This window comes from Brienomyrus brachyistius, unplaced genomic scaffold, assembly GCF_023856365.1.
Source record: "Brienomyrus brachyistius isolate T26 unplaced genomic scaffold, BBRACH_0.4 scaffold430, whole genome shotgun sequence".
NCBI lineage: Eukaryota > Metazoa > Chordata > Actinopteri > Osteoglossiformes > Mormyridae > Brienomyrus > Brienomyrus brachyistius.
Window position 1 is genome coordinate 27,140 of NW_026042705.1, and position 72,089 is coordinate 99,228.

A 72,089-nucleotide genomic window follows, 5' to 3' on the forward strand; every position below is an offset into this window, starting at 1 on the left:
AGCAGTGGGCTGAGCATAAAGTCCTGGGTTCCTGCTACAGCGTCTGAGCAGTTGCCTTCGTCGCCCATAGCTCCTGCGCAGCCCGAGCAGCCGCCTCCGCTGCCCCCTGCGGCCCCAGAGCCCGAGCAGCCGCCGCCTGCTTTGCCCGTAGCTCCTGAGCAGCCGCCTCCGCTGCCCCCTGCGGCCCCAGAGCCCACGCCCGAGGCGCTCCCTCCGCCTCAAATGACTGTGCCCCCTGGGGCTCTTGTTCCTGGCCCCACTCCTGTCCCTGACCCAGCTCCAGACTTTCCTGCCCTAGTCCCCGAGGAGGTCCCGGACAGTCTGACCACCGTGTGTGCCACGCCCCCTGATTATCCACGTGTGCTTCCCTGATCGTACCCAGCTGTGTCCGATTATTTTCAATCAGTCCTGTCTATTTGAGTTCATGTCTTACTAGAGTTCAGTGTCCGTCATTGAAGTCCGTCTGCGTGAGATGTTTCCTGCACCCCGTGTTCCTAATAAATCCCCGTATCCTGCCTGCCTTGCCTGTTTCCTGCCCGTCCGCCGCTCCCGTTAAATGGCGATCGTGACACAAGGCACACGCACATCAAGTACCAATGCAGCAAATACAGATGAACAATTTAGGAGGAATACTAGTCAAAGGAAGGAAGAAAAGCAGCCCACCCTATCTCATGGTCACGGACACAAACATCAGGGAGTGTTATGAAGAAGACATCACACTTAACACCATTGGTTTTATGCAGTGAATTACACCAGAGAGAGTTTTTACATTCTAGCTGTGTTACGTAACATTCCTCAGCCTTCAGGTTTTTTCCACACAATGCACGACATGCAGGGATGCCAAACAAAACAGCGGAACTGCAGTGTAGCCAATTATTTGTTTCAGTAGTTTTAAGAAAACTAGAACATAAAATGTTTGTTTTACTTAGTCCACAAAAGAGTTTTTACCTATCTTAGTGTATTTTACATCACATACACTCTCGGTCCGTTGTGGAGTCCATCCCACTGTAGTTGGAGAATGCTGCCATCAGTCGCTTGGTGTAGCACTCGCAGGATTTACCAGGCTCCTGTTTAAACTGATGCATCATGCCCCAGTCCATGCGCAGGAGGACCAGTCTCTGAAGGGCTGTCGCATGGTGAGGCCTGTTCTGCCTGGGGTCCAGCAGGTCACTGGCAATGTCCTTCAACTCACAGTGGGCTTGCGTTCATAGTGGGGTACCGCAGGGTTCGATTTTAGGACCACTATTGTTCCTAATTTACATAAATGATATGGATACCAATATATACAGTAAACTGGTGAAATTTGCAGATGACACCAAGGTGGGTGGTGTAGCAGATACTGAATTAGTGGCTCAGCAGCTACAGCGGGATCTTGATTTAATTAGTGACTGGGCCGATACCTGGCAGATGAAATTTAACGTCGATAAATATAAGGTACTCCATCTAGGGAGCAGAAATATAAAGTACAGGTATTTCATGGGTGTCACTGAAATAAAGGTAGCTGATCATGAGAAAGACCTTGGTGTGTATGTTGATGCTTCCATGTCCCATTCTCGCCAGTGTGGGGAAGCAATAAAAAAGGCCAATAGGATGTTGGGGTATATCTCCAGGTGTGTGGAGTTTAAGTCAAGGGAGGTAATGCTAAGATTATACAATTCCTTGGTGAGACCTCACCTAGAATATTGTGTGCAGGTTTGGTCACCATATCTTAAAAAGGACATTGTGGCCTTAGAAAAGGTGCAGCGTAGGGCCACAAAAATGATTCCTGGTCTTAGAGGAATGTCATACGAGGAACGGTTACTTGAGCTAAATCTGTTCAGTCTCAAGCAAAGGAGATTGAGGGGGGACATGATCCAGGTATATAAGATTCTAACAGGTTTGGATGCTGTTCAACCAAATAGTTACTTCAGCATTAGTTTAAATACACGAACTCGTGGCCATAGGTGGAAATTAGCGGGAGAACATTTCAAGCTGGATTTAAGGAAGCACTTCTTTACGCAGCGTGTAGAGTATGGAATAGTCTTCCTGATAATGTAGTGCAAGCTGAATCCTTGGGTTCCTTTAAATCAGAGCTAGATAAGATTTTAACGACTCTGAGCTATTAGTTTAGTTCTCCCCAAGCGAGCTTGATGGGCCGAATGGCCTCGTCTCGTTTGTATAGTTCTTATGTTCTTATGTTCAACTCCTTCATCTACAGTGTCAGATGAGCAAACCTTATCTCCCCCTTGAGGATTTGGACATACCAACATAGGGGCAAGAATTTCTGCTACCTCGTCCTGCTGCCTGAGCGTTTCGCCACGGCACTTCTTCACCGAGAAGGAGGTAGAGTCGGGTGCTGAATGGTTATGATCCTCGTCTGCAGGGGGGAGAGGGGAAGGGGCAGGGGAACCACTGGCTACTCCTCCCTCGGTGGCATAAGGAGGAAGCTGCTGTTTGGGCAGCAATGCTTGGGCAGGAGCCACACAGTTTATTTCTGGGTATCTAATTAGCGGACACCATTAGGTCCCTTCAGGGGCTCCACAGACAAACTCATTGACAAAATAGAATTGTCACAGAAAAATTCTTTGTCACATGCTCAGTCGACATGGACTGTGTGCTATTTACATATTTTTGGCACAAACGAAATCTCATATGCATATCGATGTATCTTTGGCACAAGTGGACCTCCATCACTTTAAAGAGGGTAAACTCTGATCAGGAAATTTACGACGTCAGAATAAACGGATTTTTTAACAGAAGTAACTGACATGCCCTAATAAGGAAATGCATACAATCAGAATACAATATCTGTGGTTTTTAACAGTGGTAACAATCTGATAATGAAAGGAATCAGATCAACATTTCTATAGCATGTAACAGAGCTTGCTCCCCTCCAGAACTCATTGTTCCAGTAGTTATCTGAAATCATCTGCAGGAGCTATTCTTTTATTTGTATATTAAGCATAATTATTCATGAATATTATTGATTATGTTTATTTGTTTAATGTTTTTATTTATTCGTATTTATTGTTTATAATATAATGTTATATAGTATTGCAACACTTGAAACGAGAGGTACTTGCCTGCCTTAGTGATATTTACTATTGTCTAAGTGTATTCCCACCTGTAGGAGGCAGCAATGGTTGTTATTAAAGGTGCTGAGATTACGCGGCTCAGGGCTGAAGGTGCAAAGTGAAACAGTCATTGACCGTATTTGCCATGTGTGATGGTGTCTGCATATCGGCCCTTTTGCGCCAAACAAACCAGTTCAAAGTACTGTGTGTTAAAATATCATATGAATAAATCCTCTCAAGAACTAAACTCAATATCGTATCCTCATCATTCAACGCGTCTGACTTTTGCACCTCTTACCACAAGGCAGTGGATTACATGGGGAAATTACAAACAAGGAGAATTTAATCTGTTTTTCCTCTACATTGTCGTTATTCAGAATATTACAGACTATGAACAAAAACGGACAATGTAAGAAAATAAAAAAATGTGTATGACAGAAAGCTAGAGTATTTTTGCAATGGTGAGCACTAGCTGGTTTATGTACTAGCTCACACTCAAGAAACAGCATAAATGCTACTCATACACAGTTGGGGGGCAGGGGTCAGTCCTTGTGCCTGTAATGAGGTCACCAGTTGAAACTAACCCAGCCTCAGCACGTCTGTGGGTCCTTGAGCAAGGCCCTTAACCCCCAGCTCCCTGGGCGCCCCAACAGGTAGCTGCACTTCGCGGACAACTTACTCCACAAAGAGTAAGTTGAGGGAGACATAAAAAACACAATTTCCCCACGGGGATTAATAAAGTCCATCCATCTATGGAATATTATTTAGCACTATATAACGCAGAATATAAGAATTACGATTTTATAAAAAGTATGCCAAATATCCATGATATAATCATTACAATGTAAACATTATAATGTAATCAACACAATGGAACCAACTGAGTATGTATTTGCACCTTTTGTTAGTCTGAGTTTCTGTTAGCTACTTTGTTAGTCCTGAATCTATGAATATTCACATTTTTATCGCGTATATTTTATCACTATGTAAAAGGACAAATATATTATCAACCTTTTAGTGAGACAATGTGTAAACGGCTGAAACTACCAAGGTTTACTACTGAAGGAAGGGATTCACCTGAGTTCACCAAAAGTTCATGGCTGAGTATTTTTAAAAAACCAAGTGGAGCTGCTCGCGCCACTATTATGTTCAACCGAGAGGCCAAACGGTAAAAGAAATGACTGTCAAACTTATCACCTAGGGGTAAATATAAATCTATACAAATATCACCTGCATGCACATTACTTCTTTTACAATAACCAACTCCTGATCCATACTGTTAGTCGTGAAAAAAATAACTATTGTGTACATAGAGGCCCTGTGTAAAAAGATAACTGCCAAGGAAAAGATCAAAAACATTTATTTCAAGGATTCAAAGTTTTTATGGTCATGTACAGTGTACAGTGCAGTTCTTATTTGATTAACTTGAATGTCTTCACAGACAAGACGATTAAACAAATAAAGCAGCGCAACATTATAGTAACTAACAACAAACAAAGCTCACGAGTACTATTACAATATTCATATCATTTATTTAAATTTAATTTTACCAAGTAAATTAATTGAAAAGCAGTTACCGCTTTACCTGCTTCTCGGGAGAAATAGCAGATATACAAACGTCATGTATGTAACTAAAATCTTAAGCCAATAAGGGCAAAGTTGTGTCGTAATGGAGGCGGATCCAGCCTGTGCAGCCTGCTAAGAGGTGCTGCCTGATGTGTCTTGCTCTCGCGGAGTTTTGGTACCATGTGACATGGTGACGTAATGCAACGGGCGATAAAAAATATAACCATGATGCATTGCGTCAGGACCAGAATGCATTGCTTTAAGCTAGCGCTGTATGTGGGTGCATGAAGTGGAAAGCACCCAATAATAAACATAACATTTTTTAAAAAATGTTTTCTTCACCGGTGCAGTGAATTTAAATAAAGAGCTATGATGGTGCTGCAAATGGCTTTGCATAGTAGTTAGTAGTAGCATTAGCCGCTGTGTGCGGCATTAGCTTTCTACAGTCCTTACAGATGGTTCGTGTTTTGTCTGTCTCCCTTTCGCCATTTATATTTTCCGCCGGGCACCCGAAATGCTGACACACAAAAGATTCAAAAGTGTCTGGGGTATCTACTATAGTAATTTAGTCAGATGCCGACATATTTACAGCAGCTCATTTGCAGCGCATTCGTGAAACGGCTTTTCGCTCCAACGAGAAATCTCGTCATGTTGTAATATCGCGAGATCTCGTGACACGCGTTTCACTCCCACTTCTTAGTAACAGTCATGATTTGATAAAGTGACAACCTGCGTAATAATTGGTAATACATAGAGTTTGCTATTGTTCAGGCTAGCAGACTGTTATGGCTTGAGGTTAATGGTGCCTGTTACTTGTGAATTTTCACATTTGCAGGGATCTTCTGCCTCGTGAACGTGAAACGGGTAATTATGCTAAAAGAAGAAAAAAGCAGAACTGCAATGTGTGTAAGGCTGGTGCTGATTTTTCAGTCTGAACACAGTAAAATTTATACAAATTACCTGTATTCAAACTTGTATTCTTTATATAGTTTGGTTAATTACTATTTAAAAGTTTTATCTGCGCTCCATTGTATAACTTATATTGGAGACTTGTATGTACTTTTCGATTGGAAATGGTTAGCTGTATACAGGGGCGCCGCTAAGGGGGGGAAAGTTGGGACAATTCTAAGGGCCCACGCCCTTTAGGGGCCCCCAGAGATCTGAATGGGTGTGGTAGGGGGGCCCAACCTCATATTTTGTCATAGGGCCCAAAATTGCTAGCGGCGCCCCCGGCTGTATATACTTTGAATATTTTTATGATTAATTTCTTTGTTTATTTAATTTGGCAACAGATCTGCACTTTTAGCAGTATTGCTGTCAATTTTTGTGAAAGTTGTTACTAAATAAAACAAAAGAAGCAGACTTGTGTAAATCCTATATTGGTCGTGTATTCTTCCTGTAGCGTAGTGACAGCTTTTTGTACGGAAGCCGTGAACGGCTGTGCTTGCAAATATATTTTCTTCTGAATAATTAGAAGGATAAGCATATTTTGTCGCCGCCGCGAGATAGTCATGCCATACACAGCTCTGCTCGTTTTTGTACTGTAACCGTGTTACTTAATTTGCGAATCCATGAATTTAACGTTGACATTAAGTCAACATTGACATTGACAACGTTGACATTAAGTGTTGCACCTATCTAGTGTTTTACCGTGAAGGGCATGTTATATCTTGTCTCTAAGTCGCACTATGGTCCAGGGGAATGCTATGTCATATTAGAACATGTGTCGATGATGTGGCAATATAAATATTTTAGAATACTGTCAGTTTTAGTTTCAGAAATCCATCATTTGAGAAAAAAGGCCAGTCACGACAAATATATATGGAATATAACAACAGAGGTTAGCTGTATTTGTTTAAGTGTAAAGATGCACATAGAAACATGCATGAGCTCATCTGAGAATAAACTGAATGCAATGAAGATTTGTGACTCCTGCTGGAAAATGCGAATAGTGGCAGGGTCTTCAAGCAGTACATTTGTCTGAGAGTCAGTTAATATTAGGAAAGGCACCGTTTTTTTTTTCAATGGCGCTAATTATCAAGAAGGAAATGGAGTACCCCAGTACCTGGTTTACGGGCACTGGAAGCTCCAGTATCAGTCAGACTTTCATGTAAGTATATGTGTGTTTAATGACTTGTGCATGTTTCATCTTTACCAGGGGCAGAGGGGAAACTCAATAAATAGCCTTCTCTCACACTTCCAGGCCTGCAGAACTGAGCATGTCCCCTGGTTTTGTGCATATGTCTGTAGGCTTTGAGTTTTTCCTATGGGGGCTTCAATTTCCTCCCAGAGTACAAATACGTGCAGATCAGTTGCATTGGGGAGTCCATACTGTGATGCTGAGTGGGTGTAGGAGGAGATTGAGAGATGAAACTCCGGATGATTTACTCCCTCGGCTAACTAACCAGAACAGGATCGTACCAATACCAAAATGATAAGTTTATAAATGTTTTTCACTACCCTGATTCATTCAGTTATTTCTGTTTGTTAATTCCATCCCCCAAGCAAATACATAAATAAACAAACAAATATTCAGGGGGAATGTGTCATAGGTGATAGAATCAGTGGATGAATCTAAAGAAAAAAAGTAATGATTTCTTTCTCTCCAAAACACAATGCACAAAACTCTTAAGTTAGGTAAGACATTGAAATTTTATGACAGTAGCATGATGCAGAGGAACAACAGAAGGAAAAATCTAACTAAACCTGAGTCAACTAGGACTAATTACACTAAATTAAGTGGAACACACAAAATACCTAAAACAACTTAATAAACAAGCAAGAAATATTACATTTGATTAACTATACTGATGCCTGAGGGAAGTTCTTGTGCATAATGCAGCAAGTATATACAGCTGCAGAGACACTACACATAGTGCAAATAAATTAAAAAGTATACAGTACACACACTGATTCCTGAAAAATCTAAATACCATGGAATACTAATGAAATACTGATGATGATGATAATAATAGAAATAATAATGAATTAGTTTAGGGTATTATGCAATTGACATGTACAATTAAAAAAGAAATTGCACCAGACATTTCCTGTGGCAAAGAAGGGTTGCTTTGTGCCACATTACTCAAGTCAATTCACTTTATTTTGTATAGTACATTTTCATAGCCTTACATTGTCTCAAAGCACTTTACTTTGTCCCTGCCCAATTGTCCCAGTGAGCAAGATCTAGCCTGAAAAATTAGAAAGCGACATTGGCAAGGATAAACTCAGTCATAGTAAGAAACCTTTGGAGGAACCAGAGTGAAAGGGGGAGCCCATCCTCCACAGGGCAGAAGTCAGGTTAACAAAGTCCTGATTTATATGGTTTATATGGTTCAATTAGTTAAGTCCGGATGTAAATACAGAATAACTGGCAGCAGGGCACACAGGAAAGACGTAAACAGGCAGGAGGGCAGGCAGGAGGGTGGCACAGGCAGGACATAATGGGCAGGAGGGCGGGCAGGCAGGGCAGCACAGGCAGCCAGAACTGTTTTGCCACTGCAGTTTGTTTTACAATTTCATCTGCATTTGTTCCCCCAAGGTATAACAGCAGCTAATTTATGAACATGCTGCTTTTCAGAAAAGTTTAATTTCCAGGAGCATGACCAGTGCATACATTTAGTGTTGATGGTTCTTTGTAAAATGGATGTTCTGTACTTTTATTGATCTGTCCATCCATCCATCCATCCATCCATCCATCCATCCATCCATTCATCCATTTTCTAACTACTTCTGATGAAGTTCCGGGTTATGAGGTATCCTGAAGCCCAGGCAATATGGGACAAACACACACATGCACACACATAGGGTATACCTATCCTTATGGGGCCCGCTCATTGACTTCTATTGGATAAATGCTAACGCTAACTATGACAATCTTAACCCCCACCCTGCCCTAACCATAACCATAAGTAACCAAGCAAAATAAAAGAGGTTTTGCATTTTTAGTTTTTCCACAGCAGTCACAGATTTTTATAAAATAGAGTTTTCCTGGTTTTCAGTTTCGTGGTCCCCATAAGGGAAAAAAAAAACAGGTATTTATCACGCTATGGGGTAGGATAGGTATACCCGCTCGCACACACACACACAGACATGCACACAAATGGATAGATCACCACAGTTACTATGGATGTCGATCCTGCAATAATGAGACAGAACTATCATACTTAACAGGATCATATCCCTAGTTCTACATATGCATAATTATATTTAAAAAAGATCCCACGCACCCAGCACATGAGATGTTTGAACTTCTGCCCTCTGGTAAACGTTACCGCAGTATGCATTGCAGAACAACCAGATTTAATAAGAGCTTCTAACCCCAAAGCCATCAGAATACTAAATGCTAATGAACATACGTTTATGTGAAACCCTACTCTCTCTTACTCTCTGTGCACTTTATTACCACAACTGGTATTAAGTTTACTTTTTATTTATATAGTATAGTGCAATAATATAATCACGATTTGTGTGTGAGTGTGCCCTGTGATGGGCTGCCCCCCATCCTGGATTGTTCCCTGCCTCGTGCCCATTCCACATTCCGGGATAGGTTCCGGACCACCCGCGACCCAGTAGGATAAGCAGTTTGGAAAATGGATGGATGGATATAACTAACATAAGACAGACATTACACCTAACAAACAATAAACACGAAATAAAGGAGTGGATACAAAAAAAATGTAATGCAATGACCAGATTTAACACCTGGATTATGTCCCCCCTTAGTCTCCTTTGCTCGAGGCTAAACAGATTCAGCTCAGCTAACCTCTCCTCATTAAACATTCCTCTAAGACCAGGAATCATTCTCCCAGCCAAGCAAGCCTGAGTCCGGCTTCCACTCCCCCGATCCCCAGCAATGTTAACTTGGAAGGGCGTATTCTGTATGCACAACTGAGACAACCCAGGTGGAGCTCAGCTTATCGGCTGGCAAAATTGCCTTCAGGTATCACCCACCCTAGTGAGAGTCCAAGCTAGGGCCGTTCTCAGAACTCACCCTAAACGAAGTCCTGCTCAAAAGTTGTAATGACCGCCTGAGGTACCTGTCAGCCTTGCCCGTAATGAGTCAGTGGGTGTAGCCGGGCTGACACGCTTTTGGGCATCCAATTGCTGAGAACTCCCCTTCGGTTCTGACAAACTGTACGATCACAAGCAGTGACAGCAGAGCCACAGACAAGCTCAACCAACAGAGAGCGAATGGTAAGCACCCAGCACCCGAAGGGCTCAACTGATCACATCCAAACGACTTCCTGATGGGATTGTGTACGTAACTGGTTTACTGTTGTTAATAGTGGTTGAACTTCTATGCAAGTCCCCTTGTTGGGGGAGAGGGAATGAATGAAAGCATAAGGTGAAATAAAACCTAAAATAAATCAAAAAGGTTAAACGGGAATCAAACCAAATGAATTGTGTTTCTTATTCAATTGTAAACATCAATTAGTTATGCAACAATAACCTAATTGGATGTTAATGTATTGTGATCAAACTGATTTAGTCCGTGAAGTTGATTCCTGCTTTCAGGCAAGAACCTGTGTGTCCAATTATGCGTGTTGTATCACCGCAGTTGACCACCAGAGACCCAACTCAGATGTTGTTAACCTACTATGGCGGACCACTAGAGGTGCAATTTCAATGGAGTGGCACTGCTATGGCTTGCCACTAGAAGCGCAATTTCAAAATTGAGTGGTAGTTCTATGCCTGACCACTAGAAGCGCAATTTCGAAATGGAGTGGTAGTTCTATGCCTGACCACCGGGGGCGCAATATCGAAATGGAGTTGTAGTTCTATGCCTGACCAATGGAGGCGCGATTTTGAAATGGAGTGGTAGTTCTATGCCTGACCACTGGAGGCGCAATTTCGAACTGGAGTGGTAGTTCTATGCCTGACCACCGGGGGCGCAATATCGAAATGGAGTGGTACTTCTATGCCTGACCACCGGGGGCGCAATATCGAAATGGAGTGGTAGTTCTATGCCTGACCACCGGGAGCGCAATTTCGAAATGGAGTGGTAGTTCTATGCCTGACCACTAGAGGCACGATTACGAAATGGAATAGTAGTTCTATGCCTGACCACTAGAGGCGCGATTTCGAAATGGAGTAGTAGTTCTATGGCTTGTCACTAGAAGCGCAATTTCAAAATTGAGTGGTAGTTCTATGCCTGACCACTAGAAGCGCAATTTCGAAATGGAGTGGTAGTTCTATGCCTGACCACCGGGGGCGCAATATCGAAATGGAGTGGTAGTTCTATGCCTGACCACTAGAGGCGCGATTTCGAAATGGAGTAGTACTTCTATGGCTTGCCACTAGAAGCGCAATTTCAAAATTGAGTGGTAGTTCTATGCCTGACCACTAGAAGCCCAATTTCGAAATGGAGTGGTAGTTCTATGCCTGACCACTAGAGGCGCGATTTCGAAATGGAGTGGTAGTTATATGCCTGACCACTAGAGGCGCAATTTCGAACTGGAGTGGTAGTTCTATGCCTGACCACCGGGGGCGCAATATCGAAATGGAGTGGTAGTTCTATGCCTGACCACCGGGGGCGCAAAATCAAAATGGAGTGGTAGTTCTATGCCTGGCCACTAGAGGCGCAATATCGAAATTGAGTGGTAGTTCTATGCCTGGCCACTAGAGGCGCAATTTCGAAATGGAGTGGTAGTTCTATGCCTGACCACTAGAGGTAACCAAAGATATAGCTAGGCGGTTGCCGACGCTAGATGAGTGACACACACATTTAATGCATGCGCATGCTGCTTGTGGCCTTCTTCTGTGCCTTGCACAGTATAAAACCCCTTAAAACAATTACTGAAGCGAGACGGCGCACGCGTTACGGCGACAGATTTAAATTGTGAGTGCACTATATCTCGTCGCAAATGGTGCTTAACCACGGTGGGTCTCAAGCACAGGAGACTCCCAATTTCTAAATGACACACACTTGGCTCACAGCGCAAAGTTGTGTTAAACTTGCTTTGTCTAAAGCAGGCACACACATACGAGTATGATCCTGATAGGTAACTAAGCTATCGGTCTTATGTCCAAGCGCAACATAATTTAGGTTAGAACCTCATAACAAGTATTCCCGTTCGCTAATAGAGAGATCTCTCCCAGGATATATAGAAACGGAGACACTCGTCCGAATTGAACCTGGAAACAAAGCGCTACATCTGAGAATCTCGTCAGACATAGGGTTAAAGTTTACTGCAGTTTAATACGAAAGAACTACAATGAAATCACCGAAAATAAAACAAAATAATATAACTACTAATAATAGAAATAAAAATAACTATAATAAGCCCATATGATCCCGCTTAAATGCCTTCAGATTGCCATGAGTGCGACTTTTGCAACCAGTTCACAGTAGCGCTTCTTCACTGCACGTTCGGTCATAAAAAGTTTAAATTGTGTGCTCAGAATAAGTTTAAACCTTGTGCCTTGTGATTATTAACCAATTTTTATGCTGAATGGTCGGCTCAAACTCAATTGCGAAACACCGTGAGTCTGTTAATGTGTGACTTAAATGGAACTCATTAATAACCAGTATCACGTAATAACCTGGGTTAGAATAGAAGGCTTGTCCAACGAGCTGCGTCACCAGGTAATGTAAACGATCGGTAGCGAAGCTCCCCTCACGGCCAATGAGAGAGAGTCTCGCGATATTTCAGGCGAATTTGAGGTTTCAGAGCGTAGATCGCACAGGCAGGGATTCTTGTGAGCACTCAATGAACGGAGGCTGAAGTTGTGTAAAAGACATGCATTTATTCCTATAACTAACATAAGACAGACATTACACCTAACAAACAATAAACACGAAATAACGGAGTGGACACAAACAATGTAATCATGAAAATGCAATGACCAGATTTAAAATGAGTAACCTTAAAAGGGAAAATACTGTTCTGCAAAGCAAGCAATTTGTGGAAATACTGTCCTAAAGTAATATAGCAGGTGAATAGGAGTTTAGGTTGTTATAAATGAAAGGAAGTTTGTTTACTTGGTTGCAGAGTGGGGGGGGGGGGTCTTGGCAGTTGGTTGCGGAGGCTGATGAGCTGATGGGTGATGGCACTCAGGGAGGCGCGGTGTTTGCAGCGGTTGTTGGAGTGGAGCCCCTCTGATTCCCTCTCCTGGTGAAGCTTGGGCTTGGTTGCAGTTCTCTGTCCAGCTGGGTCTTCACTGATAGGCTTCAGGAGGGCTTCTTGTGGGCTTCTCTTCTCTTGGGCTGATGTTCTCTGCCTCTCTTCGTGCTGATGGTCTTTTGTTTTCTCCTCCCTTCTGTTTCTCCTCTCCTGGCTTTGTTCTGAGGTGCCAGGTTTTATAGTGTAAAGTTCGTGAATAGGAGTGACCAGGAATTCGACTCCTGGACCAATGGCTGACCATCCATTTGGCGGGCTTTCGGAAGGGGGTCTGTATCAGTCCTTTTGAGATTTATGACCAGAGTGATTTCCCTTGTATTGATGATTTTCGTTAGGCTGGTGTAACTTTTGATATATTCACTTTCGTGGTAACCACTGACCAGATTTGGAAACTGGAGTGATTTTCCATCGGTTTGATACCAAACATGCCATAGCAGCCTAGCGGTTCACACCTCATACCATCTGTAATGATTAATTAATGATTACTTATATTATGTCGTTATGTTATATTACTCACACCTTATTTTATGCCTCACAATCTATATAATTGTAAATATACTGTGTAGCTGCTGGCGCGTTCCAAACTAAATCTCATTGTACTTACAATGTCAATAAAAACATCCATCCATCCATCTAGGCAGGCCAGTGTCGCCTCCATCCTTCCTGAAGTCAGTGATTCCTTTGTCTTTGTGCTGTTTAGTGCCAAATTGTTTGCTGAACTCCAACCTATCAGTTTCTGGACCTCATCTCTGTAAGCTGACTCATAAGAACCAAAGAGATTTACAAATGAGAGGAGGCCATTCGGCCCATCAAGCTCCTTTGAGGAGAACTTAGCTAATAGCTCAAAAATCTTATCTAGCTCTGATTTAAAAGAACCCAGGGTTTTAGCTTGTGTTACAATAACAGGAAGACTATTCCATACTCTAACTACACGCTGTGTACAGAAATGCTTCATCAAATTCGTTTTAAAATGTTCTCCAGCTAATTTCCACTTATGGCCACGAGTTCTGGTATTTAAACTAACATTGAAATAGCCATTTGGCTGAACAGCATCCAGACCTGTTAGAATCTTAAACACCTGGATTATGTCCCCCCTTAGTCTCCTTTGCTCGAGGCTAAACAGATTCAGCTCAGCTAACCTCTCCTCATTAGACATTCCTCTAAGACCAGGAATCATTCTCGTTGCCCTACGTTGCACCTTTTCCAAGGCAGCAATGTCCTTCTTAAGGTATGGTAACCAAACCCGCACACAATATTCTAGGTGGGGTCTTACCAAGGAATTATATTATCGTAGCATCACTTGCCTTGTCTTAAACTCCACACACCTAGAGATGCAATGTGCCTTCTCGCGTGGTGTTCCTGCAGAGGGAGTCTGTGAGTGCTGGAGATTGGGGGAGGGGGCAGTGTGGCTATGTCTGCTCTGTGTTCCTCCAGACGAGCAAAGAAGCTGTTTAGCTCCTTTGCTAAAAGGGCGTTGCTGTTAACAGTGACGGTGTTGTTGCCTTTGAAGTTTGTAATGTGTTGTATTCCCTGCCACACCCACTGTGGGTTGTTGTATGTGAAGTAGACCTCTATTTTCTGTTTCTCTGCCTGCCTGGCAACCTTGATGCCCCTATTCAGGTTAGCTCTGGCTGCACTCTGTGTTCTTGACTGCGCTGTCTTGTCCTGTAGTATTGTATTGTTGCTCTTGTGTTTATCTTGCACTTTCTCCCTCTGTTTGTGCTCCTTTCACTCTGTATAGTTCTATCTTGCCCGCACTTGTGTCATCTTGTGTTGTTTCTGTTTTTCTTCTTTGTCTTGCACCGTGGTCCAGGAGGAACAATGTTTCCTTTCACTGTGTACTGTGTATATTGCTGAAATAACAATAAACCCACTTGACCACCTGCCTCGATTCATCCTGAAGAGTTTTCCAATGTTGTTCAAAGGTCTGTTTGTTTCGGGTGAAGGACACGCCCCTGGACGTGCTGGATAAGGGGACCACAGATCAGTGTCCTCAGTCCTGCTTCTCCCTTCAAAGCTGAGAGGAAGATGACCCGCCTGCTGGTTCTGGTTTTGGCTTATGGAGCTCTGCTTATCTCCACAGAGGCCCAGCAAGATTACCACAGTCTCCCTGCACTCTACAAGACGGCCATTAAACTCGCAGTCGAAAATGCTCATCAAGGAACCCGTCAGCACATGAATTTCTATAACATCCAGGGCCGTCCGAAGGTAACTGCTGAGAAAGTGTTTACAAAAGTGTGAAACTTTCATCATCTGCAAGCTGAACTAATGAGAATCACATTGATTTTGATGTTTTAATTTCAATGCATATGATGCTTAATGTCTCTTCACAATGAAAGTGATGGTTGTATATCTCAGCCCTGGTCAATTTTACCTTCTCACAGTTTCTCTCTGAATCTGCTGCAGTCAAGTCTGTGACAGTTTGCCATTTTTTGGGTGATTATTGTTTGTTATATTGCCTTTAAAACAGTTGTAGGCAATTTTGTATATAACGTGTTTATGTGATTTAGATCAGCAGTGAATACATTGACATTGAGATTCTCTTGAGAGCAACAAAATGTCCAAAGTCAACTGCAACAGACCATCGGGCTGACTGTATTTTCATGGACAAGAGGGTAAGTAAAGAGTCACTGTGACTGTGAGCATTGGACATATCAGTTAGCAAATTAATTTAGGTTCATGTTAACTTTTTTGATGCCCTGCGGAGGAAAGTTAGCCAACAATAAAGTAACAAATAGATAGGTGGCCTCAAACAGCCAGTTCCATCACCTTATTCTCAAATTTTAGTAGGTTTACAGGCTTAAAGGCTGGATTACCAGGCAGTTGAAATCAGCCTTAAATGGCAGTGTGGTGTTTTGTGGTGAAAGGGCAATTAAATCTGGTCAGAGCAGGGTAGATGCGCAGTGTGAATTACCCTTTAAATTTACCTCTTTAAATAGTGAACTACAGGACCACTTAGCTTGATCGGAGGACAGTATTTTAATACAGAGCAGTGTTCAGTTAAACGGGATTTGTTGTTCATACTTTTAGATGAACTTGCTTTGTATAATATAGCCTTAAGGTGACCCTGCTTTGGAAGCTCTTTCCTCTAAAATTGTTCTGTGTCATTAAACCCTGCAGTCCAGCAGCTCTGCCTTAAATCTTTAGATATATCTTTACTACACCTTCTCTCACTGTATTTATTGCCCACCACTCTTTAAATACTGTTTTTGTGTGTCTGTGTGTTTTTGCAGCCATTCATTAACTGTAGAGTTTGCAGCAGACGGTCTGGTAATAATCTTACACATCCATCAATTGACTGTGTACCAAACAAGAAAGTGGATGAAGTAAGTGTAGAGAGTCTTAGCATTATGGAAATGTAACAGGTGTGTGAATTGTGTCTAAACATGTGGTTAAACTTTGATTGTGTTTGTACATGCAAAAATTTGATCAGAGTACTGTTTATTAATGACAAGGTTACTTTTAATCTGAACAACAGTGGCAGCACCAGGGAAAAGCTTGGGGGGGGGGCTCTAGCTCCTCCTCCAATGACCATAGTACCCCCACAGCACCCCCAAAATATTGGTTTCATTTTTTCTTTAACTATCTGTAAAATCTGTATATTGTGTAAGACATTTTTGCGGTTTTTATAGCATACTTGTAGTGTATTTTTTCTTCAAAGTACACATAGAGGCTCTGTGAGCTAGACGTTAGAATTTCATATTTTATCATATTTTATCCATGCTGTAGCTTATCGTGCTGTGTGCTTCTATACAGCATCTACATAAGCTGAAAAGCTAAAGCACCCGCTCTAAATAATCTCACTCCCCTATAGCACCTGTAGCATTAAGTCACTGGCGCTGCCACTGCTGAATAAACGACTCCAATCTGACTAAACCGCTTAACTTTTCCTCCCCATGTTACATTTCAGGACAAACGACGTAATATGTGTCCTTCTGATAAACCTCCTCTCAGATCTAAAACTGCCTTGGCTTCCAAGGACACTAAAGAAGCTGAAGGAGACTGTCTGGGCTGTTTCTGATGGCTGATGGTCCTGCAATGTGGACCAGAGGAGGAAACTGGAAGGGAAAATGCTTTGCTTTATATCATGCCCACCCAAAGCCCCCAGTGAGTAAGCCATAGGCGCCGATAGCATGGAAAAACTCCCAAGAAGGAAGAAACCTTGGGAGGGACCAAACTCAAAGGGGGAGCCCATCCTCCTGGGGCCGGCAAAGTGTAGGTGCAGGATCACAAAAAACTTAACGAGAGAATTCGACTGTCCCTCACAAAAACTGTAAAGTTTTAGTGGCTAAATTGCTTTTTCTATGCCTTTTCAAACAGGAGGAGATTTGTTTGGCTATATGTAGAAATTTTCTATACAATTTAGACAGCACAGAATCATTAACCTACTTTAATGAATTTATTTATACAACCACATATTTCACACATTTTGACATCAGTCATGCAGTGAAGATACAGTCTCTTTATTTCTTGACGCCAACCCTCCCCATTAATCCGGGCTTGGGACCGACACCTAGTTGAGCTGGCTTGCTCCCTTAAGTGGCTGGGTTAGGCTAAACTATGTACATATTTATAAAGACTACAATAAATTTATAAAGACCTCCCTAAATATGTAGTCTAACAAAACGCAGTTTAAAGAAGGTAGCCTACCTGGTAAACAAAGAAATTAAAAGGCCCACAGCATATAATCGGGCTATATTCCAAGCAGTTTTTAAGAACGTAACCTACATGGCGAAATTGAATTACTTTCTGGACCAACAAACGCAACCAGGCATGAACATTATGCACCTTCCTAGTCTTGATGTAAGTCGTCCTACAGATGAGGACGTTAGGCAGCCTTTAGATCCGACCCATCATGCACTGCAGTTTTTTGCAAATTCCTCAGACGGAAAACCATTAAATACCTCTTCTATTACCTTATATTACCTTATATTCATGTAATAAATATACAAATATCAATTAGTTGGAAATCAGCCAGACAGACGTAATTACTACAAATGGTTTCCACTGTATTTGTGACTCTGAGTGCCGCAGGCTTGGATGCAGTGCCGCACCATTTTGTAAGGCATGCACTGGCCAATCATGTAGCACTTCTCTCAGAAATATTAATGAGACATCACCTACCACCCTGCAAAAAAGAAATTTGCCGCTTGTCCCCCTGCACATGAGCCAACTTGGCTGCGTCAACCAGCGGAGCTCCGGAGCCTCTGGAGAAACACGCGGCAAAAAAGGCTCGCATGCGGTCTTCCAAAGTTTGGGAATACTTCAGTCATGACACCTTTTCTGCGCCTCTACTGTAGCTGGCGTTAATGATGCTGTTTCAGCCATTTTATATTTTCTGTTTACTTATTCTGTCATGTAAGACTGAGACAAATTATCGTTTACGACAATTCTTACACACTGTAGCCTGACTTGCTGACTTAAGTAAGTTTAACTATAAGCTACCTTTGCTAGTGTTTGTGAATAACATGTTTCTCTAGTTATGAAATTATTCCATGTTTTAGCATCTGTTTCAACATTAAAGTCAAATTGGTATACTGAAATATATAAAAACTATTGAACTATTAACTTAAGTCTAACATAGAAAATCCTACTGAATCTCTTAAGATTTTCCTTTTTTGTTAATGCACTAATGTTTAAGAAGTGTCTTAATAAATTGAATTTCAGATTTGTGTGTGGGTGGGAGTGGGTGAATTGTATTAAATTCATACATTCATTCTTTTGGCTCAGACATTACTGACCTAAAACAAATTGAGGCATTGGGTAAGTGCTTAAATTAGCTACTAAATGGCAAAAAATATTCTAAATATCACATTTTCCATTCTTCGGTATAATTTTAACGAATCACCTATGCTGCCAAACATTAACGCATAGATTGTCACAACACTCTATGTTTTAGTTCTTCTTTATGTGTATAGGACGGTGTGATGGTTCTGGTGGTGGGTGTGGCCGACGCTGCTCGCGATGTTTGGCTATGCTGCAGTCCCAGGGACCAAGTTGGAACACATTTCCACCTTCAAGCTTAGGTGGAAAAACGGCACCGAGACCCAGCAGCAGGACAACTTCACTTGTCCAGACAACCAGCCCTGCTTCATCATTGAAGTAAGCCCTGTGAACAGGAGCGAGATGTACTTCTGCAGTGGATGTTATAGCGGAAAGAACATCCCCATCCTCACGTCTGCCGGAGTGCCCCCTCAAGTGGGTGTGTGACTTAACTCGATGGATGAATTGGACAGAATGTACTGTTACTAGAGGTCGACCGATATGGGTTTTTCAATAGCCGATGCCGATATTTAGGAGTCAGGGTCAGGCGATGGCCGATATATGCTGCTGATTTTTTTTGGCCGATAATTGGACGTTTTCCCCTCTATTTGCATGGTAAAATATCACACTAATAATAACAAACGATACACAAAATTTCTCAATTTAGCATTTATTGAATACTCAACTTGGAAACAATAACACATTTATAAACAATAAAAATAGCAGCATCAGAATCTCTGTTAGTGCACAATATAGCAGCAAACTCCTCATGTTTGACGGAAGGAAATTTGTAAACAATACAAAAAGGAATAAGCATGTTATCTTCAGTTGTAATCCCACTTCCAGTCCCTGAGTCTTACTCACCACACTCATACTTCACAGCAATCAGACAGCAGTTAATTAACCAGAAGAGAAAAATGCAAAAACACAACAGAACTTGTAAATAATAACAAACTAATAGACAATAAAAATAGCAGCATCAGAATCTCTATTAGTGCCAAATATAGCAGCAAACTCCTCATGTCTGACGGAAGGAAAATTTGTAAATACACAAAGGAATGAGCACATCTTCAGTTTTAATCCCATTTCCAGTCCCTGAGTCTTCCTCATCCCACAAGCAGGCAAGGCATGTCACCCCGGTTGTGTGACACTTATTTTATATAATAAAATAAGTGCCCCCTGCGGCCCCAGAGCCCGAGCAGCCGTCTCCGCTGCCTGCAGCTACCGCGCCCACGTCCGAGGCGCTTTCCCTGCCTGCAGCTCCCGGGCAGGCGCCCCCTCTGCAGCCTGCAGCTCCAGTCCCTGGCCCCACTCCAGTCCCTTCTCCCCCTGTGACTCTGGTACCCTCACCCCGACGAGCCCGACCCCGGCCACGGGTCCTTATGTCTGTGTCCCATAAGGGGAGAGGACACAGACGCACGGCTGGGGTCCCACCCGCCCAGCCCCCTGGCTCGCCCTCCCTCGCCGGCGCTAGGGCTTGGTCGGCGCCTGCGGGTCCTGGCCCTCCGGGTCGGCTGTCGTCTGCGGGTCCCCCTCCGCGGCCTCGTCGCCCTGCCTCGGTCCCTCCTCCGGCGTCTTATCGGTTGCCTGCGGGCCCCCCGACGGCGGCTCCTCATTCGCCTGCTGGTCCTCCCGCTCTGGCGTGTCGGAGGACGTCGCCGTCTGCTGCGGCTCCCCCTCTCTCCTTGCCCTCGCCAGGGTCCCTTCCAGCTCCTTCGTCCCCTTCCCTGGTCTCCCCTCCGACTCCCTCCTTCGTCCCTGCGTCTGTCCCTCACCCCATCTCCTCGGCCCCTCCGGCTCCGGCCTCCCGGCCGCCTGCAGCCCTTCCGGCTGCCTCCCGTCGCCCGCTGGGTCTCCCTCGGGCTCCTCTTGGTTCCCCCTCCTTCTCTCCCTGGCCTCCCGTCTTTGTCCCTCCTGCCTCTGCTCCCCCTCGCTTTGTTCCTCCTGTCTCTGTCCCTCCTCTCTTTGTCCCTCGTCCCTCTGGCTTCTGCTCCTCTTTCCCCGATGTTCCCTTCGTTCACTCCCGGTCCTTTTGTCCTGCCTGTTCCCTCCGTGTCCCCCTTTCTGATCTGTTTCTCTGCCTTTCCTGTCTTATGTCAAGTCTTGTCCTGGCTCCTTCCCCTGTGCCAGTTCTGTCTGTCCGTTCTGTTCCCTGTCCCTCATTAATGAGGTTTTATATAGATATACATATATGCCCGGCTTGTCCGCTCCTCGTGTGTGCCACGCCCCCTGATTACCCACGTGTGCTTCCCTGATCGTCTCCTGCTTTGCCCGATTACTTTGATTAGTCATGACCTATTTTAAGTCCTGGTCTTACCTGTTTGCCCTGTCCGTCATTGTAGTTTGTCAATGCCTGCGTTCCGTCCTGCTCTACCCGCTCCGTTTCCCCGATTAAAGACCCGTTTTCACAAACACAAAAAATTGGCTCAGATAGGCGACGGACAATCTGATTGGCTCAGATAGGCGACGGACAATCTGATTGGCTCAGATAGGCGACGGACAATCTGATTGGCTCAGATAGGCGACGGACAATCTGATTGGCTCAGATAGGCGACGGACAATCTGATTGGCTCAGATAGGCGACGGACAATCTGATTGGCTCAGATAGGCGACGGACAATCTGATTGGCTCAGATAGGCGACGGACAATCTGATTGGCTCAGATAGGCGACGGACAATCTGATTGGCTCAGATAGGCGACGGACAATCTGATTGGCTCAGATAGGCGACGGACAATCTGATTGGCTCAGATAGGCGACGGACAATCTGATTGGCTCAGATAGGCGACGGACAATCTGATTGGCTCAGATAGGCGACGGACAATCTGATTGGCTCAGATAGGCGACGGACAATCTGATTGGCTCAGATAGGCGACGGACAATCTGATTGGCTCAGATAGGCGACGGACAATCTGATTGGCTCAGATAGGCGACGGACAATCTGATTGGCTCAGATAGGCGACGGACAATCTGATTGGCTCAGATAGGCGACGGACAATCTGATTGGCTCAGATAGGCGACGGACAATCTGATTGGCTCAGATAGGCGACGGACAATCTGATTGGCTCAGATAGGCGACGGACAATCTGATTGGCTCAGATAGGCGACGGACAATCTGATTGGCTCAGATAGGCGACGGACAATCTGATTGGCTCAGATAGGCGACGGACAATCTGATTGGCTCAGATAGGCGACGGACAATCTGATTGGCTCAGATAGGCGACGGACAATCTGATTGGCTCAGATAGGCGACGGACAATCTGATTGGCTCAGATAGGCGACGGACAATCTGATTGGCTCAGATAGGCGACGGACAATCTGATTGGCTCAGATAGGCGACGGACAATCTGATTGGCTCAGATAGGCGACGGACAATCTGATTGGCTCAGATGTGCGACGGACAATCTGATTGGCTCAGATGTGCGACGGACAATCTGATTGGCTCAGATGTGCGACGGACAATCTGATTGGCTCAGATGTGCGACGGACAATCTGATTGGCTCAGATGTGCGACGGACAATCTGATTGGCTCAGATGTGCGACGGACAATCTGATTGGCTCAGATGTGCGACGGACAATCTGATTGGCTCAGATAGGCGACGGACAATCTGATTGGCTCAGATAGGCGACGGACAATCTGATTGGCTCAGATAGGCGACGGACAATCTGATTGGCTCAGATAGGCGACGGACAATCTGATTGGCTCAGATAGGCGACGGACAATCTGATTGGCTCAGATAGGCGACGGACAATCTGATTGGCTCAGATAGGCGACGGACAATCTGATTGGCTCAGATAGGCGACGGACAATCTGATTGGCTCAGATAGGCGACGGACAATCTGATTGGCTCAGATAGGCGACGGACAATCTGATTGGCTCAGATAGGCGACGGACAATCTGATTGGCTCAGATAGGCGACGGACAATCTGATTGGCTCAGATAGGCGACGGACAATCTGATTGGCTCAGATAGGCGACGGACAATCTGATTGGCTCAGATAGGCGACGGACAATCTGATTGGCTCAGATAGGCGACGGACAATCTGATTGGCTCAGATAGGCGACGGACAATCTGATTGGCAGATCGTCCGTCGCCGGACAATCTGAGCCAATCAGATCGTCCGTCGCCTATCTGAGCCAATCAGATCGTCCGTCGCCTATCTGAGCCAATCAGATCGTCCGTCGCCTATCTGAGCCAATCAGATCGTCCGTCGCCTATCTGAGCCAATCAGATCGTCCGTCGCCTATCTGAGCCAATCAGATCGTCCGTCGCCTATCTGAGCCAATCAGATCGTCCGTCGCCTATCTGAGCCAATCAGATCGTCCGTCGCCTATCTGAGCCAATCAGATCGTCCGTCGCCTATCTGAGCCAATCAGATCGTCCGTCGCCTATCTGAGCCAATCAGATCGTCCGTCGCCTATCTGAGCCAATCAGATCGTCCGTCGCCTATCTGAGCCAATCAGATCGTCCGTCGCCTATCTGAGCCAATCAGATCGTCCGTCGCCTATCTGAGCCAATCAGATCGTCCGTCGCCTATCTGAGCCAATCAGATCGTCCGTCGCCTATCTGAGCCAATCAGATCGTCCGTCGCCTATCTGAGCCAATCAGATAGTCCGTCGCCTATCTGAGCCAATCAGATTGTCCGTCGCCTATCTGAGCCAATCAGATTGTCCGTCGCCTATCTGAGCCAATCAGATTGTCCGTCGCCTATCTGAGCCAATCAGATTGTCCGTCGCCTATCTGAGCCAATCAGATTGTCCGTCGCCTATCTGAGCCAATCAGATTGTCCGTCGCCTATCTGAGCCAATCAGATTGTCCGTCGCCTATCTGAGCCAATCAGATTGTCCGTCGCCTATCTGAGCCAATCAGATTGTCCGTCGCCTATCTGAGCCAATCAGATTGTCCGTCGCCTATCTGAGCCAATCAGATTGTCCGTCGCCTATCTGAGCCAATCAGATTGTCCGTCGCCTATCTGAGCCAATCAGATTGTCCGTCGCCTATCTGAGCCAATCAGATTGTCCGTCGCCTATCTGAGCCAATCAGATTGTCCGTCGCCTATCTGAGCCAATCAGATTGTCCGTCGCCTATCTGAGCCAATCAGATTGTCCGTCGCCTATCTGAGCCAATCAGATTGTCCGTCGCCTATCTGAGCCAATCAGATTGTCCGTCGCCTATCTGAGCCAATCAGATTGTCCGTCGCCTATCTGAGCCAATCAGATTGTCCGTCGCCTATCTGAGCCAATCAGATTGTCCGTCGCCTATCTGAGCCAATCAGATTGTCCGTCGCCTATCTGAGCCAATCAGATTGTCCGTCGCCTATCTGAGCCAATCAGATTGTCCGTCGCCTATCTGAGCCAATCAGATTGTCCGTCGCCTATCTGAGCCAATCAGATTGTCCGTCGCCTATCTGAGCCAATCAGATTGTCCGTCGCCTATCTGAGCCAATCAGATTGTCCGTCGCCTATCTGAGCCAATCAGATTGTCCGTCGCCTATCTGAGCCAATCAGATTGTCCGTCGCCTATCTGAGCCAATCAGATTGTCCGTCGCCTATCTGAGCCAATCAGATTGTCCGTCGCCTATCTGAGCCAATCAGATTGTCCGTCGCCTATCTGAGCCAATCAGATTGTCCGTCGCCTATCTGAGCCAATCAGATCGTCCGTCGCCTATCTGAGCCAATCAGATCGTCCGTCGCCTATCTGAGCCAATCAGATCGTCCGTCGCCTATCTGAGCCAATCAGATCGTCCGTCGCCTATCTGAGCCAATCAGATCGTCCGTCGCCTATCTGAGCCAATCAGATCGTCCGTCGCCTATCTGAGCCAATCAGATCGTCCGTCGCCTATCTGAGCCAATCAGATCGTCCGTCGCCTATCTGAGCCAATCAGATCGTCCGTCGCCTATCTGAGCCAATCAGATCGTCCGTCGCCTATCTGAGCCAATCAGATCGTCCGTCGCCTATCTGAGCCAATCAGATCGTCCGTCGCCTATCTGAGCCAATCAGATCGTCCGTCGCCTATCTGAGCCAATCAGATCGTCCGTCGCCTATCTGAGCCAATCAGATCGTCCGTCGCCTATCTGAGCCAATCAGATCGTCCGTCGCCTATCTGAGCCAATCAGATCGTCCGTCGCCTATCTGAGCCAATCAGATCGTCCGTCGCCTATCTGAGCCAATCAGATCGTCCGTCGCCTATCTGAGCCAATCAGATCGTCCGTCGCCTATCTGAGCCAATCAGATCGTCCGTCGCCTATCTGAGCCAATCAGATCGTCCGTCGCCTATCTGAGCCAATCAGATCGTCCGTCGCCTATCTGAGCCAATCAGATCGTCCGTCGCCTATCTGAGCCAATCAGATCGTCCGTCGCCTATCTGAGCCAATCAGATCGTCCGTCGCCTATCTGAGCCAATCAGATCGTCCGTCGCCTATCTGAGCCAATCAGATCGTCCGTCGCCTATCTGAGCCAATCAGATCGTCCGTCGCCTATCTGAGCCAATCAGATCGTCCGTCGCCTATCTGAGCCAATCAGATTGTCCGTCGCCTATCTGAGCCAATCAGATTGTCCGTCGCCTATCTGAGCCAATCAGATTGTCCGTCGCCTATCTGAGCCAATCAGATTGTCCGTCGCCTATCTGAGCCAATCAGATTGTCCGTCGCCTATCTCAGCCAATCAGATTGTCCGTCGCCTATCTCAGCCAATCAGATTGTCCGTCGCCTATCTCAGCCAATCAGATTGTCCGTCGCCTATCTCAGCCAATCAGATTGTCCGTCGCCTATCTCAGCCAATCAGATTGTCCGTCGCCTATCTCAGCCAATCAGATTGTCCGTCGCCTATCTCAGCCAATCAGATTGTCCGTCGCCTATCTCAGCCAATCAGATTGTCCGTCGCCTATCTCAGCCAATCAGATTGTCCGTCGCCTATCTCAGCCAATCAGATTGTCCGTCGCCTATCTGAACCAATCAGATTGTCCGTCGCCTATCTGAACCAATCAGATTGTCCGTCGCCTATCTGAACCAATCAGATTGTCCGTCGCCTATCTGAACCAATCAGATTGTCCGTCGCCTATCTGAACCAATCAGATTGTCCGTCGCCTATCTGAACCAATCAGATCGTCCGTCGCCTATCTGAACCAATCAGATTGTTTTTCTTACACAAAAAATTATTCCGTTTTCAAAACACTTTTGTGCAAGAAATGCTCCCATGAGCCTGTGTTTAGTGCCTACAGAGGTCTTCTTTTTGCCACTGGTACAGGAGAGTACGGGTCCCACCTTGCCACAGCCAGGCACCTCCACGCTATCGACGGGCCGCGGAATCTCGATGGAGCGCACGTTGCCGTACTTGCAACACTCCTCCCGGATGTCCTCCAGGATCTCCTCGTAGTCCTCGTCGTCCACCAGCTCCTCGTGCATGACCATGTTGAGGAGGCACAGCACCTCCGTGGGCATGCCGGAGCTCTGCAGCCGCTGCAGCCCTGGAACCTGCAGCGTCACCGGCGTCTCGATGATGGCCGTCTGTCCCGGGGGGCGACAAGAGTGTCAGATACCCCCTGATCGTCCAATCGTCTCGAGTAACAGCGAGAAATTTACATGGACCCAAATAAACCCAAGAAATAGGGGCATTAAGCTTCCTGGGAGGCACCCAGGAACCAAGTTGGGTTTAGGACATCAGAAAGGCGGCAGCCGAGGGCAAATACTCACAGCGTTGGCATTCTTAGCCCCCACGCTTGCCCGCTGGACGATGAGCTTCTTGTCTCCGAGCTGCATGCCATTGAGTCCAGCCACGGCCTGCGGGATGCATCCCACACAAGCGTCAGCAATTCCATCCGGAAGCCCCGAGTCACCCCAGACCTTCCAGCTGCTGCCCCACCTCACGCACCTGGTCAGTGGCACTGATGTCCACGTATTCACAGAAAGCATAACCCTTAGACAGTGACGTGGCACTGTCCTTCACAAGGTTGAAGGCCTTAAGAGGTCCGAACGACGTCAAGAGTTCCTTCACCTGGGCAAGAGGAGGAGACGCGGGGGGGCGATTAGCCCGACAGTCCAGGCACGGCGCCTCGCTAGAAATGCTAATCTTAACTGTGGGAGAAGCAGCATGTTAAACTTTGCAAAACGACATGAGGAAACAGTGAAGACATCAGGAAAATGGCTTTATGACAAGTGGCTCGACATTACGGTGCAACACTAGAGCTCAAAGCCCCCTGTGCCCTTTCTGCATGACTTACTTACTGGGAGCGTACAAAAGTAACTATTTTGATTCTTGTCAATGAATGATAACACAGATTCCCCCCCCCCCATCCTACAGCATATACAACACAACTGAATTCCTAATCAAGTTCTCTGATAATTCCAACTACGAATTTTGAAATATGGACCGAGTTGCATCTGATTTTAAGGGCCACAATAATTAAGCTAGATGGTATATAAAAAAAAAACTAAATAAAAACAGCTAATTATATGTTAAGTGTTCCATGTATACAATGTGGAGGGGGGGGGGCGACTCGGCAGAACACAAACCCAGCCGAATCACTGACTTCCTGTTCTTAAAACCAAGAACCACATTGGTGCAGTTAATTAGAGGGACAAAGCCTACAGGAGATAAACTCACAGGTAAAGCTAAGAGCCGCCACAGGGTCCTGCTAAAGGGGCCACGGCTTGAAGCCAAACAGGACGAAATAGCTCTGCTAACATCATTCCTCACTTATTCTACAGGAATCTACTGTAAAGCCGCATTAACCACTGACTTCAGAAAGGAGTCACCTGGGACACTGGCAGCCACAAGAGGGCGCTACCTCCTACCTTCTCTTAGGGGCAAAAAAAAAAAAAATCAAATTTATACCCTGTGATCAGCATAATAAGTCTCTCCCCAGCCTTCAACCCCCAAAAAAAGGACCCCATATGCTTAAGAGCACTCCAGGACAGAGCCCCCCCACAGGGGCAGGCCGTCGACAGGGAGGATATCCGTGCGAGGGACGGAATGTCTTACTTGCCTTGTGTTACATGTTGGCATGGCAGCAGTAGGTCAGTACTACTGAACAAATTATGAGCGAAGACTTAACGATCTTACAGGCCCCTAGCTGGGGACAAAGTGGGGAACAAAAATGAAAGAGCTGTAAGTATCAAAGCGGTAGCAGGGACTGCAAAAAAAATGTAAACACCAGGATACAAGCAGCGGTTTCCATTTCACCTGTCTATGGCACATTTACTGGCTTTGACGTGAAATACATTAACAGTTCTGCTGGATTCAAACTCTCTCCCCCCAGTGCTGCTTTGGTACAGCCTTCCTCTTGACTTGGATTACATGTGACTCACACTGGATAAGAAAGATTACGATGACAATCCGAAAAGGAGGAAAAAAATCAAAGAAAAACAAACTGACTGCACTTCTCACTTACCTTTCACTGAAACCGCGATCACTATCTTGTGGGCTGAGTCTTGCCATTTTTAACAGTTTAGGCTAAAGTGAGTGGGACACCGGAGCTCAAAATGTTACAATGCAGGGGTGGACGCAAAACGTTTTGCGATTAACTTTTGCAAAATAAATAGGTAAACTATTAAATGCCTGTATGGATTATGTCTATAATGGGCCGATTTCAGTGGGGTGGCGATATAGGAAGAAAAAAAAAAAATCATAAAAGATGCTAATGAGAAGTAGAAAATGTCTAAAATGTGACCCTTTCAACACTTTCAGAGTAAGACGACCTCATCTGTGCATGTTGTTATGGTAATATTATCCATCACTGACGTCATAACAGAATAGGGCATGGGGCACGATGTGAAAACTCCAGTGAAGCTGATAATCGTTCACCGGGAAAAAGGTCCGAAGTATTTTCTGCCTTTCGAGCGACACAGCAATGTAGGGAACGATTCTTCCGCAGCTCCCCATCGCTGTTAACGGGATGTGAAGTCATCGTTCTCAGTGTGCGGACATGGACGTGAGACACGGCACGTCTGCGAATACTGAAGCGTTTGGGGACTTGGTCGATCTCCCCCACATTTCAAGCACAGTCTATGGTAGTGTTTCCCAGCCCAGTCCTCGGGGGTACCCCCCCGGTCAGTCCACGTTTTTGCTTCCTCTCAGCACACCTGTACCAGGTATTCGGTGTTCCTGATTGGCTGGGAGCTAGGAGGGAGCGAAAATGTGGACAGTCGGCGGTTCCCCGAGGACTGGGATTGGGCAAACACAGGTGTACGGCAATGTGGAGGTATTCGTCAGTTAGGTGACGCGCAGATGACTCGATTTTAAATTTTCATGCAGCAAAACGACGCGGCTGATTCATCCGACTAACACTCAGCAATTAACCCGATATACAAATATTCCAGGGTACCCAGCAACAGGCAGCACAGGGACTGGCTACGTGACTGGTTTGGCAAGCCGCCAGCTGTAAGGCACGTTTCCCAAAGCCTTTGTTGCTAATAAGGTTATTTGCTAACAACATTAGATAACAACTGAATGGTTCCAACTATGCAAGTCGATAACATGAGGTTTTGGGAAACGTACCTTTTACATTAGCGGGGTCTCAATATCTTCATAATTTACAGCTGGATAAACAATGAGCGTAATGTAACTGTCAACTCATTACCTACATGTCTAATAAATGTTTAATAAATCCCATGAATATCTTTAAAAAAAAAAAAAAAAAACCTCAAATGTGCGGCTATTTTCAGCAGCTAGCTTTAAACATGATGCTGACATTTGACCCCCCAGTATCTTGTAATGAATTTTAAGCGGTGAGGTAACTTTGACAGGCTTTCTTTTCCTACTAATCAGTTACACAGAGACGAGTGTTTATTTTATGTATGTATGTGCGTGCGCGTGCGTGCGTGCGTGCGTGTGCGTGTGTGTGCATGCCTGCTTGAGTTCCACGTGCAGCAGTGGGACAGAAACACAGGAGGGTTGTGGGTCGGCTCCCCGGCGACAGAGACTGAGGGCGGGGTACCTGATCGTCACTGAGATAGTTGGGCAGGCCTCCGACAAAGAGCTTGTGTGGCGAGTCTGGAACCACGGTGGAGACGACCCCTGCAGACAGAGCGGCACGGCGCCCAAAGCCGGCCGATCACAGCAAACCGTCAACATGCCGGATAATGACCACGAGCAAACGGCGCGAGTGAAATAAGCCAACTTCAAATCAGTATGACGTCGTTATCTCCTATATAATATCAGATAAATGTAACTCCAGCAAAAAAATACCTAAATACTGGGGCAGTTTGACGACTGTTTTTTGTCTCTCCCATCTTGCTCTCCATGGGAGATGCTGACACATGCAGCACCAGTCAAAAGTATGGACACACCTGCTCTTAATGCATTTGTCTCTATTTTAGCTGTTATTCACCTTATAGTAAAAGGCCTTTGGGCATGGAAGTTATGCATATGAAGTACTGCAAAGACAAAATTTTTGTCTCTTCAAAATAGGAGCCATTGGCTTCGATGACAGCATTGCGGACTCAACCAGCTAACATATGTACCCACCTGGACCGTTTCTCCAACAGTCCTCGAGTTTCCACAAGTTCTGCGCGCAAGCTGGCTACCTTACTCTTACTCTCATCCAACTGATCCCAAACCAGCTCTATAGAGTTTAGGTTGGGGGGCTGTGGGGACCATCTCTTTCCTAGTTCACAAGGTAATAAGCTACTTGCATAACCTTCAAGGTGGGCTTTGGGTCATTATCTTGCTGAAAAACAAGTCATTTTCAGTAGGTGTGTCCAGAATTTTTAACTAGAATAGGAGCCAGCAACCCTAGAACAATTTGGGGGTTAGGGTCCTTGCTCAAGGGCCCAGTGGTGAAATCACTCTGCCAACCCTGCCAACCAGCAACCTTCTTTTCATGGGCAAACATCACAGAGCCACACAACACCCCTATGTTAACAGTAAGAAGTGAGTGACTGAGCTGTGTGTGTGTGTGTGTGGCTCAGCTGGTTAGGATGCCAGCGTTATCATCAGAAGATCACTGGTTCACATCACTGGTGATCACACCACTGGGCCGGCGAGTTTGCTCTAGGGACAGGCTGACCCTGATTTCTCAAAAAAAAAAAAAAAAAAAAAAACATTCTTCACTTTGGATAAAACTGTCTGCTAAATATTTACAACATTAAGTAAATAAAAGTGAAAGTCTCCCTCTTTATATGACAAGACATCCGCAGCTTGCGAAGGACAGTCAGTCCGTAACGAGTACAAAAAACTGGCCTTGCCGATCGGCTCTTCAAAGGTAAATAAAGATTAAGGTTATGACGGCGACAAGCAAAACGGACCTGGTACGTGGAAGGCGGGCTGCTCTGAGATGCCAGGCAGGGGGCGATAGTCGTGGGGCCGCCTGATTTTTAACGACTGACCCTGGAAAATGATGCCGTCGAAGGCCATTGCCTGCGTGGTCTCATCCACGGACCGAAACTAGGGCAGAACGAAGAACGTCGTTAATCAGGGAAGGCTGCGGTCTCCGCCTGGACACAGCAGCCATTAGGCAGGAAAGACTCTTACTTCAAGGAAGGCAAAGTTCTTGTCCTGGTTTATCTGAACAGCGAGGACGGGATTGGTGGGACCTTGACATAAGCCAGCCAATCGCATCTGGGTATTGAAGAAATCCGCCATGGCCTCCTAAAAAGACAGGCAGACACACTGAATGAAGACAGGCAGACGTCTGAAGACATCAAAACAGGCAAACGAGAAAAAAAATGACTGACAAGTCTAGTACATTTATCTATTTATTTTGCGGACACTTTCATCCAAAGCAACATACATTTCATTGAAGAAGCAGGACCAGACAGTTCCTAGAGCAAATAGTGCTTAAGGGCTGCGCTCGGGGGCCCAATGGTGAAATCACTCTGCTGCCCAAGGGATTTGAACCAACAACCTTCTTGTGACCGGCTCAGTGTCCTAACTCACTGAGCTACACATGACACCAGTATGCATGACAGAAGGCAACGCGGGACTTTGCCTGGACTCACCTCCGTCAGGCCGAAGGGGATGTTGCCGACATAAAGCCGCCTGGCCTGCCGGGTCATCTGGCTGCCGACCATCGGCACCTGGGTGGGCGTCACTGCCACGCCGCTGGTGGTGGATGTTGCCAGTAAAGCTATCGTGGGGATCTGCCCTGCAGCTGTGGGGAGGAGAAAGGGCTTCAAGACCCCAACCAGGGACGGCCAGAACATCCGGATCGTCGCCTTCATTTGCTTCTAACCCCTAGGTTTAAGCTCTCTTCACACTGTCTGAAATCATCCCAAGTGTTATTCCCTCTTTGACCAGCAGGGGGGAGGAGGGCACTCCAGAATAAATGCTTTCATTGCAACCAATATACCATAACCTTGCAATACTGAACTAGCACACATGGAAGCGTCGCATCCAAACCTTGCATTGCCTTGTACTGCATGGGGGTGATGTGCTCGAATCCCGGAGGGGGAACATCCCAGTACTTGTATGTCCTTTTCTTACGGCTTCTCCGAGGAGAGTAGCTGCCCAAACACAAAACAGAAGGTTGTTTTCCCCAAACAATACAGTGTAAACACTCAGAATCTGGCAAAAACAAACAGATGGCAGAATGTTTACATTTAACTTTGGATCGCAGGCAGTTTAAGGTCATGAGGGTGTGACCATGCGCCACTTTTTAGGCTGGCTTTGAGGTCCCATCGCTATGGCGGGGGCTACTTATAAACGCCAGTTAAAATTTAATATGGGTACAGTCCCCCTTCCCACCACGAAGAAACCAATTGGTTGATTGTGAAAGAAACTTGTTAAGAGGCCTCAAACCATGCTAGATATCAGCTTCAGTGCCTGTAACCGGGACCGTGAGGGGGGGTACCTGTGCTTCTTGTGCTCGCGTGAGCTGCTCCGTCGGTCACGACCCTTGCGGTCGCGGCTGCTGCTGCGCTTCTCGTGACTCCGCCCCCTGGAGTCCTTGCTCCAGCGGCGGTGCTTCTCGCCACGGCTCAGAGACCGGCTCCGGCTACGCTTCTTGTGTCGCTCCTTCTCCCGCTCTGGGGGACGACACCGTGGTACCAGTGAGACGGTGGGCGGAGCGACATGACTGCCCCCCTACCATCCATTTCGATAAATCCAAGATGTGTAACTCAGAGGGATTATGAATGTGTGTCCGGATGGTTGTGGGTTTGAAGCCCATGAGTCACAGAGTAATCATATCTGGGGTGCTGGATGCTGACTGACCCAGCGCTATGCCTTAAAAGTCACTTACGGAGACCAAGATGTGGTACGGGGTCTAACTCCCCAGTTTCCTCACCAGAATGAAGCACCTCCATTCAATTCACATATTCAATCACACCCTCCTGAAACAAACACACCCATCTCTCAATGGCTAATAATTTCAAGGGCACAAGGACATCCCCTTGAATGTCAGTCTGTTGTGAAACAATAAAAACATAACCAGACTAATTAATGATATAGGAGCACAGTGGTGAGTACAGTTGCCTCACGCCTCCGAGTCTGGAGGCCTGAATTTTGCCTCTGCTCTCTGTATGGGGAATTTGCCTGGAATAGGCTCCAGGGGAGCCTGACTAAGATAACTGGTTGGACGATGGATGGGTAATTAATATCGTTTCAATCTGACAGACAGCACTTTATTAAACTAGCAATAAAATATCACCTTTCTATCCCAGCAGGTCCTTCATATAGAAGCTTAAATAAATCCCTGAAGGTGCAGTTTTCAGTGAAGCATTTAAACGCAGGTGCTGCTCGAGGAATCAGCTTCATGCATCAGTTATAAACAGCGTTACGGTAATGCACCGCTGCAAAAGTACAGACACGGAGCGGCCAATGCATCTTACGTAAATCGGTAATAACCAATTACCGCAATCGCAGGCATAGTCAGAGCGCAGATATGAATGACTGGAACTGCTAGTTTATCAAACACGGCGGGCACTTAGTGCTCGTCTAGCCGAATCAGGTCGTTTCGAATGACATTTTAGTGATTTAGTGATAAGGAGCTGATATGACAAGATTGCCATTTGATAGGTACATAAATCAATCCTACTTTCGACTCCGTTGTAACGCATGTTGTATATTTCAGTTGCGTTAGTATGGCTTAAGTTTATTCAGTTTACTGGATTCTCTGCACTTTAATGAAGTTATATGTGTATTGTTATATAACTGTACATCATTGTTAGTTACTGCTATCCGCTGTAAAGGTAGATACAGGTGCAAGACTTTGCAATAACGACCTAAAAGCAGTTGTTATGATTCCAGGGAACGCGGCTGATTTTTAGAGTCTATACATCATGAAGAAACGGCGATCGTGTGAGAAAGACTTATTCTGTACGGATGACAGGGCCAGCATTTCGGACCCAAGGGAAAGGCTATTGTGCATCGGAAAGAGACAAAATCATATCATTATATAGAAAACTCGTCGTAGTATTTAAAAACCAAGTAACTAACACTGTTATTAAGTGCGGACTTTAAATCAAGTGGTCGCGGTCGTTTTTATTTGCATAAAACTTTAAACGTGATCTTGAAAATATAACGCTTGCAACAAACATCCATGCATAGTGTGTTACTGCGAATGAAAATACGCGGGTCACAATTTATGATCCAAGTGTATAATGGTAAATAATTAAATAAATAAAACCGCAGGCTTTCACATCGAGTGCACCCCAATAACGTTTCATTGAAATGTCCATGTTATGTACGCCGGGCACTGATGGATGCAGGCCTAGCGATCTCTATAACAATGCCAAGCAAAGAATGTCACTGATTTACCAAAGCGGTCAGTTTTCGGGGATCCTGCGGCAGCTGGGAGAAGAAGAATCGGGCAGGTTTCAGAATCGGCGAGCGCTCGGATAAAAGGCACCGATTTCCCAGCCGCGCTTTTCTTTTCGGAACCAGCAGAAGTGCCCTCCGCACCATCCTCGGCGCTAGGACACGCCGGCCACTTTATTACCCTAAAACAGGGAGCATACACCGATCTTCAAAGCCAAACTTACCTTGCCGATTTTCGCTTAACTGCTTCTCAAACTCATCGAAATCGGACATTTTTCAGTCCGTACTAAAGACGTATTGCAAAATAAGCAGAGGTCCAACAGTAGGCCTTTGAATGGGCTACAGGCTGCATTGGGTTCTGCTGCTTTTTCTTCCGAGTCGCCTGCCCCTCCTCCCCCGAAGTCATCGGCTCTTCCTCGGTTGTATCACACACAGGTTCGGAAACATTCGATGCGCATTACCGTCCCCTCCTGCACTGGAGGGTTAAGGACAACGTGATTATATCGAACCAAAATTGAAATGTGCAAGTTGACTTTCCTAGTTATACGTCTTCATTTTTATTCTGGGTTTAACAACCATGAGTTTATGACGTATTTTACATGATTAGTTGGCGACTGGACCTTATTGTTTATATCTCTTATTAAGGATCCATCCATCCATACATCAATTATCAAAACCACACACTTACAATCCGAGTCTAGTTTCATATGCTGCGCTGCTGAGCGACCCGCAGAATATTATGCATGAGTACAAGTCACAAGCCCCGTTTCCACTAACACGGGGCCGGTTCTAGCTTGGTGCCTTTTGAGACCGAGGCAAAAAGATGCAGACTCTCCCCGTCGGGGAATCGAACCCCGGTCTCCCGCGTGACAGGCGGGGATACTCACCACTATACTAACGAGGAGATGTACGCGCACTACTTTTACATCTTCAAGATAAACAGCGGATGACTACTAACATTTGCGAGTAATCAATGACTGAGCTTCATGTCATGACCATGGTGCTCAAGAGAAGAAAAAATACATAATGTACGTCCACTGATACCAGAACAACCATATAGCTTTATACTAAGACGATGATTAAACGGAAAATTCCTTTACAAAACACTGCCACAAAATCATAGTTTCGCAATATTACATCGTGCAACGGGACACAGTGTAAGTACGTGAAGTCGGTAATTAAATCAAGAAAAAAAAGTGAGAGGAAAAGAATACTTTTCTATTATCATATTTTTCTAACTGGCCAAACTGAGTCATATTTTGATTATACACACTAACAGAAAAACAGTGCAAATCTCCGGTAGTCCGTTTCACTTGCGCTCCGCTATGGGGCAGGTAACAAGCAGAGCTTAAGTGTGGAAGGAAAAAAAAAACACAGGACAGCATCAATCCCAACTTCACAAACGCCGGAGATCGAGATGCTGTAAGCATGACAATTAACATCTTTATCCAAGGGAACAGCTGCAAGACACAGATGCCGCGCCTAACAAAGGTAGGATCGATTCCGAAGTTCAGGCATTTACAGACGCGGACTCTTCTGGAGTTGATTTTTTTCGGGAGATACGCATCAACTTCAAAAGTATGAACCGCATTATATCTATATCTGTTATGACGTTGTAGCTATTGATACTGATGCATCACAAAAATAATTTAAATGTTTTTTCATTCTGACATATGTTCGTTCGGACGAGGATTTTATTATATGAGATAAGTTTTAAATGAAAACTTTTTTTAATCTATATGATTAATTCTCGAATCTAAGCCAGACTTCACATAAATCATTCATTCATAAATATAATGGAACATACAACATCCAGGTATCCATGAAATTTATGATCAGGCTATACGTTTGTGATAACAACAAAACAACACAACATGTATATTTACAATATATGGGCCTATTGTTTAATATTGCCTCCAAATTATAGCCAGACAATAACGCAATAGGCCGACATCAAACTATTTTCATGTAAAACAAAAGTGCTGGCAGTTTGCTTGTGCTTACAGACCCCGCCTTGAGCCCATCCAGAAAGATCCCAAAAATAACCGACAAGCAAAGGTTGTAACAATCTGAGCATGTTTAGTTTAATGTAATCAGGAGCCGAATTAATAACGCGAATAAATGATCAAACCGAAAGTCTGTAGTCGGGAATATCCGATAACGTCTTTGACGTGCAGTTAAGATAGTCAGAGGAAAAACCTTGTAGTTTACTTATATATATGCCTAAATATATGAGTGTGTCTCTCCGGTGATTTAATGATGAATATAACGATTACATATCAAATCACACATTAAGCAATTATTATATTACTAGGTTGAACGTTTTCACTATGTCTGTCGTCACCTTGATTTCACGATTTTGACTATTCTTCTTATCCCAGATTGAACAAGTCATTGTGGCGATGCAAGATCCCGACATGGGGATAAGATGAAGAATCAAAGGACTGTTAATCACAGTGATTCCACATGCGATGACAGGTGCACGATACATATTTTACTTTTTAAAAATAATTTTTCGTGCCGCCCGGGTTGTCTTACACCCGGCCGTGCAGTGTCCCGGGGGCCGGGTCCTAATGGTCATTTAAGCCCTTCACAGGAAAGCCCATACATCGGCGGTCTTCGGGAATCCTGTGCATTAAGACTGTCATCGATCTCCTTGCGCTCATATTTATTTATGTAATTTATTTATCGAGTTCAGCGTTTTTGATTTATGACGGCTTAATGCATTTCTCGACTCTAACTAGATGCCTTCCTCGCTATGCCTTCCCAGGAAATGATATCGTGGAGTGGCTAATTCAGAAGTACTCCATCATGGAAGAAGGTAGGGCCGAGAAGTATGTAGGGGAAGCGTTACCTGGTGCTCTTATGTGAGGTTAATCGATTGTTTTTTTCCCTTCGTGACGACGATGGCGCCCCTGCTGGCGAAAGACGTCATCAGGTTTTTTTTTTTTTGTAATAAAATAACAGAAATAAACGAGTCTTTTGAATAATAAATACAAATGAAGTAATAGAATTTGTCATCCATACAACAGATTAGCCTAGCTGCATTTATGTGTAAGCATATGCAATTCACGTGTCTGACAGAAGCATGTTCTGTTCCATTGATATTGCTGAGCCTGTGAATTAATAAATGTCAGAATTGAGCTTGTCCATAACATAGACACCCCATTCGCCTGAAGCTTTTGGGATTTTCTTCCCCTGGCGTCAATTTATCTGCTGAATTATTTATCTTTCTGCTGAGAGGCTATTAGTACAAATAATCTGTAGGCCAGTCCCGAGTCGCGCCGCTACGCATGCTGAGCTGTACGGTTTGATAGTCCCGATGCAAACTTCGCTGATAGCCAGAGGCAGTCAGTCATGCCTGGAGAAATATCGCTATCCGTCTCCCTCATTATGCACTTCTGCAAGACGCTGTTGTCCTGAATTCCCGGGCGATGCAGATGAGGTTTTAAATAGCAAGGGAGCAGATTTCCCTGATTTACAGCCCAGATTGGAAAAGAAGTCGGAATGGAAAGGAGGGGACTTTTAGGCAGTAGATGGCAGATGCATTAACAGACTTGAATGGGCAAAAAACCTGTTGCCCCGGTAAGCAGTTACCCCTCCCTGTAAACACTAGGCTTCCCCCTAGCAGCGCTGTTGCTGCGCCGGTCTGAAACCCCCGGGAGCGCCTGACTGCCAATGGCCGCGGAGGCAGCCGGAAAGTGGAAAGTCCCAATTACTCGTAATTAATTATAGTTCCGATGAGGAATGCACCATCCCCGCGGCTTATTCTGTGCACCATGTCAACGTTTTTTCCAGTTACTTGCTATACCGTAAAATAAAATATAATATGCCTACTCAGTTTCTAGTTATCGTGTGTTCTACTGTATTCCACTGACAAAAATTTAGAGAATTACTATGCCTAAATCTGGGCTACGAGTAGTGGATTTGTTTGAGCTTTGAGTAGTTTACGTGGAAATGAGTGACCACTTTGTGTGTTTTCAGAGGCACTTCATGTGGGGAATCTGATCGTGAAGCACGGCTACATTTACCCCCCTAAAGGACCCCAGGACGCTCGTCCTGGGGCCCGACGAGACGCCGTATCGCTTCCAGGTAACCTAAAACCACGGTTTCTTCAGATGGAGGGCAGCGCGAGAGGGTGGTGGCCATGTGGGGGGGCACGCATATCGAAACTATTCGTTGGAGAGACTGCGGAATTACCGTGTAGGACAGTATTTCTCAATCTGGTCCGGGCTCCAGAGCTGAGAGGGTGCAAAAACGTAGACTGTCTGGTAGGGAGCTGGGAGGGAGCAAAAACGTGGATCATCTGTGTGTCGCCGAGGACCGGATTGGGAAACACTGATGTATGAGAACCAATGCCAGTTAAAGTAGCAAAATGCCTTCCACCCGCCTTGTCCCTGACATGTTAAATCACAAAGCACCTTTGTCACGCTGCTTCTGAATAGTTTCAAATGACAGCATCTCCTTTTTGCTAGACTCCGTACTTCTGGAGCTCTCAGCAGTGGCCAGCCTCCGAGCTAGATTACGGTGATTACCAATTATTAATCATGTGCTCGCCTATTACATCATTACTTCCCTTTACTAGAATAATAGAAAAACACAGTTTCTTGCCATGTCTTTCTTTTGCTCTTCTAAAGCGATTTATTTGACTAAGAAGAATATCAGAAAGCAAGGGCAGCTGATAGACTATGAAAAGGTAAGAGAAAATTTTTATTTATGTACATTTCAATGCTATTCTTATTCGCTGGTCTGAAGCATTGCTTGATGAGATCATGTGATAGCTGAATGCTCATGGGAGTTTTACTTACACAAAATATTATGAGGGTAGAAGGAAAAATGATTGGTTCAGAGAGATAACCAATTAGATTGTACATGAGGTGGATCCGAGCAACTAGAGGAGGCAGGAGCAACCAATCAGATGTCTTGGTCCTGCCTCCTCTGCAATCTGATTGGTTATCTATCCGAACCAATCATTTTCCTTCTGCCCTCAGAACATTTTTGTGTAAGAAAACCTCCCACCAATTATGCACATAGTAGGATCGCACATAGACATCCACCAACTTGCCGCCATGTTGCGTCAGGGTCAACGCATTTTAGGTTCTCATCAGTAAGAGGGTTTGTGAATCCGACACTGCCAGCTGATATCCTGGGAGGGGTTCGGCCTGTGAGTCATAACGTGAACCCATGCAGCAACGCAGCCAGCCGTGCGACCTGGCAATGTCGCATTTAAACATCGTCTCCGCAGGACAGCTACAACATGTTGCACAAACGGATCAACCACACCTGGGACTTCGTGGTGATGCAGGCGAAGGAGCAGCTCAGGTAAACCCCACCCCAGCCCGGGAATACTGTCGCATCGAGCTATGAAATCAATTTCATAAATGCACACAAGGGGACAGATGAGAATGGATGAATAAATCTCGTATTAAGAGGATGATGATGTTACCTAAATTAAAAAGTAACATGGTGTGTGGTCATAATTTCCCTCCTATCTGTTAAATCAGACCTCAGCCTAAACACTAGAGTCGGAAATCCATTTCTAAGTGAAAAAGGAAACAGAAAAATGAAAACCCTACCTTGCAGTTCAGTGATTACCGCTATATGCTAATTACCCAGTATGCTTTCTGACTCTCCATCGACTGCTCTGCTCCTACCAGGGCAGCCAAACAGAGGCGCAAGGCGGACCGCATCATGCTGGAATGTCAGGAACAGGCCTACTGGCTCGTCAACAGACCGCCAGTAAGCACCTCCCCCCGAAACCCCTGACTCCCTACATCTGCCCCGGCGAAAACCCAGTATGCTGTGATTAGAGTAAAGCACACACTGGGTAAACCTGAACTCAATGCACCTTGGCAGCTCGAATATCGCCTCAGGCTGGGGGCGATTCTAGGATTTTTTTGAGGTTGTGGGGCAGAGTGGTGGCTCTGGGCCTAGGGATCTGTGCAAGCAAGTGGAAGGTTGTTGGTTCAAATCCTGTGAATGCCCAGAGTGATTCTACTCCGTTGGGCCTTTCAGCAAGGGCCTTAACCTGCAATTGCTTTGTCCTGGGTATGACATTAATCTACATGCAGGCCTGTTAGGAGATCCTTCAACTTACAGGGGAAACTTGGCAGGATTGGCAGGAAGGCATAGGCAGGGTCCCATTCCCCCACAGAGAGCTGGGGGGTTGTGCAGTTCTCTCCCACGACAACGGGTTTGTTCAATGAAGGAAGGCAAAGGAAACATCTGTAAGGACATATGGAACATTTCCGGTATAATTTTCGATCTCCGTCATCTCCAGAGCATTGAGCTCAGCAAAATTCACGGGGGGGGGGGGGGGGGGGGGGGGGAGTTTTATCTTCGTTAAGTAAGACACACAGAGTGTCTCCATGCATACTTTGTGGGGGAGGAATATATCACTTCAGGCCTGATAACCCACTACTGCTTCAGTGTGATCATGAAATATTTACTTAGCTGGGAAGAAGCCTATGTTCTGTGGGACGAGAGCTTTCAGAAGACAGACAGGACAACAGGCTGCGGGAATGAGCAACTGCACCCTCGCTGAGTGTAATTTGGAGTTCATGAATAACACAGGAGAGTGGAGAATGAAAGTGTGGGACAGGAGCAGAGTGTGGTGTGTATCTGGCTTAATCCCGGCCGTCACTAGGGCCCCCTTTCTGCTGGGTGCGCAGCATCTCTCAGGGCTAATAAGCATCAGCGTTTATGTGGGCCATTATCCCCATCCGGGGCGGCATCAGGAGGTGGGAATGGCAGCCACGCAGCTGCGGATCACATCCTAAATTCAGCTTATTTTGCAGATGTACCTTTTATTGAGACTAGAGCAGTTGGGGGTTTAGGGACTTCTCTCAGGGGTCCAGTGGTGATGTCACTCTGCTGACTGTGGGATTTAAACCGGCAACCTTCCAGTCATAGGCGGCGACTGCCAACCCGCTCAGCCACACACCACCTTCATTGATGAAACCCACCGTTTTGACGCCAATTAGACGGAAACACAGTTGAGCCAAAAACCACGCAGCGTAGGGCCCCCCAGTCAGGTGCTGCTCGTGTTTAAAAGGCAGGGACGCTCTGCACTCTGGTACGGCCAGGTGGACGGGGGAAGCTGGGGGGGGGGGGGGGGATTAAAACCAGCAAATGACAAAATGGCCGCTTCCTGCCTCCTTTCTCTTTGCCCGAGAAACACGAGACGCATCGCTAAGACTGGTGATGCTTGGATCTGGGAGAGAGGAGTGCGAAGGGACTGGGAGACGGCCTGAAGCTAAAATGCAGACATGCTGTGTTTGCGTCTCCCCCCCCACCACCCCCCCACTTGTTGGGCCTTTTAAACGAGCTGGAAGAGGATCCCACCTCCGGAATACCGGATCCATTATCTGACCTCTATTCCTGCGGCTCAGGCTTAATGCTGCATGTTAGCGGAGAGATAATGGATGTAATTGCAAATAGCAGCGTAATAATTTGCCAAATAGTCTCTCTGCTGTTAAGTCCTGAGCTGATCTGAAGCACTTTAATTGGGATTTAAGGAAACCATGTTAAATCAGATTGCATTCAGTATCGGACATTTGGTTAGTTTATTCTGTAAAGCAGGGTACCCCAGTCCTGATCATGGATACTGTGTCACCGACTGGCCCTCCAGGACCGAATGGTCCTTTTGGAAAGCTGTCACACTGTCCCCTACTGGGCAGTGTCGCCATGGGCTGTACCCAGTGGCATCATGGGAAATGTGACCAGTAGTGCTAAGGGGTATTAATGCAGCGTTAGACCGGCGTCAGTCTGCTTGAGAGAAACGAGCTCACTCTTCATCTGAAGTTCAGCTAAGGATTTCTCACCCTCTGATTTTCTGCAGCCGGGAACATTCAGCGTTCAAGAACAAGGCCTGAGCGAAGGAACCGGCACAACTCCCGAGTCCAGCTGGTCTGAGCTTTTTATTAAGCATATACATTTTTTCCGTAATGCCAGTACCTGCTGTTTATCGCCTCTGTCAGTCACAGGACCGGATCCGGGCAAACAAGAGAGCCGCTCGGGGCCTAGATAAGATCAAAGTCATGAAGAAAAAATATGTATATTAATATCTATATATATATGGCAGCTATAGGCAGAATAGGCTGTTGCCTTGGGCCCCCAAATTACCCAAGGAAGTGAAGTGATAATCAGTGTTTTTGGTGGGAGGGCATCCGAGGGAAGCTCGTGTGTGAGTGTGACAGCACTTCGTTGTGCTCATCTTTCTGTCTCACTTCTTCCTCACTTCCTGCTCTCGTTTTCCATGCTAACGTAAGTACGTCAGCAGTCCCACAATACATACTCGTAATAGTGCTATATTATTCATGGTTTCTAGACTGGATGTCTGCTTAGTAAAGCCAGGAGCTGAGTGTGAGCAGAATTCCTACTGTCTGATTCCTTGCATGTGATTCGCTCGTGGGAGTTTTACCCTCACAAAAATGTTCTGAGGGCAGAAGGAAAAATGATTGGTTCAGAGAGATAACCAATTAGATTGTAGAGGAGGTGGGTCTAAGGAACTAGAGGAGGCAGGAACAAGACATCTGATTGGTTGACCCCCCCCCCTCCTCTAGTTGCCTGTATCCACCACTTCTACAGTCTGATTGGTTATCTCTCTGAACCAATGAACCTTGTGCCCTCAGAACATTTTTGCGCAAGTAAAACTCCCATAAACATGTGGCTTATATCATGTTTAGAGACGGTTTTGTTTCTTCCTTCTTTACAGAACAGAACGCGGACTACTACAAAAGAGAGGTAAGCCTGAAAGAATTTAGAGTGAACCTATTTCAGCTGATGGGATGGTTGCCAAGAACAACCAAAGAGGGTGATTAAGTGGGCTCTTAAGAATGCTGTCATAAGAAAATTGCTTCGGAAGGATCTACATCTGTGTTGTCGTTTTCTTTTGTTGGCTCTCAGATATTGACAAATTCTGTTTAAAGGTACAACAGCATGGCTCTTATCAGGGATTGGATGTGTTTTTTCTGACTCTTATATTCCCCGTGTGATTTTTCATGGCTCCCGACACCAGATTGAACACATCAGGAAATCCCTGGGCCGCTCGAGGGTCAAGTCCTCCATCTGCCTGGAAAGGTTGGATAACAGCCTCCCCCACCTACCCCCCCCCAACACCTGTGATTCAGCCTCAGTCCCAGCATAGCTGGGGGACCACTGGTTCGACACCAGTCCACATTAGTCCCTAACTGGGGGATATCTCTGGGTATTCTGTATACTGTGCCTCTGATTGGTGGGGGGGGGGATCTATTTCATGTTAATTCTGACAAAAATGCTGGGGACTGCTCTTTGTGAAAATCTAACCTCGTTATTTCGTTCTTTCGTCCATCTGCCCATCCATCTTTCACCATAAATCTCAGAGTCACACATATCCTGGATTAATGATGCCTAACTAATATTGAAACCGGTTGACTATTAAACTGAATTGAACTGTATTTAACTGCAAATAATTACTTAATATTGATCAGAAGGTCGCCGGTTCAAGCCTGGCTTCAGCACACTTGTGGGTCCTTGAACAAGGCCCTTAACCCCCAGGTTCCTGGGAGCCTCTACGGGCAGCTGCCCTTTGCTACCAAGCTTTCTCTCACCTATGGAGAGCAAGATGGAGGAGATGAAAAGAGAATTTCCTTATAGGGTTCAATGACGTATAATCATTTCGTCACCATTTCGAGCTCCAGTTTGCTGGAATATGCCAGCATTGAACCTGAATATTTGATGACTTGCAAGGATTATAGAAAGTAGGACTAAAACTGGGAATGGCTGGTCTTCTGTGTTCAGCTTCCTTAAGTTCAGCGAGCAGTACCTGAACCATGACCCCATGATGCAAGGCTGCCCCCCCAGCAACCCCTGGATAACAGATGACACGGCACTCTGGACGCTGAATGCCGACATGTGAGTGTGCGTTACCGCGCCCCATCCTGCCTCTTCAGGGCCACACCCCCAGAGGTGACTGTCGTCTCTTCACTTCCACGCCTCCTGGTGCAGGGTGGAGACACCCACCAAGCTGCGGGTGGAACGATGGGGGTTCGGCTTCACGGAGCTCCTTAGGGACCCTCTGGGACGGTGCAAGTTCAGGGAGTACCTGGAGAAGGAGTTCAGTGGTGAGCAGCATGTAGACCCCCCCGCCCAAGTAGATCAGCTTCATGGAGGCATCGTCAGCAAGTAAGAATCATATTCATTATTTGATCACTGCGGGCCTATTTGGGCAGTGTGTGACTCAGCAGATTGGGATTCATTGCAGGAGGTCATCAGCTCAAATCCCAGAGTCAGCTGAGTGACCTCACTATTGGGCCGTCGATCAGTTACTCCAGGGACTGACTGACCCTGCCCTCTCAAAAAAAAAAAAAAATAGGATCTAGCATCTGCTAAATTAATAATCATGATCCCTCTATGAAAGGCAATTCTCCTCCATATTGGCATCGTGATGAGCGCCTCCTGCAGGTAGCTGATGCATGCGCTGTTTCATTCACAGTGGAGAACCTCTGTTTCTGGGAGGCCTGTGAGGACATCCGGCACGGCGAGAGCGCTACGATCCCGCAGAAGGTGGAAGAGGTCTACAAGTGAGTGCGACCTTGTGGCCCAGTGGGACAGTTTGCATCCCAGTTGAATTTAGAGCAGGCCCTGATGTGGCACTTGCTTACTCCCAGTGGGACTGCAAAGCTCAGGCTCATCACTTCCTTCCCCCCAGGCAGTTCCTGGCCCCGGGAGCCAGCAAGTGGGTAAACGTGGACAGCAAGACCATGGAGAAGACCCTGCAGGGCATGAAAAGCCCACATCGTTTTGTCCTGGATGACGCCCAGATGCACATCTATTTCCTGATGAAGAAGGTAGGAGCATTAACTGTGCACAGCCATGAAAGTGGATGACAGCTTCATTAAAACGGGCTCTCGGCCTCTCCTCTCACCCTCAGGACTCCTACGCCCGCTATTTAAAGTCCGATCTCTACAAAAACATGCTGGCTAGAGCCATAGAACCACAAGAGACCAAAAAAAGGTAAAACTATTATCTTCTATAAAAGGGGTCTTTCTGTAATATATTCCATGTATTTTATATAAGGGGATAAGACTCATATTGGTGTGGGATACACACAGGTTCTGTTTCTGGGGTTGTTAACGATTAATTCCAGGGATTTTTGGGCTTAGTGTGAACTGCTGGCTTCAGCTTAGCTTCGTCACTAAGACTACACAGAGTTCTGTAATGTTAATTGCTTTTGCGTCCCCTGTGATGCTCTCCAGTTTCTGTTTGTAATTCCACGGTAGTCAAGGATTTTCCAACATGGCTGACTTAGAAAAGGCAGTGCCACAAGTGTTAGCGGAACGCTAACATGTTCTCCTTCCCATCATGCCCCAGTGTCTTTCCCTTTGTGAGACGCCAGCGGCACTCCAGCCGTAACCCTGCCCTTTTCGCCCAGGCCTTAGAGGACAACGGCAAGACCAAGTCCCTGGGGTCACCAGCAAGTCCCACAGCAGCCTGCTCTTCCTAACACTGCCTCCTGGGGGGGGGATGCACTCTGAGCTCACTGCTGCCCCACAGAGGCTGTTTGGGGGCGGTGCTCTGCTGCTCTATTTGACGCAGTCTTCCAGGATTTTTAACTTCGGATGTATTTTTATTATAGTGTCATGTTAAATAAGAACAGACTAAATTATGGTTTAGATCAGAAGTGAGAAAAGTCCTGTGTCTCTATATATAGGAAAAGTTTATTTCATTAGTAACAGACAAACCATAGTTGAGCCAAATATTGCCTTATTACTAAGTAATAAACATCTGCATACAACTTTCACTGAAACAATGGTTGTAATAGATAAATAGCCATTTAAAACTTGGCATTTAGCTCAGTGCTTATAATGTGGATTGTGTCCCATATTCCAGATCAAAACTGTGCAGTTTCGAACCTGCATCATGTCTGCTTCAGATTCCAGCAGCTTCTCTCATCCTTTGTTCATTTACTTCTTCAGCATTTCTCAATAAATTAAGCAAGTTTTTAATTCACCTTTAGTGGAATTCTGTCACTTAAATACCAAAATAGAATAACACAGGTGTCGTACTTTTCAACCATTTTTCTTTTGGCTTATAAACGGCATGTGCTACTCTGAGATCACTGACCTGCTGGAGATGTGGTTCGGAACCGCAGGTGACCTCGAGTTCTTTTTTTTTTCCTCCGTGGAGGGAATCAAACAACAAAAGAGATTAGCCAGAGATCCACCCTGCACGGACTTGCTGGTATGATGGGAACGGGACCTAGATTTACTGGAAGCACAAAGAGAGCAAACTAAATTCTGCCCAACAGACAGGCGGAACAAATCGCTACAAAAGGTTTCAGTCACCTGTCTCCCCTGCCAGGACAGCACCTCCCTCCCACAGCGCACCAACAATACATTATACTATTATACCGTGTCTTGGAAAAGTATTGGAATCCTACTTAGTGTTTTAAAAAGCAGCACATTTCTAAATTATCTATATCCCAGTCCCTGAAAGCTATAACTAAAGATTACTGAGGGTAAGATGAATCTCTGCTGCATCTCATAAGTTCATTAAAAATCGAAACTTCCTTTCTTTCAGAACTGAATTTTCTGCCATGTTGGTCTTTAAAATTGTCCATTCGGCTCCAACAAGCTTTCGAACTCCAGTTTGAATGAAATATTGGGCTGCGAATGTGAAGTAGACAGGGTCATGGTGAGGAATGCGTCAGGAATATGGGGCGTGTCTGGAAGTCTGTGTCCATCACCAAAGCCTGTGATATTCATTATTGGCGGTTTGTTTATTGGCTGCTAAGGCTCACAATGGAAGCTCAATACTAAGTGTTTTGAATTACTGAAGTTTGCATGTTGACGGAGCCGGGATGGATGGATGGATGGATAGATAAATGTTTAATAATACATGCAGTACAAGTGTCAAACTAACTTTACCAGACAAGCCCATTAAAACGAGGCTCTCAGTTTCTCTTGAAATTCTTATGTAAAAAAAAAAAAAAATAATAATAATAAACTACTTTGCATGTTACTTTTTAATAGATTTCCTTTTTAAAAAATTAAATCTGACTACGCAAATCCTTCAACTCCTACACTACCCATCAAGGCAATCCTCAGGATTCCAGCAGCACAGAGTTAACTGATGTTCTGCGCGGTTCTTAAAAATGCATGAAACTCGCGAGATAAAAATAAAACAACCGCAACAGAGAATACTGAAATTCCGTCTTCATATTACTGAAACATACAGGATTAAGAGACAACATGAAGTTGGGAAAGGGATTGGTGGGGGGTGGGGGGTGGGATTAAAGGCACTGTCAGCATAACATCATAAAGACGGCACCGATGTCCATTTGCCATGGATTATGTTGTATTCTGCGACTAAAAAGGACCCATAATCTGATTAAGTTCACATCAGACTAATGAGTGAATCTTCTCTGACAGCATTACTGACGCATAGCCCGCCATCCAGAGCTGCATTAGTGCGTTATGGGTTTCTAAGGCCCACCTTAACACAGCAGGGAAACACGTGCTGCTTAGTACGCTATTTCTCGGATCTGTAACATCGTAAGGTCACAGTACAACGTCGTGTCTTTCTGCAACTTTATAGCAGGGCTGAACAGCCAGGTGGCATTTTGGGCATTTTCAAGGTGAGCCGATGGGTAGGCGAGCCGGCAAAAATCTTGGGGAACCCCCCCCCCCTTTCCCAGTCAGCAAAATTTATTGCACAGCAAAAGTTATGGAGACCCCAGCTCTGTAAAATTTACTGTGGGAGTCCAAGGAAACTTTAAAAACACAATATCTCAATCTCCGGAGTCCTTTAAACCTAAAAAATATACAAAGAAATCTATGCTGTGATTCTGCTAGAGAATTTGGGCCCCATGAATGCATATCATATTGGGCCACAAACCCACACCAATGCAGTTATGTTCCAAGTTTTTTACTGTCCTAATCTCCCCCCCTTAACTGCGCCCCAGACTTGATGTTCCACGTTACAATTTCAACCAAATGTTGTGTGTTAAAAAAAAAATTAAATTGTGCACCAAAATTTTTTAACATGAAAGCAAGCATTAATAAAACTTAATCAAATGTTGATTTTTTTTTTTTTATATATAGAATTTCTCATTGTTTTGCTGATATCTGGGAAAACTGGGTTCATGGATCGGGATGGAAAGGCATGTTCAACGCACATTTTTTTTTAAATATTGATTTCCAGCAACTAATAAGCAAATCGAGGGAAATCTGCAAGGTACAAATCTGCAAGGTACAACAGAACCGTTCATCTCATTTCTACCCCGTCAAATCGCGTCCCAGGCTTTCTGGACCTCCCACTGAAATGCATTCAGCGACATCCACCTAAACAATTGCATTACCCCGGCAACGGGACTGCAGTAATCTCATTTAGTCTGAGAATTTGTGTGTCAGAAGGTAGAAAATTAGGATACGGACACGTTGCTCAAAGAGTGCCACGGAGTCACCAGCAGTATCATCAAACACGCCATTTAATACAATAATTTTTTTATCATTGTTTGTATAAATACAAATGATTCTTATTAAACAGCATGACTGACTCGTGCAATACAAATAGGCATATGCATCAAAACCTTTATTAGATTTCAGAAATCACAGAAGAAAATCAAGCTTGGCAAAATAAAAATTATGCAAAATTATCCAGTATATTTCAGCCGTTTCTATAAATGTACGCTAAGGTGGTACTTGCCAACGCCGAAACAATTCTCTCATCCAGTCACAGTGCTCTTTAAAATGGAGATACTTTAATTTATTTAAGGTTGAGTTAAAACACGACATTTAATATTCAGAATAAAATCAAAATCTGATAAGGGATTCACATCGTTTACCGTTTAACTGGTATGTCCATTTTCGATAGGCTTGTTGGGTGGGTAAAAACCCTATTTAACTGATCAGGGTCACTTAGGCAAGTTCACCTTAATTAAAAACAAAATAACTAAACAGCACATAACTAGTCAAAGTGTAAACTCTGCTGTTGGCAAAAACTGTACGGCTGGACCCCCAAGGGCACCAGCGACTGTAGGGCCTTGCTTGGCCAGTAGGGGGCCCCCTTGCACGTGACATTGCAAGGATTTGTAAGTTGTAGGGCGCAGATGGGAAACGAGGTGGGGTAAGAAGCATTTAAAGTGCGGAGCCACATACAGCCATGGGGGTGGGTTTGGGTTTCTAGCACAGCCTGCAAAGACCAGAATAAGTTCCTTTCCTCAACACACTAGCGCCCCCTTGGCCAAACACGACCCATGGTCACCTTGCAAATCATTAAGCTGCCCTGAACCCCACTCTGCTTTCAGTAAGTGCCATTTAAAAACAATGATATACACACATTTTCAGGAGAGCACCTGTGAAGTCACCCCCCCACACACACACACACACACTACTGGCATTGTTTGGCACCCGACCCATGTAAACCTGACCCCGATTTGCATAATTTATTCAGGTATATATCAGAAACCAGGGTTTCTGCCACCTAGAGGCTGTACGGCGCAACAAGAGACAAATCGCCATCAAAAACACAGGACCTGGAGAATCACCCGGGGTGGGGGGGATACATACTGTCACATACTGGCGTGGGTGGGGGAGGACGCAGGCAGTGTGGCAGTCAGCCAATGGGCGAATTCACGAGAAAAAACACTGTATGTTAAAAACCGCTAGCATCCAGCATGAGAGAAAAAGGTCAAAGCGAGTCAGGGTTTTTCCGGGGGGGGGGGGGGGGGGGGCAGGGTTGGTCTTACCTACACTGGCATGGGAGGGGTGGGAGGCATTGGTTAATGGTACAATGTGCAAGACAATTATCTGGGAGAGGAAAATTAACTTCCCCTAAAGTAAAACTAAAGTCACAAGAAAACTGTGGTACCCTCTGTCAATAGACCACACTCAAAAAACTCTGAGTAAAAGAGGAACGTTATTGGCCTGGCTAATCTCTCTCTCTCTCTCTCTCTCTCTCTCTCTCTCACACACACAGCTTGAAATGCTTTTTACACATTTACACTAATGTATATCACAATGCTACCAAAGCTTTGCAAATGACCACAGAGCGGGACTGACACCCAAGTGTGTGTAGAACCACACACACACACACACACACACACACACACACACACACACACACACACACACACACACACACACACACACACACACACACACACTCACTCACTCACTCACTCTCTCTCTGAAGTGCTTTAAAAACATAACGGATAAATTATTTTATGTGCAAACTGGGAGGGGGCAACAAAAAGTCGCAAAACACACATGGAATCGATCCCCTCCCCCATCACAACCAACCCTCGGTGAACGAAACCAGAAAGTCAGTCATTGGCATCCCGGGTTCCGGACTTTGCTGAAATGCACGACCGGTGCGGGTTCTGGCGGGGGCTGACTGGGGGCAGGGGGGGTTGGCCTGGTGAGCAGCGCGGCAGTCGCCTTCCACGCATCACGTCTGTGCCAGCTGCAGCTCCTCCAGGCCGTCTTTGCCCAGGTGGTAACGGGCCAGGTCCTTCCGCGTCACCAGTCCCACCACCTGGGCACCGGGAAAATGATTGGTACGTAGAACAGGGCATAGATAGCTGGTTATGTTATGAGGGAGGGGTGGGAGTAGCACAGGAAACCAGGGTGATAACCTTGATCTAGATGGATGCCCAACGGCCACTGGCTGAAAACCGATGCAGTAATTTTCGAATTTTACAATGAGAATGGAGATATGTGCTGGAGATGACGAAGGCCTGAGGACCTCGCAAGGCAGACGCACCTGGTTGTCACTGTCCACCACAATGAGGTGCCGCAGACCAAGGGCCCTGAACAGCTTGAAGACACGAGGAAGCGACGTCTCCTGAAAAAGAGGCAGAAGAACACAGTCGCAGAACATGACTGTTTAGTCAAATGTGTCTCTGGTTCTCAAGGACCAAGACCAAGGCTGAGACTGAGACTAGTACCTGCGTGACAGTGTAGGGGGTGGGATTCATGAACTCCGTCAGGTCCATCATGCACTCCCTCTCGTCTTGGGACACATGGATGGACTGGATCGGAGGGAAGCGAGGGTAGGCATCCCGGAAGTCCTTCAGCTGCAGTTTGCGCAGATTGAGACGAGAACGAGCCCGTTCCACAAACACCTGGTTGAAAAGAGTACACCGGTCACAACGTGGATGAGCACACTTCTCATTGGCTTGCTGCACTGACATTCGCAACCGTGTACGCAGTAAACAGACCCCTCATTGGTCAATCGCACTGCCAGTCACATCCAGGTATTCAATAATCAAACCCCTCATTGGTCAGCTGCACTGTCATTCACAGGCATGCATATACACCAAGCACCCTGATAGGTGTTAGTGTGGACAGACATGCTCCTTATTCAGCTGACCTCTGCAGGAACCTTAGGTCACACTCACCTTGTGTTTCAGGAGCACGATAAGCTGGGAACGCAGGATTAAGCCACAGATTTTCCCTGGCTAAGAGCACAAAATTCAGATTAGCAAAGCCCCAAAGTACATCATGTGACAAATCTCCAGGAAAACAAAATCACCCCTAGTGGGAGGGACATACCTCACAGCCATCACTCAACCCGGAGACTACAGGGAACCCGTTGTGATTGGTCGAGGTGTTGCTGAGCACATCCACAATAGTGCCCACTTTCTCCACCAGGTTGAAGCAGGTTACTGGAGAGCTCATAACCTCCCTGAATGGACAGACACACCAAACCTGAATATACAGTGAGAATGAAGCACCAATGTCTTGCTAAAGGCGTGTACTGGGCTCATTGAAGCATTAGCAGGGAAAATCCTGTAGGGGGCAATATACCTGGCAGTCAGGGAGTGGGAGGTGGCTGGGGCATCCCAGTGCAGGAAGGGCACACTCTGCAGCTTGATGTGGATGTCGTATAGCCCCTGTGGGAAAATTCGAGTCACTCAGAAGAGCTTAGGATCACATCTGCACAACATTCACAAGCTGCCACCCCTTGAAGTTTTACTTCCTCTAAGCAGATTTGCTGGCACATTGAGGAACAGAGAAGCGAAACGAGCTGTCACAGCATGATGTGCCACCTTAAGTTAGACAGCTGTGCAAAAACAACGGAAGGGTTCTCAAAATCAGTCACTGGAAGGACAGATGAAAAAAAGATGGCGTCAGACTGGTGGCTAGCTGCACCACCCACACCAAAAGCAAACATGAGACCGGAGCAGTTAACGAAACACGACTGGCCCGATTCCAAGTTCTGCACGGTCTGAAAGGCGATGAGCTCATCACTCACTGACAGGCTCACACATAATGCCAAATGGACCAACCCGCTCCAACCCGAAACGTCAACACTGACCTCCACGAAATAATCGCCCACGATCTTCGCCGTCATCAGAACCAGCATTATGGGTAGGCCGTAGGTGACATTTCCGGTGGCTTCCACCATGATGACAGTCAGGCTGAGGGTCATCCTCACGATCCCACCTGGCAAAGACCTTCGTAAACAGACGCAAACCCGAAGCCTCATGTGCCTCCATGCACCTCTAGACGAGCTCTGAAAAGCAGGCTGACCGCGGACGGACACTCACCAAGCTGGGCGGCGGCTCCAATCAGAGCGTACTTCCCAGGGTCGGCCAAGGTCTGTCAAACGAAACGCCACAAATCATAAAACATGCTCATTCAAAAACTTCGAGGGGGCTTTACTTCCAACAAACATTATGTTAAACTACATCTATGCCGACATGACGCTGGGCGGCCCAGGAAATCGATACAGCACTAACCAATAGGGCACCTTCAAAGAGTCACGTGACTGCTTAAAGAGTAAATCTGATTGGACAACAAAGAGGAAATCAATCTAAAGCGGGTGTTGAAGGAGGCCCTCTGACTTCTAAAGACCCCGTTCAATTTCCTTAATATATCAAAACCTGCAGCGTTTCCATTAAAGTTCTGCACAAACAAGCAAATTTGTTGACAAAGTGAAATTGCATAAAGGGTGTTTCCATTAAGTAACATCATGGAAACAACACCTGCAATTTATGATTCCGTGCCTCAACATGGATTGAGCTTTTCATGAGATACGAGCTCTAGAACCAAGTCATCGTGTCCTACACAGCAACAAGTTCGCAAAATCGGCTTCCATTTCAGTTTTGCGAATCGCCACAAAAACCACTTCAATCAAACTGAAAGCGTTTGAGGGCTTGTCCTCCTGAAATATAATCGTACCCATTAACGGATTTTCAGTTTTGCTTCTTCAAAATGTGCAAAAAAATCAAGGTCAGTGGAAAACGTCGCCACTGTGAGGTTTCTCTCTGCTGAGGGAAGAGTTCTGCTATCGTGACGGCCCCTCCTCCGCCAGCGGACCACGCCGCCTCACCGGCTATACGGCGCTTCCCCAGGAACGGCGACCCGTCCTGATGTACCTGTATGGAATTGTGCGGCGTAATGGAGGCCAGCAAAATGCCAAAGAGCCGCCCCCAGGCGGCGCCGATGAGCAGCGAGGGGATGAAGACCCCGGCGGACACAGTCAGGCCGTATGTCCAGCAGGCCAGGAAGAAGTAGGTGATGGTGAAGATTCCCAGGGTCACGGGATTGTAGGAACCTGCCGGGGGGGGGGGGGGGGGTGGTGGTGGTGGAATTCATCACCTAAGTCAGTGTTTCCCACGTTTTTGCTAAAATGTTGATCATGTAGTTGATCCCCAAGAACGCTAATCTAGCGAAACCAGCTAGTTTTACTTGATTCACCCTTGTAATGAGGATACAGGTGTACAGAAATTATTTCATGATGAATGGCATTTTTCATATGATCATTTCCATTTTTCTACCTGGTGTAAAGTGCAATTTGGAGCCGATCAAGACCAAGCCATGTTACTTTGGTATGTCTTTCATCCACTAGAGGGCATGGATGAACACAGTTTAGTGCCGTTCGAACTTGCCTACGGTGGCATTCGTCAGGGCACTTGAGAAGCGCTCCTGTTCTCCCCAGGCAGGGTGACAGTCCCCCCATCCCAAATGAGGGAAGCCTTGAATAATTGAGGAGGATTGTGTGTATGGGTTTAGCTGTCTGTCTGGGAAAACAATCAGCCAGAAGCGGCCCGTAAACAAACCTACGACACGACAGAGGTGGCAGACGAGTCTGACTGTTCAAACAGCTGCCCCGGACCTAGCCAGCCTGTCACCAATATCAAACACAGGTGTTCATTCTAAAGATGGACAACGGACTGTAATTATAATCTCTTCCAGAAGAAGGGCACAACAGGGGCGACCAATCCGGCTTCAGGTCACGACCCATCCTGCCCTGAAACACGTGCTGGAAACTCCACGGACCTGCGGGGCTGTGGAACAGGCTGCGGACACTCCTCTCCGGGGTGTTGAAGACGATCGTGGCCATGGAATTGTACTCGCCATCAGCACAGAACAGCTGTGAGAGGGATAAGTGGAGGTTCAGGCCTGAGGACAGGATACACACCCTCTCAGCTGTTCAGCCAATGAAATCACAGAGAGCCCACCTCCAGCTGCCTTACCTGCAAGGGGTATTCCTCCAGCTGATCCTCCCCCAGGGGCTGGCAGTCGTTGGAGAAGTAGATCATAGTGAAGAACACAGTGGCCGTCACGGCAGCAACCAGTATGGCCTCGATCACCTGCAGGCAGGGCCGGTGGATATACCTGGGGATGGGGGGGGGGGGGGGGGGGGGGGGGGCATGGTGGCTCAGCTAATGATTTTGTTGTGGGACAACTTTCATTTGCATCAAACCAGTGTGGGGCAGTTTCAAGGTCAGCCCCACAGTCTCGGGATATATTTATTTAATTATTTAATTTCAAGTGTTAAGATGCCTAAGTTTCAGACAGGCGTGACACAGTAAAAACCAAACAGGCCTCACTTACGTGCACACACACAGGCAGAGGTACGCACACACACACACACACACAGGCACACATGCGCACAGAAGTACGCACACACACACACACACACAGGCACACACACGCACACAGGCACACGCACACAGGCACACCTGATCCTGAGGATGGTGAGCCAGTAGTTCAGGACGTTGAACAGTGCTCCCAGCAATCCACCTGCGGGGGGGAAAGAGACATGGGCCCGGCATGAGAAAACCAGAAACAGAACCAGTCCGTTAAGATGTAAAAGAGCAAGGTTTGGGTTTCCACAATAAGACGCTCCCTCTCTCTCTCTCTCTCTCACCGAAGGCTCCCATGACGATAAACAGAGGAATCTCATACAGGTAGTACTCCGTGCTCTGAGGGGGGGGGGTAAAAAAAAAGAAAAAAAAATCAATACCCAGAATCCTCCAGTCAAACATGCAAATGACAACATCACACCCTACAGGACTACACACATGGGGGCACCTCTTGTTTGCCTCTTTTTTTTTTATTTAATTTTATTTTATATATATATATATATATATATATATATATATATATATATATATATATATATATATATATATATATATATATATAGAGTAATTTCTTCTATTTTCTAAAAAGTTACTGATATCTAGTTGGATGGCTAGATGAACACCGCTTCAGTTCCCAAACTTCTCCTCAGGGGCACCTCAGCCGTTCCATGATTTTGTTAAATTTCACCAACAGCTGAATTAAAAAAAGTTAAATATACTGGCTTAAAAAGTCAGTGAGAGACTGACTAGCTGTATGAGGTGTGCTGGTGGCCAAGTCAAAAAAAACACATGGCTGCATTGGACGGTCGCTGCAAATACTAGGATGATTTTAGCAGAGGTTCTGAAATGGCGAAGTTGACACACTTTCACAGGCATAATATCATAGTTTTACACCAACACGAGGATAATCTAAATATCATTTTCTTTGCCTGCCTAAGACTTTTGCACAGTAGTGTATAATTTTTAAAAAAATGGTGAACGTGTTGTGATCCTACAGGAAGCATACAGTGGGCATCCGGGGCAAACGTTTCAAAAACTTCAGGCACCGAAGGCGGGAAAAATTCTGCTGCGTTTAAAAAAAATAAAATAAACAACCGTATCTGCATACCATGTAAACTGCTACAGGTGCCTCTCTTGTAACGAGAAACATCCACAACCATGGCTAACATGCCTACCTAAACCAGGAGGCCCAACTAAAACAGCGCGGTACTCATGTCCACCGAGGTGATGACTATATTTCCAGCCCAGGGGGCCTCCCAGGAAAGTCATGCGCTGCGGGGTGGGGGCTGTGTCCAAGTCCCCCAACAAACGTTTCATGGTTTCCTTTCCAACCCATGTGACCAGAAGGCAGGTAAAAATACATCACTGCTCATGTGACAGGGTACCGAGTCGAGCCCTTTCTGGAAATAACAGCTCATCCTTTTCTCTCTCACCCTTGTTTCCCCATAAAGTTCACAGATCAGCCCCTTCTTGAACGGCACGGACAGGAAAGACCAAAACATGTTCGGGAACAGTGTGAACTTGGTCTCATTCTGGATTTTGGTCAAAATTATACCGTCTTCTTTCGCCTTTCCCAAACGAGGTAATGATTATAAAATGCTCTCCACTCTAAGTTGTCCAGACATCCATAAACATCACATTTTCCCCACTGACTAACGGGAGGCAGGAAACCAATGTCAGAGGGTAACGGCCGACATCTCCCAAGAGCTACTTGACTTGCGGACAGCATACCATTGGCCAAGACAACCAGATCAATTACCGATGCCCAATATTTTGATTTTCAAGATTCCATCTACAGACTTTTAAAAAGGACAATCTACATCACAACACCGACAGAAATGGGAAACTTACATCGTTGTCAAAGCGTCCAAAGTTGATGAGACCTGGGTTACTAAAATCTCCCGGCTTGTTGTGGTAGATACTCATGAAGAAGTTCAAGGTGAAGGTCGAGATCATGGAAGCGAAGAACTGAAAGATACGGGTCACTGAATAGTTACATTTCACCAGAGCCCCGTGGCGGGGCAAGGAGATCAGGTATGCTAATCGGAAACGTCACTCACGATTCTCCAGGTCAACATCTGGTTCCAGAAGGAGGCTCCCTCCTCCAAGCTGAAAAGGACACCACCTGCAAAACCGGAAACCATCAGAAACTGCTGCATAACTGCATTACTCACAGATCAGCTCCACTAAACTGGAAATATTCAGCAAAGGTCATACAGGGGTCTTTATTGCAAGGATAAGACTCCACTGGTGTGACTCCATGCCTTTGTGGCATTTTTTTCCTGGATTATTCATCAACACAGAGCCACCTTGTACTTTCCATCCTGAAACCGAAAAATCAATGGCGGAGGCCGAAGAAGCCCAACGCTGACAGGACACTCTAATAACCTTTTTTTTACTCATCATAGCTTCCCTTCTTCCTTGAGGGTAACATTAGATTCTGGAGGCATGGAACTGATCTGAGATCAGAGCTTCGGGTGTGTATATGGGTGTGTCGAGACTAGATGGTCAGTATGGATAACTAAGGTGCACTAAAATTGGGTGAGCAGGCAAGGCATGTCACCCAGGTTGTGTGACAATTATTTTATATATATGTATATATATATTCCATCCACCATCCCTCCTTTACGGAGAACTGCGTTATTTTTATTGTCCATTACGAAGAAAAAAAAAAACTATATATATATATATATATATATATATATATATATATATATATATGGGTGTATCGAGACTAGATGGTCATTATGGATAACTAAGGTGCACTAAAATTGGGTGAGCAGGCAAGGCATGTCACCCAGGTTGTGTGACAATTATTTTATATATATGTATATATATATTCCATCCACCATCCCTCTTTTATGGAGAACTGCGTTATTTTTATTGTCTATTGCAAAAAAAAAAAAAAAAAACAATACATATATACATATATATTTATGGGTGTATCGAGACTAGATGGTCATTATGAATAACTAAGGTGCACTAAAATTGGGTGAGCAGGCAAGGCATGTCACCCCGGTTGTGTGACAATTATTTTATATGTATGTATATATATATTCCATCCACCATCCCTCCTTTACGGAGAACTGCGTTATTTTTATTGTCCATTGCGAAAAAAAAAAACTATATATATACATATATATTTATGGGTGTATCGAGACTAGATGGTCATTATGGATAACTAAGGTGCATTCAAATTGGGTGAGCAGGCAAGGCATGTCACCCAGGTTGTGTGACATTAATTATTTTATATATATGTATATATATATTCCATCCACCATCCCTCCTTTATGGAGAACTGCGTTATTTTTATTGTCTATTGCAAAAAAATAACACAAAAAAACTATATATATATATACACACATATATATTTATGGGTGTATCGAGACTAGTTGGTCATTATGGATAACTAAGGTGCACTAAAATTGGGTGAGCAGGCAAGGCATGTCACCCAGGTTGTGTGACAATTATTTTATATAAATGTATATATATATTCCCTCCACCACCCCTCCTTTACGGAGGACTGCTTTATTATTAATATCCATTGCGAAAAAAAAACACAAGAAAAAGAAAAAATATCTATATATATACATATATATATATATATATATATATATATATGGGTGTGTCGAGACTAGATGGTCAGTATGGATAACTAAGGTGCACTAAAATTGGGTGAGCAGGCAAGGCATGTCACCCAGGTTGTGTGACAATTATTTTATATATATGTATATATATATTCCATCCACCATCCCTCCTTTATGGAGAACTGCGTTATTTTTATTGTCTATTGCAAAAAAAAAAAAAAACTATATATATATATATATATATATACATATATATTTATGGGTGTATCGAGACTAGATGGTCATTATGGATAACTAAGGTGCACTAAAATTGGGTGAGCAGGCAAGGCATGTCACCCCAGTTGTGTGACAATTATTTTATATAAATGTATATATATATTCCCTCCACCACCCCTCCTTTACGGAGGACTGCTTTATTATTAATATCCATTGCGAAAAAAAAAACACAAGAAAAAGAAAAAATATCTATATATATATACATATATATATATATATATATATGGGTGTGTCGAGACTAGATGGTCAGTATGGATAACTAAGGTGCACTAAAATTGGGTGAGCAGGCAAGGCATGTCACCCAGGTTGTGTGACAATTATTTTATATATATATATGTATATATATATTCCATCCACCATCCCTCCTTTACGGAGAACTGCGTTATTTTTATTGTCTATTGCAAAAAAAAAACAGAAAAACTATATATATATATATATATATATACATATATATTCATGGGTGTATCGAGACTAGATGGTCATTATGAATAACTAAGGTGCACTAAAACTGGGTGAGCAGGCAAGGCATGTCACCCAGGTTGTGTGACAATTATTTTATATATATGTATATATATATTCCATCCACCATCCCTCCTTTATGGAGAACTGCTTTATTTTTATTTCCATTGCAAAAATAAAACATTTTAAAACACAAAAAAAAAAAAAAACGAAAATAATAATAATAAAAATTATTTTGAATGTGTATTCAAATAAGTTTGAATGTGTGTGAACTATATATAAATATATATATACACATGCATATACAGAAATATATACACACACACACACATATATATATATATAAACACACACACAGACACACACTCACATAAACACATACACACACTGTGTACAGTCTTATGCAAAGGTTTGGCACCCCTTGACAAATAACATCTTTTCAATTACAAAAGCAACAATATCAGTTAATACAGTCTCTTTAGGAACTGGGGGGAAAATACACAATATTTTCAGCAAACATTGATGAATAGTTACTTTTTATGCCATAAATTGAACAAAATTACAAAATAAAAACATTATTATGGCACTCTGCAAAAGTTTGGGCACCCTACGTAATCAGTACTTAGTAACACCTCCTCTGCCAGATATCACAGCTTACAAGCGCTTCTTATAGCCAGCTGAAAGGCTTTCAGTTCTTGTACTTGGGATTTTCTCACATTCTTCCTTGCAAAAGGCTTCTAGTTCTGTAATATTCTAATATATCAAGGGCTGTATTGTCAAATAGGAGATCGGCAGCATTCTCCCACCTGAGAAAACTGTACTACAATGCCCTTGATAGTGTGTAGAAACACACTCGTCAGCTCTAGTCCTCCTGTAACAACGCAAAAGGACTGGCAACCCTCAGGTATTTATGCGTGCGATTGTATGATAAATTCACCCTGACAGTCTCACACTTCTCTTGGTACCAACAGGTCTCATGGAATATATAAAAGGCAACTGCAACAATTATACTCGGCACTAAACATCGAGGCACGGAAATGCAGCAGAGCTTGTGTATTTCTCAGGATGCATTCTAGTAAAATGCCCGGAAAATGAGCTAAAGACATATTTCAAGGGGCACTATATAAAACCGATGGAAATTTTACTGATTAAATAAAAGGAAAAGCATCGTTTGAAAAATCACAAATGTTTCTAAGATTCAATGCATCGCTTTTTGACCACATCATAGCGATGAACACATCATTGTTCCTGACAATGTCCTAATACAGAAATAAAACTTTATGTTGGTAAACTCAAAAAGCCTTCAGCTGTCACACTGGCTAACGATCTCAAACGATTATAAAGCAGCATTTTGAAAAGCGCTGTTTTAAAATAACAGGTACAACACTTACCTTGTCTTCTGGCCAAATGCTTTTCACGGCTTGGCACTCCAACGGTGCTGAAACGAAATTTGTATTTCCTCCTACCTCGTTTGCCCTTCAGTTCTTCTTTTCTCCCTTTGGATGTTTTTTTCCTTCTTCTTTGGATATTGTTTTTTATTTTTGTTTGTTTTTTTTACTTTGCATGTTTTTCCTTCTTCGGATATTATTTTTTTGGCTTATTTTTTTAGACGATGTTTTTTTCGTCTTCTTTAAAAATTGATTTTTTTCGTCTTCTTTAAATATTGTTTTTTTTTTCATCCTTTTGATGTTGTTTTACGGAACAAGAGCCGTACAGTGCTACTCTATCAGGAGGTAGCGCCAACTGAACGCCTTGAAGCAGTACCCAGCTCTTTTATAGGGAGCGTCAACCCGAAGTCAAGTTCTAGAACGTTGCACTCACTTTTCATTGGTTTCCCAGCTATGCTGTCAGAATAATGTTTGCTGATTGGTCGAAAATTTTAAAACGTACCCGAGTACTGTAAAAAAACTCAAGATCTTGCTACCCTACGGAGCACCCATAAGGTGATTTTTTTTATACGTTATATGCAGCTATTTGTAGCAGGCCGTAATTAGACTAATCCACCCTTTGTCAATAAAGCCAACAAGAGAACAGGTTGCCCAAAGTTTGCTCAGGTACACGCCACAGCACAACCTTAAAAACACATCCAGCACAAATCACACTAGTGAATGACACAGCAAATCACAGCAATAAAAAAGACCCCTATGGGCAATCCAGCACCCAGACTACAGGTGCCAAAAGGCCCAGCCTGCCTAATAATGAACCCAAAATATACATACAACAAAGAAAAAGACACAAACAAAAAAGAAAATAAAACTAGCCAGCTGCTCCCACTAAACCCCGCTCCCGAGGCCACTAAGCCGGCTGGCTTGATAATACACGATACAACCTCAGATAAAACATATTAAAGCAACACCAGGGAGGTTTACAACCTGATCCTTAAAATTATCGACCCGTAATTCCACCTTGAAAACCCCTAAAGAACAGTAGTTTACCCCATGACTCACTGCCCCATTCAAACAAAAAAAAAACAGGTTTTTGGGGTAACCTTTAGGTCAGCTCTTCAAAACCAGGTATGAGGACTCTTCAGCTAATCAGTCCTCTAATTAGAAATCTAATTAGGGAGTTGCAGCGAAAACCTGCATACACACCGGCCCTTTGCGGATAAGATTGTTCACCCCTGAAACAAGCAAACAGAAAGGCTGCTACACTGCAAATTCAATATGCCCGCCGATGCTCCACCAAATCTATCAGGACCCTGCCTGTCTTTCCCGTGCCTGCTCCTTTGCCAATATGCCCTACCATCGGAACATGCACAGCCATCTCGCCCCGGCTATGCCTCCAGTCCGAACTGCAGTTCCTATACCTGCCTATAATTGCCTGGCTACAATCCATCCCCCAAAATGAAATTGATGACCCAACGATCACAGCTAAGAATTCTATCCCCAAACCACTGGTCTTCCTCCCCAACCGAACGATCATTCACTGACCGTGGTAACTTATAAGGGTTGGTATGATGACCAGTGGTGGACCTCACCGAACGTTTAACTGGTCTCTACACCTCGGGGGGGACATAACCTCCTCCATTATACGAGGCCTACTTGTGGATGCTCTATTGCGACCCCTCCCACCAGCCCTGTCCCCGTAAAATCACAGAGTCCTCATCCGATTCCATTTCTGTTGCCCCTGTGGGCAACCCAGACTCAGGAGACATTACCAGAACATCTTCCCCTGACATAACAACCCCCTGTGGTACTGGACGCAACTCTGTTCGGTGAACTTGACGGACAACCCCGTCCCCCTCCATTGGAGTTGCAGAGTAAACTGCACCCTGATCTTGGGGACACCGAACTACCATATACAAACAGGCATCCCAATGATCCTGTATTTTACCTCGAACATGGTTCCGCAAACACACCAGCTGACCTTCATCAAACCCCTAATCATTAACCAACTCATTGTGTTTCCGATTTCGTGGTGTGGCTTGTTCCTCCAACTAAGCCTTCACATACTCTTGAAGCACCTGCAAACTTTCCTGATGGTTTTGTACCCATTCCTCCAAAGGTCCACCATACTGACTGATCCCGGCAGGAGCCTGAAGATAGTGTATCGGTAATCGAGGCTCACAGCCAGACCTTAAATAAAAAGGCATCATCCAGTCATTTGGTGGGGTGTAGTATTGTAAGCTTCTCTGCTGGAGGAAGTGTGTGAAGCAAATTGTGCAAAAAAAATATTAAAGCAACACCAGGGAGGTTTACATCTAGATCCTTAAAATGATCGACCTGCAATTCCACCTTGAAAATCCAATTACCATATAAAGGATACAAGATGTAAAGATGACAAATGACATGGCACACATTTGTTGTTTAGACTGTTGTGTCAGGTTAATTGAAAGCTGAAGGATCTTAGTGTTTACTAGTCTAAGTAACAGAATGTCTAAACACTGTGCTTGCCTTTATGGGTTTTTAAGCAGAACATATAGGTATAGAAACATATTAACATTACGTTTCACGATTCACTGACTGGAGAATAGGAGAATATACACATCAATATTACTACTTAAGTTAACTAACCCTAATCCCAACCCCTATTGGCACGGAGCCCGCCAGGGTTCAGGTGAGATATAAATCTGTAATCTGTATCAATGGTTTTGCTATCCATACCCACCCTATTAATGTTAGCTTCCCAGGGTTTCTTGTTAGACAAGCTCTGTGTCTCTCTATACCCCCATTTACTGCACGACTGATTGTCCATTTATAAAGAATCAAATAGGGTGAAGATGGTTTTAGTTTACAATTACTCTGGAAGGTGACCAGATTAAAAAAAACTAAATACCATGCCTACGTGTATGTAATCTCCATCACAGTCCCCATTTTCCCCATAATCCTCGTTTTGATAGTGCCAATTTGTGTAATGTGAGTTTTTTTTTTTTTTAAAAAACTGTTATAGAAGAACATACTGGATGCCACATGTGTACAATTACCCCTTTCTAATTAGTGGGGTCCGTTGTGTCAGCTACAGCCTTTACTAACATACACATAAGTATACAGTCTTACAGCACTTTTGTTTTCCTTTTGTATTTAATGGTTTTCCATTTAGGGGGCAGCATGGTGGTGCAGTGGTTAGCACTGTTGCCTCACACCTCTAGGGCCCGGGTTCGAGTCTCCACCTGGGTCACATGTGTGTGGAGTTTGCATGTTCTACCCATGTCATCGTGGGGTTTCCTCCGGGTACTCTGGTTTCCCCCACAGTCCAAAAACATGCTGAGGCTAATTGGAGTTGCTAAATTGCCCATAGGAGTGTATGCGTGAGTGAATAGTGTGTGAGTGTGCCCTGCGATGGGCTGGCCCGCCATCCTGGGTTGTTCCCTGTCTCGTGCCCATTGCTTCCGGGATAGGCTCCAGACCCCCCGCGATCCAGTAGGATAAGCGGTTTGGAAAGGCTGCCTAACGCCCTTAATTTGTTTGCAATTTCGCCAGGTAGGCTACCTTCTTTAAACTGCGTTTTGCTAGACTACACATTTCGAGATGTTTTATTGTAGTCTTGGTAAATATATATATATAGTTTAGCCTAACCCAGCCACTTAAGGGAGCAAGCCAGCTCAGGTAGGTGCCAGTCCCAAGCCCGGATTAATGGAGAGGGTTGGCGTCAAGAAATAAAGAGAAATAAAGACAACTAATACTCCTAGTTTGCGAGATCTGACTGCAATGGCAGCACTGCTACAAGGGTGTGGATAAATCTATACAAATATCACCTGCATGCACATTACTTCTTTTACAATAACCAACTCCTGATCCATACTGTTAGTCGTGAAAAAAAAAACTATCGTGTACATAGAGGCCCTGTGTAAAAAGATAACTGCCAAGGAAAAGATCAAAAACATTTATTTCAAGGATACAAAGTTTTTATGGTCATGTACAGTGTACAGTGCAATTCTTATTTGATTAACTTGAATGTCTCCACAGACTAGACGATTAAACAAATAAAGCAGTGCAACATTACAATAACTAATAACAAATAAACAAAGCTCACGAGTACTATTACAGTATTTATATCATTTATTTAAACTTAATTTTACCAGGTAAATTAACTACAAAGCAGTTACCACTGCTTTACCTGCTTCTCGGGAGAAATAGCAGATATACGTCATGTATGTGACTAAATTCTTAAGCCAATAAGGGCAAAGTTGTGTCGTAATGGAGGCGGATCCAGTTTGTGCAGCCGGTTAAAGACACTACGGGCATGTAAATGGAGAACGAAATTATAGTTATACCGAATCTCCTACACACAATACCAAGGTTACCAACTTTGGTCAGCTGACCGGAGTGAGACGTTCAATTCCCGTAAGATTTCTTTGCGCCAGCCTGAGAGTCTGAAAACACGTCACACCAGATGCATGAGAGATGGAAACCTGGGATATTCAGTCGAATCAGATCAAATATGATGCTAAGTTAGTACTAAGTTAAAATATGTTCCGGACTTGTAACATGCACCCATGATTTGGAACAGTCAGCAGGCTGTCTCTGGCCACGCCCCCTACACTCGGTCCGGCCCCTGGCTTTTCCTGAATTCTGATTCCTTTAGATAAACATTGACTTCATTGATATTGTTATTGATTTATCGACAGACCATCATACGTTTTAGACGTTATAATAACAACACTCTATTGATCCCCAAAGAGAGAAATTCTCTCCTTGCCTGCCCCCTCTTACTGTCCATGATACACAAGCACATATGTAGAAAAACGTCAGCTTGGAAGCCAAGGCTGGACTTAACCTACTCCTTAGGGTTCAACTGGAAACTGCCCCATGGCCGAGCGGTCTAAAGCCTCCTGCGCAGCGAAAATGGCCTTTCAAAGTAAGGGGTATTCTGTTCTCCGAAGTAAGGCGTGGGTTCGAATCCAACTTCCGACAAAAGTTCTTCAATCGCTACAGCAGAATTTGAGCCACTGATCGGCTTTAATTGCTTTGTTTTATTTTTGCGTTTCAGGCAAAACTACATAACACTTAAGAGGTGCAGGATGATCTGTCTTGCTCTCGCGAGGTTTTTGTACGACGTGACATGGTGACATAATGCAGCGGACGATAAAAATCTAACCACAATGCATTGCGTCAGGACCAGAATGTATTGCTTTAAGCCAGCGCTGTATGTGGGTACATGAAGTGGAAAGCACCCAATAACAAACATAACATTTAAAAAAAATCTACAAACTAGTGGGAATATAAAATAAAATAAATGTGTCTGGGCAAATTGGTAAGTTAAATTAAATCGTTTTAAGCAGTGTTAAGCAGTGTGTGGTTTTAAACACGAGTAGCATGTACCGTGTTGACGGCGCATGAACGTATCTTGGCAGCACATGTAAAACTTAGATTTGCAAGCGGGATGTGAAACAGCATTTAGGTGTTTAAAACAGCAATAGAGTGCGTGTTTGTTCACGCAGTTACAATGTTTAGTTGTTATTTCTGTGGAACATCAGTGCAAACCCTTAGGGAACATGTTTTACATGTCAAACTTCACCGTCATGAACCACGATGCGTGTTCAAGTGTGGCGCTACAGATTGCCACAATACGTTTCGTTCATATGGGGAATTTAAGGCTCATTTTTACCGTAAACATAACACAGATTCATATATTGATACTACAAATGCCCTTACGGTGTTTACGTGTAATATGTCTATGTGCCAGCGCCAATGTCGCGATGTCAGATCACTAACAGCTCACTTAAAGGAACATATAGCCGAAGGACGTGTTGTGACATGTCCGGTGACAGGATGCGACCATACGTTCACTGTGAGATCGTCGTTTACAGCCTACATGTCCAGGAAACACAGACAATGTTCTGTGGACAGTATAAGAGATCTTAATAAGGAGACAGTTTCTCAGTTTCTTGAAACTGAACCGTTAGTTACAGGCCCTACAGAGAGATTTAGTGAGACTGATGAAGGTGAAGTCCATCTTACAGAAAATTTCAGTGACCTTTTTCTTAGAAATATTTCTCTTTTCTACTTGAAATTACATGGGCAGTTTCTTCTGCCAGCATCAACTATACAAAATATTATTGAAGAGATGCTAAGCATACATGAACTAGGACAGACATATACTTTGAATAAATTAAGTGCATTCCTGAAAAGTGACTTAACTGAATTAACAGATGAGGTTATTGGTAGTATATGTGATGTTGTGAAGGAATCTGACCTTTTCACCATTAGTCATGAAGGACCAATGAGAACCAATTTTTCAAGAACTAGGGCTTTTAAACAGATGTTTAGATACACAGAACCTGTAAAGTTGTACTTAGGAAGGGATGAAACAAGGTCACAGAGGTTTGCCTACTATGTTCCATTGAAAGACACTTTGAGACATTTACTGGAGTCAGACTTATGGCAGAATTGTGCTGCACAGGGTACATACGTACCATACACTGATGTGCTTTGTGATGTCAGTGATGGTCAGGTATATAAAAACAATGAGTTCTTTTCTCAAAACCCATCATGTCTAAAACTAATTCTATATCAAGATTCTTTTGAGGCGGTGAACCCATTAGGTTCAGCAAAAAGCAGCACAAAGTAGTAGCTGTATATTTGTCTCTGGCTAATTTACCACCTCATCAAGTACAGACCACATGTCACTTGTAATGCTGTGTCAGGAAAAAGACTTCAAACACTTTGGCCATGACAAAGTTTTCTCAAGGCTCATTGCAGACTTAAAAGACCTGGAAGACAATGGAATAACGGTGGCAGAGGAAAAAGTTAAAGGGACTGTTTTGTGCATTGCAGGGGACAATTTGGGGTCTCATAATATCGGTGGATTTACAGAAAATTTTAGTTTTTCTGAATATTTCTGCAGGTATTGCCGGACAACCCGAACAGATTTTCAAACAGATCCAAATGCATTTTACAGTCTGAGGAACAACAAAACGTTGAAGGTATAATATCTGAGTTTTAATTCATTGAATTACTTCGATGTTTGTATGCCTGGCCTGCCACCTTGTTTAGGCCATGACATTTTTGAGGGTATCCTTTCCTATGATTTAGCCCTTTACCTGAAGTACTTCATCAAGCAAAAAAAGTGGTTCACTTATTCAATTCTGAATAGACGCATTAAGAAATTTAAGTACAGTGGCTCTGATGTGTTGAGTAAGCCATGTGCAGTAAACTCCAATGGAGTAAAGCTTTATGGTCAGGCTGTTCAGAACTGGAATTTTCTAAGACTTCTTCCTGTGATCATGTGTGACAAGGTGAAAGAGCCCACAGATGATGATTGGCAGTTGACCCTTCAGCTAAAAGACATTGTGGAGCTGATTTGTGCACAGAAAATTTTATTGCCAGAGGTTGCATACCTTGACGTTCTTATCCAAGAATATCTTGCTTGTAGATTTTCTTTCTTTCCAGGACATAGGTTAAAGCCTAAGCATCACTACTTGCGACACTACCCTGCACTGATTTTAAAGTTTGGTCCTTTGATCAGGTTGTGGACAATGCGATTTGAAAGTAAATAAGGCACCATGGCAACAACAGTCAGAACAGCATCCAGTTCACAGCTAGTTTTAAAAATTGCTTTAACGCAGAGTGATTACAGGAAATAGGTGTACTGCTTAATATTAATTAAATTATTAAAATGTGCTAATAATAGACATATTTGTCAGTCAGACATTGTGCTTTTTAAAGAGCAGAAGGGATACATTAAATTACGATTATATTGTCCTTACTGTATATATTTTTACATTTTTCCCCTCAATGATTGTCAAGTGATCACAATTCTTACTGTGCTTTACCCCTCACTTGATAGAGATGTACCAAAACTGAACATATAACTGGATTTCACTCAGAATAACCAGGCCTTCTTTTTGGACTCTTTATCCCTTTTTATTTTATCTTCGCTTTCCTCAAGCCAGGCATTTACAGGTGAAAAACCTTAAACCACAAAACACCAACTTTCACCAATCTATCTTATGAGCAAACACAAAATTTTACTTTAAATGCATATATATATATATATATATATATATATATATATATATATATATATATATATATATATATATATATATACATACACACAAAATATACAATGAATGACCAATCTCAGCTTCAAATTTCCACACAATTATACATAACTTGTTCTGAATAAAATTCCTCCAAACATCAAAGTTTAAGATCAAACCACTGGGGAAACACATAAATGAGTTACTCAACGCAATAAATTGCAATGAAAAGCTAACCAATTAGACAATCGAACAATAGGTTTAACACTTCTGCCCATATGAATTATTAAAAGGAAAGTTCACCCTTAATACTTTTTTTTTTTCTTTTTAGCAATTTAATATTTAACTTTTAGATAAACTAAAAATAGAACCCCCCCTTTTAAACCGCATTAATGCAAACATCTGAATCAATAAAACAGCATTCCACATATTGTCATTAAGACACTTACAGCACACCATTTATTCCTAATACAGTCAAATACCACAACTCATATAATGTTACAAGCCAGCACCAGCGCCTCAATGCCTCATTAGCGCACCCCATTAAGAAATAAACCCCACTCGCAACAGGTAGTGCTTGCTACAAATAACATTTGCAACAAAGTCCAACACGCATGGTTCATGGTCTTACCGGCTGTCCGTTCAGAGTCTACTTTTCAGTACACAATCGCAGCACAGTTCCAGAAGCACTTGGTGTAGATTTGACCCTTTGCTTGTCGCGCTACCAATGCGTTTTGCCGACTTTATCCAAAATAAAGAGCAGGTGCGTCCGTTAATGCCTTCCCCTCGGGTGCACACAGGTGAGTAAACTTTGGTTCCGCATGACCACTTGCGTGAACGACGTAACCACTTGCTGGAATGACGTTCATCGCAACAATGATATAAATATTTTCCCCCCTGACATATAATCAGTGTAAGCACACAAACACATTGGCCGGTTATCCTATTCATTCAGTTCCACGGACAGTGACCTGTGTTACTGTGCTGTGACATCTGGTTCCTTCATTGGCTCTGTATATTTCTATAAATGACTAAATGGCTCTGTTGTAGAAATTTCCAGCCAGAGACTTGGTTCCTATATAACGAGAAGATTTTATTTTTACTCGGACTGAGAAGCTACAGAAAATCATCTCTGCATGTGATCTCCCCTTTACTGCTCAAGCAGAGCACACGCACATCAGCAAGTGTCAAGGCAGCAAGTGCATACAAACAACTTCTCAGGGCCTTCAGGAAGAGTCAGACTGCGGTGTCATTCAGAGATACCATTGTCTAAGACTTGCACTAAAACATTCTATGCACTTGGGCATATTTAAACAAAGTAGTATGGTACCTATGTCAGAATCCATCCCTGCCTTGTCCTGTTCACATGTCACTGGCCATCCTATTCTCTCCTCTGTCTTGTACCCCTTAGCCCATAGTGTGTTTGCCTGCTCATCGGGCCACCATGTGGCTTAACGGGCCAAGTGGTTGGCCACCGTGCCTGACTCCCCTTTTGATTGTGGGTTTTGAGGATATCAGTGGGTCTGTGTTTTCATGATTGTCCCCCAGGCCACCATGCAGCTCAGCCCTTGATTCCAACTACAGTAGCAATCAGGTGGTTCTCGGTCTACTAGGACTGTATAACAGGATTCTTCACCCATTCTATCTTTACTCCTTCAGCCGCATACATGAGTCAGACCTATCCATCCATTTTCCAAACCGCTTATCCTATTGGGTCGCGGGGGGTCCGGAGCCTATCCCGGAAGCAATGGGCACGAGGCTGGGAACAACCCAGGATGGGGGGCCAGCCCATCGCAGGGCACACTCACACACCATTCACTCTCACATGCATTCCTATGGGCAATTTAGCAAGTCCAATTAGCCTCAGCATGTTTTTGGACTGTGGGGGGAAACCGGAGTACCCGGAGGAAACCCCACGACGACATGGGGAGAACATGCAAACTCCACACACATGTGACCCAGGCGGAGATTCGAACCTGGGTCCCAGAGGTGTGAGGCAACAGTGCTAACCACTGCACCACCATGCCGCCCCCTGAGTCAGACCTATAGGTTATTCAAATTCCGTCCTGCCAAATTTACTGGACAGGAAGTGGACACTGCAAATGAATGTGTGAATACGCCAATACCTACATCTTTACAAGTTACATTAAGGGGTTTGGTACAGTAAATGGCTGTGAGGTGGGATTTCTTCTTGATGTCTGTTTGTAGCCCGTCCACCAGCAGCTGCTGCTGTATTTATCACACCAAGCAGGGAAAGTATATTGCTAAATTTTCCTTAGTTCAATTACGCTTGATTAAGCTAATTAAGCCGGCTATGTTATTTACATTCAGAAGGATGCCGCCATATTGGGTTATACACAGATGCCACGATAGCTCACACTCACATTCCCTCTTCATTATTTTTCTAAACACACTCTATCCTGCCTTGTCACCTGCAACAAGATCTCACTCCCTGTAGCAATAAAAGTCTTTCTTATGATTGAGCAGATTTCTGCTTCTCTCCTAACCATGGGCATCCAAAGTAAGATGAAGCAAAATGTTAGGAAATTTGATAACACATGGTTACTCTTTTGGTAACAGTGACTTTGGTTTTATTTTGATAGATGTAAACTACATAATATGGTCTTAACCTTGTTTTCTGTCCTAAAAGCAAACTTTTATGTTACAGGAGAAAAGTGCACAGCTGCTTGGATCAACCCCAGCTAATCAGCGCATATGGGAATCTTTTCAAAATACCATGTGAGTCTTATGCAATTTACCCAATTAATATAAGCTCTTTAGATGACGCTTAAATAATCAATTCCCATCAACTTAGTGTCAAAACACAAACTCAGTGGCAAAAAAGTGAAGGGCAACAGACTAAGTTGTGAAAATGAAATCTGCATGTGATGAAAGGGCATGTGACTGTATCGCGATGATTATAATCATCAGATCAAACGGACCACGGAGTTGGCGGTATGGTCACACTGCTGGTCCCATGTCAGTAGGGTATAGCACACCCCTGGGCCCGGATACTACTAGGATGTCACTGGTGTACCACTGTGCCGTCAGAGTGTGGTGTGTCACTCCACAGCATTGGCAGGATTGCTCCTCTCCCTGCAGCGCCACCATACGCACATGACGGTCATCTGTGGTACTGCAGAACTGAGATGTATCGCTGAACATGGTAGGACGCCAGTCGTCATCAGTCCATCAGTCCATGCCTCCCAGTGACTACACCACTCCAAACGCAACCGTTTCTGTGCTATTGTGAACGGCAGCCTATGCATGGGACGGTGAACCCGTA

The 72,089-nt window shown here is 44.6% G+C and overlaps 1 protein-coding gene and 1 non-coding gene across 2 annotated transcripts; both read right to left on the reverse strand.

Annotated features, from left to right (window-relative positions):
- Positions 1-25,563: 25,563 nt before the first annotated feature.
- LOC125729048 (splicing factor U2AF 65 kDa subunit-like) lies at positions 25,564-26,490 on the reverse strand (the record flags this gene model as incomplete). Its single annotated transcript, XM_049005600.1, has 3 exons — positions 25,564-26,009; positions 26,196-26,282; positions 26,374-26,490. Coding segments are annotated over 3 exons (582 nt in total), but the record flags the coding sequence as incomplete, so codon positions are not given.
- An 8,539-nt stretch (positions 26,491-35,029) lies between these two features.
- trnad-guc (transfer RNA aspartic acid (anticodon GUC)) lies at positions 35,030-35,101 on the reverse strand. The gene has a single exon. It is a non-coding gene; the product is annotated as a tRNA-Asp (tRNA).
- Positions 35,102-72,089: the final 36,988 nt, after the last annotated feature.